General features: G+C 34.7%; 1 protein-coding gene and 2 pseudogenes across 2 annotated transcripts; 2 read left to right on the plus strand and 1 right to left on the minus strand.

Annotated features, from left to right (window-relative positions):
* Positions 1-5,000: 5,000 nt before the first annotated feature.
* On the minus strand, positions 5,001-6,163 carry LOC149179595 (uncharacterized; annotated as a pseudogene). The gene is made up of 2 exons (XR_016257391.1): positions 5,685-6,163; positions 5,001-5,527 (listed from the first exon to the last, which is right to left on the minus strand). The product of XR_016257391.1 is annotated as an uncharacterized LOC149179595 (transcript).
* Positions 6,164-31,866: 25,703 nt separating this feature from the next.
* On the plus strand, positions 31,867-40,045 carry LOC149179596 (protein LYK5-like; annotated as a pseudogene).
* Positions 40,046-61,699: 21,654 nt separating this feature from the next.
* Positions 61,700-64,220, plus strand: LOC149179597 (protein LYK5-like). Its single transcript, XM_089415729.1, has one exon. The coding sequence runs from the start codon at positions 61,890-61,892 to the stop codon at positions 63,969-63,971; it is 2,082 nt and encodes a 693-aa protein (XP_089271855.1). The 5' UTR covers positions 61,700-61,889; the 3' UTR covers positions 63,972-64,220.
* The last annotated feature ends 7,869 nt before the right edge of the window (positions 64,221-72,089 follow it).

Below are 72,089 nucleotides of genomic sequence, written 5' to 3' on the forward strand. Positions count from 1 at the left end.
TTTCAGATTGCTCAACTTCTATGCCAAGAAAATATTTCATGAGACCAAGATCTGTCATCTCAAATTATTTCATCATGGCTTCTTTAAATTCATCTATGTCAAAATCACCTGTAAAAATCATGTCATCAACATATAAGAAAACAATCAAAATATGTCCATGCTCATTTAACTTTGTGTATAAGATAGTCTCAATGTTGCTTCTACAAAATCCATTCTTAATCGTGTAGCTATCGTTTCTACTATACCAAGCTCTAGGCGCTTGCTTCAATCCATAGAGCGCTTTCTTCAACCTGTAAACTTTCTTTTCATTACTCTCAACTTCATATCCTGGAGGCTGCTGAACATAAATTTCTTCTTCTAGAATTCCATTCAAGAAGGCTGATTTCACATCCATTTGATATACTTTCCACTTGTTCTGAGATGTTGTGGCTAGAACTACTCTTACAGTATCCAATCTGGCTACTAGAGAAAACGTTTCTCCAAAATCTATTCCTGGTTGCTGCAAGAATCCTTTTGCTACAAGTCTAGCTTTAAATATGTCAATTTCACCTTTCTCATTCAACTTTGTCTTGTACACCCACTTCACACCAATGAGATTTTTGTCCTTTGGTAAATCAACCAAATCCCATGTATCATTCTTTTCAATAGCTTCAATTTCTTCATCCATGGCTTGCACCCAATTTTCATCTCTGGTTGCTTCTTCAAACGAAGAAGGTTGGAATGACAACAATGCAAAATTTGAACTAACATCCAAATCATCATAAATATATTTTAGACTTCTCATCTTTCTCTTACCACTACTTGATTCATCACCTCATTGATTGTTGGGAGAATCTTGATCCGTTGATCTGTTTGAAGATCCATGCCGCTCTGAAAATCTTGGAGTCCTTGTTGGTGTGTCTCTATTTGGTGTCTTCACCTGTGATTCTTCTTGCTCCTTTTTTGCTACACCATCTTCTTCCATCAGTGGCACTTGTGCATCAACTGTTTTGTCTACAGTTCCATTCCATGACTCTTGTTCTTTGAACACAACATCTCTGCTAATTATGGTATTCTTTGTGACAGGGTTATACAATTTTTAAGCTTTTGATTGCTTACTCTAACCAGTGAATGTGCATTTTTCACTTTTATCATCCAATTTGCCTCTTTTCTCCTTAGGCACATGTGCATAAGCTACACATCCAAATACTCTGAGATGAGATACACTACAAGACATACCTTACCATTCTTGTGCTGGTACTCTGTTCATCACACTTTTTGTAGGAGATCTGTTGATCACATAAATAGCACATGCAACTACTTCTACCCAATACTCATTAGACAAGTTTCTGCCTTTCAACATGCTTCTTACCATGTTCATAATTGTCTTGTTCTTTCTCTCTACTACACCATTCTGCTGCAGTGTGTACCTATTTGTAAATTATCTTCTGATCCCATGTTGTTTGCAATAATCATGGAATGCATTTGAGTCATATTCTCCACCATGATTTGACCTCAATACCTTGATCTGTCAATCACTTTGGTTCTCTGCTAAGGCTTTGAATTCTTTGAACTTTGCAAAAGTTTCAGACTTCTGCTTCAAGAATTAAACCCAAGTCTTTCTGTTGTGGTCATCAATGAAAGTGAGGAAGTAACAACTTCCACCAATCGACTGTGTCCTCATAAGTCAACACAAGTTTGTATGCACTAGCTCAAGAGGTTGCTTTGCTCTGCATGCAATTGCCTTTGGAAAACTTTCACGGTGTTGCTTTCCCAAGATGCAACACTCACAAGTACTAGCAGGTTCTTTGATGGGAGGTAATCCTCTGACCATCTGTTTCTGTTGCAACAATCTTAAACCAGAAAAGTGCAAGTGTCCAAATCGAAAGTTCCATAACCAATAATCATCAGAACATGCAACTGTAAAAGAACTCACTTGACCACTGTAATTCAAAAGTAGAGGAAATAGCCTGTTCTTCGTCATCTGCACCTTTGCTAGCAGCTGCTTGCTTGGGGACTTGTCATATATAACACATTCTTGACCTTGAAAGATAAATCTGTATCCTTTCTGTGTTGATTGACCAACACTTAACAAATTATGTTTGAGATTAGAAACATAATATACCTCTGAGATTGTCTTCGGCTCCCCCTTCTTGGTTAGAATGTTGACCACTCCTTTGCCATCTACTTCCACAGTCTTGTCAGTCCCCAACTTTACCTATATTTTCACAGATTGATCGAAATTTGCAACCAAATCCTTGTTACCTGTCATGTGGTTACTGCAACCACTGTCTAACAGCCACACACTAGTAGAAGGTTCATGCATGGTATGGAAAGCTAGGAACATGGAGTTAGTACTCTCTGTAGTGACATTAGCTCTCTGGTTCCCTTGATTAGCTATCTTCTTCCTGCAATCACAAGCATAGTGACCAAATTTATTGCAATAATAACATCTCACCTTTGATTTGTCGACTCTTTAATTATTGTTGAAGCTTCTATAGTTGCTTCCACTTGCATGTTCATGCTCTTCTCGGCCATCTTTCTAACCACCATATCTTCTACTTCGTCCTCTGCCTCTCGATCTACTTCTATCTCGACCTCTGTCTCTTGAAATAGAAACCCGACTTTTGAAAGTGGTCTCTAAAGTGGAATCCTTATTTCTGTCTATCCTTGCCTCATGCGATAGAAGTGATCCCATCAGCTCATCAATTGTCAATGATGCCAAATCCTTGGCTTCTTCTATGGCTGCTACCACAACATCAAATTTGGTAGACAAAGATCGGAGGACCTTCTCAAGCACTCTTTGATTTTTTATGTCTTCACCATAAATCTTTAACTGATTTACGACAGTTATGGCTTGATTCATGAAAGAATCGATGTCCTTTGTCTCCTTCATCTGCAGACTTTCAAAATCTGTCCTAGTATTCTGCAACTTAACAATAATGACTTTGGCCATACCTATATAGTTTGTCACCAAAGTATCCCATGCTACTTTTGCTGAAGACGTGACCATAATCTTCTCGAACAATGCTCGGTCCACTCCCTGCTGAATAAGTTGCAACGCATGTGCATTCTTCTTCTTGTCTTTCTTCCATTCTTCCCTCTCTGTATCACTGAGAGCTCGTTCTTCTTCTTCGTTCTTAGGTTATGAAAACCCAAATTTGACATAATCCCAAACATCATGTGTGTGCAATGTAGTCGCCATCTTAATGGCCCACATATCATAATCTTTCCCTGTAAACGGTTGAGAAAGTCATCTTTCTCTAAAAATACCTTTTTGAAAAAACCCTAAATTGCTTTTTGTAAAACTATTTTTCAAAAAAATACCCTTTCAATAAAATCCTTAAATTTTTTATTTAAAAAAAAATAAAAAAATCTTTTCCAAAAACCTTTTCAAAAACTCTTAATATTAGTTTTATATATAAAAAAAAAATCTTTAAAAAATATGTATATAAACAAAACGAATTAATCACTCCAACCTTTATATAATCACCAAGAAATTAAAAACAGATTTAGGTGATAAATCCTTTATAAATCTTTTAATAAAAAAACACCTTTTGTCTTCTTAAATCATGAAAATTTTGGGCATTAGAATATATATATTTTCCTGGTTAAAATAAAATACCTTTTGTCATTTAACATGCACTTTTTTATTAAAAGACTTTAAAAACTTCCCACGTATATGACTAGCAATTGCCCCAAAAGGTGCAAAGAGAGGCCGATAGAAATGTTAAATTGAAATAATTGTATTTTGGTTCAAAATAATAAATATTATAATAACTCAATCATTCAAACTAAACCTAGTCAATAAATTGCCCAAAATAAAATAAATCCTTGAAGGGATATATTGGCTTCCATGGACTTTCACCAAACGTGAAGTAAAATAAAAATATATTGATATGTTTTATGTCAATGAGATCATAATATATCTGCATTTAGTTTGACCTTAAACTCTGAATTTAAGGAGAGATGGATAACACACAAACTGGTTTCGAAAATATCGATTACACAGTACCAAAACAATGAAATTATGAGTAGTAAGATATTGCAACTGAAATTATGAGTAGTAAGATATTGCAACTTATCTTATCTTGGCGTTAGTGTTAGGATTATAAAACATGGAGAGAAGTGGATGTGTTTAAAGACACTATTGTTTGATTTTAATAGCGGCTGGGAATAATCATCATTGATTTTGTTGAGTTTTTAAATAAATTATATTAGAGAATAATACCATAAATAAAACTATGAATTGTTATAAACATAAAACATGTCGGCCTGGAGTATGCCGTAAAACTGCTTCTGCTTGGCCAAGAGCTTGTCTTCCTCGGACATAAGGAAACAGGTTAATGGCCCAAGACCCAGATGCATCTGGAACGAGTGGAAACCTGCTCCCTTACAGACCACCAACGAGTTATTACAGGTGGCGTGGTTTTCCTTGATAACAGTGATGAGTCAAACCTACATTCGCGGATAGCAGCCAGAAATGGTTGTCGTCATTGTTGGTTTGACCCCTGAGTTTTATAGGTTTTTCCACCTTCAGGAAAAAAAAAAAAAAAAAAAAAAAATGAAATAAATAAACATGAAAACCACAAGTCAACTTGACCAAGTCAAATTTATCTGAACCACCTTAACATCTAGCTATTTTTTTAATCATTTTATAATGTAATGCAAAACTTAAAAATATAGCGACGGAATGCTGTCTGAAACTTTTTAAAATGTTCCATTTTTTTATCATTTTAGAATGTAATGCAAAACTTAGAAATGTACTGAATGCTATCTGAAACTTTTTAAAATGTTCAAAAAGAAATCTCGGTGCATCAAATTTGCACCAGAAGAGATCTAATGTTTTTTTAGATATTAAAAAGCTAAAACTATTGTACCATTAAATGGAAAACAGAAAAACATCACCAACACTCCAAGGCCATGTCATTCAATTTCTTGATATCAAATAGGTTAACCTGAGATGTATCTGTGTTATTCATGGGACTAACTAATATTTTAACTTCAATGTATTTCGACCGGCTTTGTTCTCTGATTCAAAAGTACAGAAAAGATTTAACCTCTATTAACATTCGATTTACATACATTATATTCACTAAAATACCAAACAGTGATACATTTTGATATGCTCAAACTCAGAATTTAGAAAAGTAAAAAACTCATGGAGCGGACAGTTGTGGAACTGTACCAGTTAGCTGAGTCGAAACATGGCACCAAATGTTGTAATCCCTTATAATTCTGGAAGACAATTCTCTCTCCATGGCCCCTAAAATTTGATCCAAGATACCATTCCCAACCGGGAGAACAATATAATCTTCCATCAAAGAGAAGGGTAATGGAAGATTTGCATCTAACCCCCATTGTAACCCACCCTCTGAAGCTGGGAGTCTGCTCACTTTCTAAAACCGAAGATGACTCCCTGTGTACAAGAAGCTCTCCTTGCAAATTAAATTGGAAATCGAATCCATTATTCTGACCTGGAAGACCTTTTATATCTAAAATCAATCTATTGGATGCTAATTGGAGGGAGTTGTTTGTGTGTAAAACCCTGCAACGCAGATTTTTCACAGAAATAGCTTACAATAATTCCAAATTTGAAAAGAACCCCATGTAGATATTACATTTGGTCGCTTTCAAAAGATGAAAAAACAAAGAAATTGAAACTGGGTGATGTTTAAGAAGCTTTTAAACATGAATGAACTCACTTGACATCACAGAAGGGGATGGCCATAACGGTGAAGAATGTGACAGGCCTCAGACGAGCTCGCCAGAGATTGTCACCCAAATAGTTAACCCTCGAAGAATCTGGAAATGTAATCTTCACTATCCTCTCTGTTTCTTTTATATAATCTTCTCCTTTCCTAGCTCCTTGTCTGAACGGAACATCCATCCTTCTCTTTGCTTGAAACTGTACCAGTTGAGCTCTGACAATGCTGCTGCTTTTTTGGGGATTTCTTCTCATCTTCATCTTCTTAACAGTAATATAAGATGGTACAGTCCAGGCATTCTGCAGATTGGAATTCATGTTTATCTTATCAGAACTGAGGGCGGTCATGGCAGGCGGAGATGCCATTTGATGAAATCTACCAGAGCCCTTGTGTGAACCTTCTGTGAACTATTGGCTGCTTGAAAAGTATTTTTATGTCGATCTCAAAATTACAGCTAACTTTTAGCGTTCTTTAAATGTATTGCACTCGCATCCATTACAACTCACCTGTTCCTGTTATCGTTGGATGTGTAACTACAATAGACATTACAAGTAAATCCATGGAAGAAGAACAGTGATGGTCAAAAGCCAAGGAAGAAGGACAGCCATAACTGGCAGAGAAAAAGCAGTAAAAATATCTTCAATAGTGACATAAAAGAATGGGAAAAGCAGTAAGGCAACTCAACGATATTTGGAAAAAGCAATCACACTTCAAATCAATTATTGAAAGTGCCTCGCCTGATCGAACGGAGCAAAAAGCAATCACACTTCAAATCAATTATTGAAAGTGCCTCGCCTGATCGAACGGAGCAAGTTAAAAGTGTTGACGATTGTTGATGCATAAAAAGACCTATCGGCCTAAATATTTGGAAGGCTTACACCGAACTTTGAAACTAATGTTTGACTGCGAATCTCTAACGCGTTTCTCGTGAGGATAGCTTCCGATTAACGCCCTTTACGCAAAAGAACTCCCGTGTGAACGCGACAAATTCTAATGGAACATAGCACCCTGTATGCCACTATAAGGTGCGTTAACGCTCAAACCACGAGAGAAAAAGTAGTTTTTTTTCACAAGGATTATTGCAAATCCGTTTTTCGTCGCTCCGTGTAACCTCGTTTGTTGGAAAGTCTTCACCTCGCTCTGTGTAACCTTGTTTGTTGGAAAGCCTCACATAAAGCATTTATTCACAAAAACACGAGCGGTTGTTTTATTCACCCGAAACACGAGTGGCTGTTTTTGTGTGAAAGTGGCTGTTTTTCTATTGAGAAGATCACACAAAATATGATGTTTAGAATGAACATGGTGAAGGATATTTATCTTTTTCAATTAATGATTTACCTTGATATACATCCACATACAACCACACGTCTATCACTTAACTAGACTTGACTAACACTCAAATATTCAATCACTCACTGACTCTCTATTCAGATGTTTAACTAACTGCTCGTACAAAAATAATTATATACAAAAATATTTATCTTATTTTAAGAAATATACCATACAGTATAACCATCTCAACCATCTCGTCCTGCCATAGTTCTTTCGCTGCAAACCTTTGAGTTAGCTGAGTTACATTGAAGTCAGGGCGCGGTAGATTTTCCAGGATATCTGAACCTTGTCACTTCGTGCAGCTGGGAATATTGAGGGTTTGCATACCCAGCCAATGCATAGTGTATTAGTGTCGATCTGTTGACACTAAACACACAGCGAAGCCATTAACGATTACTTTGACGGACGATACAGCGAAGCTGCCAATCCATTAACGCTTTCTTTGAGGGATGGTACAGCGAAGCCGATCTGTGAGCCCATGTGGAGTCCTCATGGAATATTGAGGAGGCGAACGACGTCTCTTATGAATCCAGGCCGATATGGGCAAAGGAATAGTGGTAGACGTGGCCAAAGGAATAGAGTATAGAGCGAAATCGTTTTTAATATTCTGCAATTCACTTCCAAATATCTTTTTCCAACCCTTCGTGCTCACTCTTGCCACAGCCGTCGATTAAACACTCTGACGAAGCATATTCGGCTCAGGTTTAATCTCACCGGTACATCTAAAATAAAATAAAAAAGTCAACAATAACATGAAAAATAATTAACAATAAATATTATTAATATAGAAAATTTGAAAAGACACGATGTGTATTAAAATAATAAATATTCTTTAAGCTAGCAAATTGCAGCGAAGAATTTTATCGAATTAGATGCTTTTTATATATATATATATTTATTTATTTTTAAAAGATGAGTGAGGATATATAATAGAATTTTTGGATTTTATTGATAATTTATATCTTTAATATTTTAAAGATATTATTAATTACAACATTTGAAAACACATGATGTATATTAAAATAGTAAATATTTTTTAACCTAGCAAATTGTAGCGAAAAATTCTGCAATATTCTCGAAAGAGATGCCTCGTGATCATGTTAAGTTGGAACCTTGCATTATTAAAACACCAATTATTGATCCTTCTAATGACTTTGTAGTTCAGGTTCGACAGCAAGATTACTTTAAAAGAAATGAACTCTAATTGAATTCTAATATTTTAATAAATTTAATTATATTTGTTCCCTTTGACAATCGAAATTCCACTTACATTTTGCGAATGGTTTGTTGGAGTGCATTTAATACTTTATAAAAACTGATTATATTACTTGAAATTCGACTTTAATTTTCAATCCTTTCCGTTCGGATTAGTGGGTTAAATTGAATTTTAATAAATTCAATTCTATTTGTTTACATTTTAGTAAATCATAATAAAGAAAGTGCAATGAACTTTAATTTTTGTTGCAAGCCATTAGTTTCACAGGTTAAGTCAGAGATGAATTTATGTCAAAACCTAACTGTGATGATCAACATTGATTTAAATAGATGTATTAATTCACTCACATTGATTTAAATAGATGTATAAAAAAAAAAAAAGATAGGATAACACTTTAACATACTTATTGTAATGTGCATTTTTTGAAATTAAATAAGCGTATTTAAAGTAATTATTAATTTAAAATTGTATAAAAAAATAGGATAACATTTTAAAATATTTATTGTAATTTGTATTTTTTGAATTTAAGTCATGTATTCAAAGTAATATGTAAGTGAAGTTGGAAAATAAAAAATGGATAAAAGTAGTATCTAAATGAACTATATAAAAAATATATCTAAAAATTTAATTATTTATTGTTTTATTAAATGTATTTTATAATTTAAAATATTGTTTTATTAAGTGTATTTTATAATTTAATATATTGTTTTATTAAGCGTATTTTATAACTTAATATAAGAGGGGTGATTTTTTCTTTGCTCAGTTAAAAGATAACTAAAAATTTAATTATTTATTATTTTATTAAGTGTATTTTAGAACTTAGTATAAGAGGGGTAATGTTTTCTTTACTCAATTAAAAATTTGAGTTGATATGTTTTTTTAAAATAAAAATAAAATATTTTTTAATAAATAACCATATCAATAATAATAAATCGATATAGATATTAGTTTAATTAGTTTTAATTAAAATTATTATAAAACACCTATAATTTTACTTTGATTATGCACATTTATAAATAAAATATTAAGATATTTATATGAAGTAACATAATTATATATCCATATCTATTATAAGTAAAAATTGTAATTGATTTTTTTCATTCCATTCTTAATATAAAACTAATATGTGGTTTTAAAAAATAATAATAATAATAAATTTAACATGGATTATAAATAAAATATTTTAATACGTGTTTATGGATGCAACTCAATTGGTGATTGTTGTGCTATGAAGTATTATGTAAACCAAAATTCAAATATCAGTAGGTCAAATCAACAACATATGTATGTGTATTTAAAAATATGTCTTTTAATAATACCAAACAAAAGTAATTTATTCAAAAGTTTTAATCTTAAAATTAACCAATTAAAATATGAAAATCAAATAGAACAAAATAAAATATGAAAAGACAAAACAAAAAAGAAAATTGTCATGATTTAATAGAAATACTACTGGTATAGACCATATGTTTCAAGTCTAACATTATTTGTTGCATGAAAGGTCTTTCTTTATATTTTTTCACATCCTAAATAATGTAAAGACATTTTTTTACAATTTATACCAAATTTTACAAAGGCTTAAAAAAAACATATTAATTATAAAAATTAATTAATATCTTTAACTTATTAAAAAAATCAAATCAAATGTTAACTATCTATAAAATGATACTAGTCGTTTTTATATTGATATTCATTAAATTTCAAAATATTACAAAATTCTAATAATAATTATTTAACTTTATTCATATTCATTAAATTTCCAAAATATTTTAAGATTCTACTACTCAAATGTAATAAACACCCATAATTATATATATATATATATATATATATATATAAACACCAATAAAATAAAATTATAAAAATTCATTTCAAAAAACCATAGCTTTCAATAATAAACTCTATGAAAACAATATGCGTAAAAACCAATAACTTCCATTGATTAATGTTGTGGTCAAAACCTACTCCGTTAAACCATTAACTTCCATTGATTGATGTTGTGGTCAAAACCTACTACGTAAAGATATATGGTGAAAACACTCAGAGTAAAAAAAAATGGATGTTGTGGTCAAAACGTACTACGTAAAGATATATGGTGAAAACACTCGTAATAAAAAAAAAAACATAAGACAACGCAAGAATAAAATTATCCAAACCCATTTCCAAAAAACGATAACTTTGAATAATAAACTCTATTGGGAACAATATACGTGAAAATTGTTAAGTTCCATTGATTGATATTGTGGTCAAAACCTACTACGTAAAGATATATTGTGAAAAACCACTATCTGGGAAAATTGTTTTTTATTATCTTCCTCCTCATTGATTCATTGGAAATATATAAAACTATTACATTTGATTGGAAATATATAAAACTATTACATTTAGGGTTTTCTTCTCAGATGATAATTATTTTCCTGGTTTGGTTTAAATTTTAATGTCTATACAGCCTTTTCTCAAATAATAATAAAGAATGCCACAATCATGTTACACTTACATGGAAGATATGATTTTTCATCCCTCAATTCTTGCAATATAATAAGCAAATAATAATAAAGAATGCCACAATCATGTTACACCTACATGGAAGATATGATTTTTCATCCCTCCATTCTTGCAATATAATGAGCATAGACCACTTGAGGATGGGATTAAGGGCCTTCTTCACACTGGATGTGGATTTGATGATAGTATAAGCATTGATGGGAGAATTTCTTACACCATATAATTGTATATGCATTTGATGATAGTATAAGCATTGATGGGAGAATTGCTTACACCATATAATTGTATATGTAGTGAAGTATATATATATATATATATACTTAGTTGGTACCATTGACATTATGGTGTATAATTCATATATATATATATATATATATATACTTAGTTGGTACCATTGACATTATGGTGTATAATTTTGCAAAGTGTATAGTGCACTATGCAATCTTTGTACCGCGTGATTGGTAAGTTAATTATTTATTTGTTGTTTTCAAGATTATGATGCTGGTAATCACTTAAGATTTTCCTTGAAGCGACTGTAGGATATATAGGACTCAAAACATCTTTTTATTTTTGTTAATAATATCAATTCATTGATGGTATTATTGTGTCATCCCTTAGTATACATTTCATTGCATTTTCAGTTTGCAATTTGTTGTGTATTTCATGGAAAGCATAAACAGTAAATTGTAAGTAAGATGGTGATGGAGGTTGGTGATGATTTCAAAGGTGGTTGATAGTAAGTGAATTGCATATCAAGCATAGTGATAGCTTGTTGAGGCTATAGTGTGTATTGGGGCTTTAGGAATAATACATCCTTTTTGTTATGTTTACATATATTGCTGAATTTGGTAGTCAGGGTTTTCCTGGGAGAGGTTTTCTCCTCTAAGCAATGAACACAAAGATGGGAGGGGCTACCCCCTCCTTCCGCAATGTTTTATAGGAAAATAATCTGAAGAGAAAATGAGGACTGAAGTTGGAGGGGATTCGTTAGGATCTCCACTCCCACTCGTGATGGGTGATGTATGGAAGAAAGGGTTGCGACGATGATGCGTACCTAAAGCCCCATAGAATCCAAAGTTTACAATTCCGAAAAACTTTCTAGAGAACCAGAGAAAGAAAGTGAGAGATCATGCTTTCATGTGCAAGTTTATAGGTATCTCACTGATAGAGAAGGAGAATGAACAATGGATAGGCCCAAAAGGGAGAGGTTGATTTGCAGATAGGCCCAAAAGGCTTCTTCATTATCATTTTTTCAAATTTGGAAGATAAGGAACACATTTTTGAAAGGGGGGCTATTTTCTTAATAATGTGGGTTTTTACATCAAGCATTGGGAAGCTTGCTTCAAACCCGATCATGAAGATTTCACCACAATGCCAATATGGCGTTACTAAAAATCTTTGAGGGCATAGGTTAGGTTCTGGGTCGTTTTGTTAAGTTATCAGAAGTGACTTAGAAAGGGAGGAATATGTCATAAACCCAGCTTTGTGTGTACATGAACATCTCCCAAATGCTACCAGAATCCATCGAATTGGAGTATTAAGGTGAGATTTGGAGCCAAACACTAGACTATGAGCATGTCCCTTTTCGATGTCGACTTTGTCACGAACAAGGTCATACCTTTAGTGAATGTCCTTCTGAAGAAGAAAGAACAGAACTTAATGGGCCCCTCGTCTACTAAGGGGTTCGCCCAAGTGAAAAATCGACGATGAACTACAAGGAATAAATCATCTGCAAATACATGGGGCTCTGAGCGAAAGAACCCCTATTTTGTGTTAGAATCGATGGAGGATGACAACTAGGACACTGAGACGACAAAAATGGATATTGTTCCACTGGAGTATACCATTGAGAAGGAGGCCTTGAAGAGAAAATTGGATGAAGAAGAAGACACACATACAAAATTTGTCCTTCTTGATCTGTCGGGATTTGAGGAAGTGGTCCCACTGATAGATCATTAGATATCAGAACTATCGAAAGAAGAGAAAAAAAATAGTTATGATGGTCAATGAATGTGCTGTGAGGGACTTGTTTGATCTTCCCAAAGAGGAGAAGGAAAGATACTCACAAACCCATCTACAGTGGAAATCTAAGAAACACAATCTTCTAAGAGATCCAATTTCTTAATCTTTTTCAGGATTTCAAGGACAAGGGGAAAGAAATCCTATCAAAAGAATTAACTAATGAACAAAAGCAGAAGATTACCAAACCTAAGAGAGAAGCAAGACAACATATGAGGCTCACCCAGACTAGTGCTGAATAGGTAGTCACTATCCCAAATAAGGGTTTGTAAAGTTTCTCTATGGTCTCCATGAAAATACTTTCTTGGAACACAAGAGGGCTAAATAGAAGGGGTAAACAACATTATCTGCGATATCAAATCAAAAAGGAAAAATCAAAAATAGAAATTTTATAGGAAACAAAATTGAAATAAGGAAAAATGACCAACATAACTAGGTTTTGTTGGAAAGGGTGTTAGCATATGTCACTGGTAGCCCAGAGAAATGTAGGAGGGATTTCAGTTTGGTGGAATCCTTAACTAGTGTTTTTTGAAGACAGGTTCGGCTCCTCCAGAATCTTAACAAGAAAATTTTGATGTGTAGGAACAAAGGAAAATGTGTTTCTTTCAATAGTTTATGGACTCTCAACCCTTGCTGAGAAAAGGATTTTTGTAAAGCATTTACAAGAGACTAAAAAAATTATAGGTAATTCTTATTGGGTTGTCGATGGTGACTTCAATATCATCCGATCACCCAAAGATAAAAAGGGTGGTGTAGGAAAAATCGACCCTATCTCTGTGTCTTTTGATGAAATTATGGATTCTCTTTTCTTAGTAGATATTCCCACATATAATGGATTTTATTCCAATCAGATTGTTAGTTGACTAGTCAGGTTTTTGCTATTAGAAAATATTATTCAAAAAGATTTGTTTATCAAAACTTTTATCCTGATGTGTATGGGCTCAGACCATTGGTCGATCATGTTAGAAATTGATTTAAAATAGACTGTAGGCATTATGACACAGGTTTGGCACTATGACACAGGTGTTGTCCTTGATGGCAACTCACTCAGATGACAGATCACAGTTCAGGCTCTCAGAATAAAGGAAAAAGAGATATACACAGGTTCCACTTAACCAAGGCGCGTATACACGCGGGATCACCGATCAAAAGGCGCGTATGCATATGCACGCACTTTCATGCAAGGAAAAGCGTGTACATGTGGGAAAACTTGTTTTTAGTCCATGGTATCTAGTCCCTGGTATTTGGACCTATGGTTTTTGGACCATGGTATTCCGTCCGAAGTGTTGAACCTAGGTATTGGGTCCCAAGTATTGGTTCTAAGTGGTTTTAGACCATGGTATTGAGTAAGGCCTAAGACTATAAAAGGGGAAGGAGATCATTAGGCAAAGGCATTCACTCAAGCATTGAATATCTTATGAAGAGCAAGATCTAGAATACTGGTCATTGGGTTATGGTGCATAGCTGGATCTGAATCAAGGAGGAACCTGAGTGCTAGAAGAGGGATAAGCTTTATTGATGGGTCAAGATCTCAAGGTTGGAAGAGAAGTATCTTTGTGTAATTTTGATCTGTTATATTTGGCACATGACTTGATCTGTAAATCTGATAATCTGGGTATAACTGATGTCTAAATAATTGAAAAGGGTAGATTATCTTTTATAGATCCATACGCAGGTTCAACATAGCAAAAGCGCGTATACACGCTGGTTAGGTAATTCAAAATAGCGTATACACAGGTTGGCCTTAATAAAACAGTGTATGCACGCAGGTTCTGCTTATTGAAGTAGCGTACGTCTCATAAAATATGTTTTAACTACTTCTGTTTATTGTTGTAGTGTTCTGGGTTCAGGATTGGTTTTTGGTTACTGTTACTGTATTCTGGTTACAACTTTTAGAGAAGTGATTGTTTGATTCAGTTTTGTTTAGTGCAAAGGAGATTGGTTGATGCAGATACATTTGAGGATTGATTGATGATGGATCTGGTCTGAAAATTTATGAAATGTGGTCCCTGATTGAAAAGAGAAGGTTGTAGCCTTCTGTAGGACAACACCTACGTACTAGTACATCAACTAATACAAGAGCTAAGGGGGTTGTAGCTCCCTTCCAGGAGAAGCTGGAGAACGAGAGAAGGTTGTAGCCTTCTGCAGGTAGAAGCCTGCGTACTGGTATAAGACTACACCAGTAAAGAAATATTCTAAAAAGAAGTTTCTTATTAACAAGAAGATAGAGAAGCATTGTAACAGGTGGTTTTCACCCACATTAGGTTTCCACCTTATATCTTGTGTTCATATGTGTGATGATCTGTTTTGTTTACTGCACCTGTTTACTATCCTTATGGTTAATGAAGTTCAGATGCACTGATTAAAGATCAAATAGATTAATTAAATCTTAAGTTTACTGAATATACGCTAGTTGTTGTAGACACAGTTGCGTGTATACGCTGGTTTCCATATCTGAAGTAGCATATATCTAAGTTTGAAAATGAAAAATTATTTGACTTGATAATACTGATTCACCCCCCCTCTCAGTATTATTTCCAACAATTGGTATCAGAGCAGGTCCTTCAGAAGAAGCTTGATCGCTTGAAGGAAGATCTATCATCATGAGCAACTACGAAAAGGAGGCATCCATTAGGCCACCAATCTTTGATGGGAGCAACTTCGTCTATTGGAAGGTAAGAACCACAACCTATCTTCAATCTCTTGGTGCAGAAGTTTGGGATATCGTGGAAGGAGGATACACATTCCCATCAGCAACTCCTACAGATACAGTCGGTAAAAAGCAGTATGAAACAAACTCAAAGGCTGTCAATACTCTATTGGGGAGTCTATCTCAATCAAAATTCGTCAAGGTTATGCAGCTCAAAACCGCAAAAGAAATATGGGACAATATCATTCTAAGCTATGAAGGAGATGATCAGGTAAAATGTGCAAAACTGCAATCTCTCAGAATTCAATATGAAACTCTCAGAATGCACAATGATGAAAGTGTGGCTAATTATTTCTTACGTATAGATGAGATTGTTAATCGCATGAAAAACTTGGGTGAAGAAATAAAAGAAGTTACTTTAGTTGACAAAGTTCTTCCATAGAAGAAAAGCAGAATCTTCAGAGTATTACTATGTCACAACTGCATGGAATCCTAACTGCTTTCGAAATGAGAAAAGGGGGACCACCAGACATGAGAGAAGCCACATTCAAAGCTTCAAGAAAAGGAGAATACAATGAGTCAGGGCATACATCAGAAGAAGAGGAAGAATCAAACTTTGTCAAGAACCTTCAACGAGGTTCTGGAAGATTCAGAGGTAAGCTACCTTTCAAATGTTTTGCTTGTGGGAGAGTCGGTCACTATGCAGCCAAATGTCCTCATAAAGATAAGCTTGATAAAGGTAAGGAACCAGTTAAATGGAACAGAAAACAGAATGTAAGTAGGAAGAGTTATTATACACATGAAGACAGCGATGGAATTTCAAATAGTGATGAAGATGAACATGGTAATGATTATAGACTTTTGATGGCTTTTGAAGATGATGATTTCTTGGATGCTATAGATGAAGATGATCTCTATGAAGAAATTTCTAAACTTAAAATTTGTTTAGAAGAAAAGAATATGATCATAGATACTTTGACATTCCAACTTGCTAAAAGGGAAAAACACAATAAAAAGTTAGAATGTGAAATTGTGGGACTTAGAAAAGATATTGAGAAAACAAAAGTTCTTAATCTTAGATTTTCTAAAGGATCTGAAACTTTAGATGAGATTATCAAAGTGCAACGTTCTCCTCTAATCAAGACAGGTCTTGGATATACTGAAGAAGCATCTCAAGCACATAAGCCATCCACCTCCAAAAGTTATCTTGATGCAGCAAGGAGAAGTGAACAGGTTGACAATCGTCAGCAAAGGCATAAAATAGATCGCCAAGTAAATAAGGGTCAATCTACTTCAAGGATGAACAGAATCTACAACCAACCACAGGTAAATCATTCTCAATTTGCCTCAAGAATGAATGTTAATGGAAACTACAATCCCCTGGATGGTAGATTTGATAATCGCAGGAATTTCTTTAATGGCCAATGTTTTTCATGTCATAAGACCATCATGACTCGAGAATCACGAAATCAAAGGAGTGTGACTGGGATCATGAAGAGGACCTACAATAAATTTTCTACTCTTGAAAATGAAATAGAATGCTCTATTTGTAACAACTTTGGTCATGAAGATTCTGAATGCAGGAGTAAGTTTTGGCAAACATCTCAAAAGGAGAAACCTTCATTGGGTCCCAAAACATGGAGAAAGAAAGAACCGCAACCAGAAAGATGTGGTATAGCCTTATATGCAAAAGGACAAGAAAATCAGTGGTACATCGACAGTGGATGTTCGAAACATATGACAGGTGATAAAGAAAAACTTTAGTCATATAGTGCCTTAGAAAAGGAAAGGAAGGTCTCATTCGGAAATGACACACCTGCACTCATAAAAGGTAAAGGTTCTGTTCTTTTGAAAGAAAAAGTCAAAGTTGGAAATGTTATGTATGTTGATGGCTTAAAGCATAATCTATTGAGTGTTAGCCAAATGTGTGATCAAGGAAATGAGGTAATATTTCGATCAAATGGATGTATTGTTCGTGAGCTTGATACAGGAGAAACAGTGATCAAAGGCATAAGAACTCCAAATAATTTATACATACTCAAGCGAGGACAACGACAATGCTATCTACGCAAGAATGATGAACACTAGTTATGGCACAGAAGATTTGGGCATCTAAGTTTCTCTCAGATAAGGAAAGCAAGCAAATATCAGGCGGTTCGTGATCTCCCAGACATCAAAATTCCATACAATACAATATGAAAATCATGTCAGTTTGGTAAGCAAACCAGAACTAATTTCCCTGAGAAGGAAGGATAAGCTAGTAAGCCACTTGAACTTGTCCATACTGATTTATGTGGTCCATCAAGGAAAAAGTCACCTCGAGGAGAAGAAAACTTTGTATTGTTCATTGACGACTTTTCTAGGATGTGTTGGATAGGACTTCTGAAGCATAAAGACAAAGCTTTTGAAAAGTTCAAAGCTTTCAAAGCCTTGGTTGAAAATGAATCAGATCGCAAAATCAAATGCCTCAGGTCTAATCGAGGAGGGGAATTTACCTCAGATGAATTTTTCGACTTTTGTGAAGAACATGGAATAAGAAGGGAATTCTCTACTGCAGGGACTCCTCAGCAAAATGGAGTAGTGGAAAGGATGAACAAAACAGTTCAACAAATGGCTCATGCTATGCTTGATGGATCTGGAACTCTTGCAACTTTCTGGAGTGAAGCTGCATTTTCTGTTGTTACTATTCTCAACAAAACAAACGTTCGAGTAAATAGCACTCAAACTCCTCATGAACTTTGGTATGGTAAGACTCCTATGGTAAAATACTTCAAGGTTTTTGGAAGCAAATGTTACATCAAAAGGACTAATTAAAATCTTGGCAAGTTTGAACCTAGAGCAGATGAAGGCATTCTCCTTGGTTACTCTTCTCGGAGTAAAGGATACAAGTGTTACAATAAAAGACTTGGAAAAATTGTTGCAAGTATTGATGAGGTGGTTGATGAAGAAGGCGACAATTCAAAATAGATAAAAACCGAAGATTTTGAAGACGAAGAGGACTTATGAGGCACCAAAAGAACAGATAAGAATAGAAGAAAAGACTCCATCTATGTATGTACAGAAGAATCATCCAGAAACTCAGATTTTGGGGTAGAAAGAGGCAGGTGTTCAAACAAGAAGAACTATAACAGAAGCTTCAAGCTATCTAGCATTGCTTTCCTTCGTTGAACCACAAAATGTAAGAGAAGCATGCAAAGATGAATGTTGGGTCAAAGCCATGAATGAAGAACTTGAGTAGATTGAAAAGAATAACACTGGGGAATTGGTTCCTAGACCTAATGACAAGAATGTCATAGGGACCAAATGGATATTCAAAAACACGCTGAACAAAAATGGAGATGTTATTAGAAACAAGGCCAGACTTGTTTGTAAAGGGTATGCTCAACAAGAAGGTATAGACTTTGAAGAAACCTTTGCACCAGTTACTAGACTTGAAGCCATAAGAATGTTCCTTGCTCTTTCTAGCTTTCAGAAGTTCAAAGTATATCAAATGGATGTGAAATCTACCTTTTTAAATGGAGACTTAGAAGAAGAATTGTATATTGAGCAACCGGATGGATTCATCCTTGGAAATGATCCAAAACTTGTATGCAGACTTAAGAAGGCACTCTATGGTCTTAAACAGGCTCCAAGGGCTTGGTATTATCGTCTGGACAAATACCTCCATCAACAAGGTTTTTCAAAAGGATCAGCAGATAGCAATCTATATATAAAAATTGATAATGATAAATTGCTAATACTTGTTGTGTATGTTGATGATATCATCTTTGGTAGTAATGAAGAAGCCATGAGTCAAAACTTTGCGTTGGTGATGCAGAAAGAATTTGAAATGTCCTTGCTTGGTGAGCTCACATATTTTCTTGGTTTACAAGTATAACAAAACAAAGACGGTATCTTTCTATCACAAACCAAGTACCTCAAGCATATCTTGAAGAAATATGGCATGGAAGATTCAAAACCAGTATGTACCCCTATGGTAACAGGATGCAGCCTCAGCGCAAATGATGATTCAGCAGCAATACATCAACCAACCTATAGATCCATGATTGGTAGTTTGCTCTATCTAACAGGTACCCGACCAGACATCATGCATGCAGTGGGAATAGTTGGAAGATTCCAGGCAAATCCAAAAGAAGCACACCTCCAGGCGGTTAAAAGGATTTTCAAATATCTTCAAGGAACACAAAACTATGGCTTATGGTATCCTAGAGATACAGATATCACACTTCACGCATACGCAGATGCAGATTGGGCAGGAAGCGTGGATGATAGAAAAAGCACTAGTGGTGGTGCATTCTTTATGGCTTCCAAATTAGTATCTTGGCTCAGCAAGAAACAAAGTTCAAATTCATTATCTACAGCAGAAGCAGAATATGTGGCTACTGCATCTTGTTGCACACAACTCCTTTGGAGCCATCACCAGTTTAATCACACTACTACACCACCAAGGAGACATTGGCTTCACATAACCACACAAACTTGGTTATTGCCATCACCAATTTAATCACACTACTACACCACCAAGGAGCCATTGGCTTCAAATATACTAAAAAAATGAACTTTTTATCTTATCCTCACTTTACATGCATTGATGCCTATGATGAAACCTACAAATTTATCTTCATAAACCTACAAACACAAAATACTTAAGTTTTAATTTCTCCATTAGACCAACTATCTTTCTCCACTAGACAAACCATCTTACTAGTTATTTATATCGCCAAAAGCATGAGTTGACGACATTTAGAGGGCAGTAAATCTCCAATAAAAATTAAAGGTGACCAAAACTAAAGCATCACTTTGTTGTCTTCTTAAAACCTTTGTTGTCTTCTTAGAACCTTAAACATTATATAGAATTGTATGTATTGGTCCTTTATACATTTACATTGATACATGATTACATGCTTGAAAATATTTTCTTATCCTAATTCTAACAAAATTAAAAAACAAGTTTTTACATCTTACACATAATATATCATATTAAAATGATCACAACAAGTCAATATTTTATGTTTAATTTCTTGATTAGTCCCTGTCATCTGGCATGGGACTATAGTAATCAGAATGGTGTTCTTTACATTAGTTTGTATTGATTTATGTGAGTGTTTTATCCTCGTATTTCATTGCCATGTGCTTGATCCCTTTGACATTGGATTTCAACATCTTATTTGGCCTCTTCCCAAGGTGGATAGGCTAAACTATATATTATTATCTGATTGTGCTCTTCATTTTTTGGAATATTTCAAAGTCCTGAACTAATGCTAACATCAATTTGAGACTATTAAATGATATGGTTTGTTATTATAATTCCAAAGCTAAAGTCTTTAAGGTGGTTGGAGTTGCCAGGTAAATTAGGTGGTGGTATGTTGCTGCAGTGGAACTGCATTACAGGTCGTGGGTGCATGCATGATGTTTTGATGGCTTACAGAACAAGAGGTGTTACAATGTTGCTTTCGTTTTCTTCTGCAGATGTTTGCTTATGCAGAAAATTGTGATGGAAGGGCAGAGCTACTTCTACATAAAATTGTGATGGAAGGGAAGAGCTAGAAGTTTTGTAAGAGCAAGTGAGAGCACAATAAAGGTTTCATTTGTTCTGTAAATCTGGCCCTGTTCACTGCGACAATATCTTGTTTCGAACATAAAACATCATGTATGGCATAAAGAAGCTATACTTTCTAAGAGTTCAGAGCCATAATAAACTGATTCCAATGGCAAGCAATGAGGGTGAATGCAATGGTCTTAAGAATAAGGAAGAAAAATGCAACAGAGCACTAGGCACAAGTGAGCAAGCAGCAAGAAGCAATGAAAATGAAAATCAAACAGAATAATGGGAGCCCACTAGGAATTAACATGAAGAGAAGGAGAGAGAATCATGCGAGTTAAAACTCACAGTCATGGCAAGGCTAATGGGGCTCCTAGGCCTACGATAAAAACTTGGCATGGGTGTCAAAAGGCCAAAGAGGAGCTAACTAGAGAAGCAAAGAGTGGGGGTTAACACTTTGAACATTTGTATTTATCGATATTTTCATTCAAAGTAACCCCTGTACTCGACCGAAGTATGTAAGTAGATTTGTGTTGGTTATTCGGGGTAATGAGCAGCAACAATTTCAACACAGAATCACCAAGGACGATAGGAAACCAATTGGCCTTACTTATTGTCAAGAAGAGATGTCGGGCAAGAAACAAATCTCTTTACACTAGTAGCATTCAAGTCAGCAGCCGCAACAATAGTTTAAAATTCTTCATTCGCAAATAGAATTCCTATTTAAAAGCAAGTACTTATTCCAAAATGGCCCCTACCTATTTATTTTCGAGACCCAGTTGATAGGTACTCAATTGATAGGTAGATTACTCTTCGCTATATATGTCTTATTTTCATTTGCTGCTAGTGTTGGCTCTATTGCTGGTGGTGCACGTACTTCGACTGGATCAATTCAGTAAGCTGGTGAAAGTTTATAAGCCCGGTACCCTACTTCCTTTTTTCCGTTACCGCATAAGCCACAATTTGGTCTTGAAATTTCCATATATAAAGGCATGGTACAACTAGCTAGGATTGCTTGTTGGTATGGTTGGACGGGGTAGTAACACTATCTTTTATTAACGGATTTCCATTCCTTCTATACTCCTCCTAACTCAGCCAGGTTTGACCTTCAATATCTTCCCTCGCAGGCAGATTTGATTATATATGCATAGATGAGATGGTGGCATCCCAAGAGGCCATAGATATTGTTTATAAGGTGGGGTATGGGGTTGATAGATAGCTTGGAGGGGACACCTGTGTGTTTTCTACTGTAGAGATGATGGTTGAAAGCTTCATTGTTGAGTCTATGTGTGAATTTTTAGGACCAAGAGCTAAAGGGTAAGTAGTGGGAGCGGATCCATGATGAGAGTGATATTTTTTCAGAGTTGTACAACCATGGAAATAACACAATTGACCTATTAATATAATGTTATGCATTCCTTTTCCTTGGAGCAAAGAAGAGGAGGAACTGCCTACTATGGCTTCAATAAATCCTTCCTCCTCAAACAACAATTTTTGAATTTGTCCTTGTTGCAGAGTAACTAGAGGTGCCATGGTAATAGATTTTTTTTTTTTGTGTGTGTGTGTTTTCCATCCTGCATGTTGGGTTATGGAAAGATAAACAAGTGCTAAAATCATGGGCCCACAAGGATTTATATTTAATTAACTTGTCAATCAATGATTAAGAATCTTTGTATACATCTCTTCATGCATTACACCAAAAGACAAAAGGCTTAAGAGGATGTTGAGGTGTTGGTAGCATGACATTATGTAACTTGGCTAAACCATTGTCAATCAATATGTATATTTAGATATTGTTATCGTTTTGAAGTATTAGACCATATTTTAATTTTTAAAAATATGTGGAGTTTGTGCACAAATTTTTCATGAATGGCATGGGTATGTGTTATTGATACAGGAAGGGACCTTTATCCAAAATGCTTCTTGCCCGTGTTGTCTCCATCTTTACATCTTGTTGCATTTTTGGACTTCCTTGGCTTGCAAAATGCACACCTTGTCCTACAGGGGCGATGTTCAATGAAAAATGTCCTAACACTGGTAGAAAAGGAAACTTCAAGCGATTCCATTGTCCAAAGGGTTACTACAATGACTTTGCAAGCTTGATTTTCAACACAAATGATGTTATTGTTAAAAGCATCTGCAACTCTGCCACAAGAAAGGAGTTACGTCAATCATTGCCCATGCTTTACTTTGTTACAATTTTTAGATTAGGGCTGGTCGCATATGGACTTGTCCTTCCATCAGGTCTGTTCATACCAATAATTTTGATAAGATATGCATATGGTCATTCTGTTGGGGAGTGGATTGCATCCTTCACAGGAATTGATGGGGGTCTTTATGTTGTGCTTAGTGCAACCTCTTTGCTTGGGGGCTCAATGAGGATGTAAGTTTCATTGTGTGTCATCCTTTTGAAGATAACAAATAAGTTATCATTGTTTCCTTTTATTATGTTGGTTTTGTTAATATCGAAGACAATAGCTGATTGCTTCAACGTCAATGTGTATAATGCAATTGTGCACTTGAAGAGGCTTCCATTCCTCGAAGGACGTCCTAAACCCTATTGAGAAACCTAACTGTTAGTGATGTTGTTACAGGTCCAGTGTTAATCTTTTATGGAATCAATAAAGTTGGAAATAATACAGATTTTGATGAATACTAAACACAATGGCTTCCTAGTCATAGATGGACCTCTATAAAAAAACTAGTCTTGTGTGGCCTTACCCTTAGGTCATGTTTGTTGGTTTTGCTGAAGAGGAAAGAGTTTCATCTTTCATAGACTGTTGTTTCTGCAGACATAAAGAAAAAAAAATTATTCTTGTGACTTTGAAAAATGAGGTTCACGAAATCTCAAGATTGAGGACATAAACATAAGTGCAAAGTAATATGAAATGTATATTGATTTACATTCATTATGCAATAGCTCACCATACACCGTTGTGGAGACCTTGTCATTGGCAAATGAATTTTCCTTTTTCCATCAAGTAGCCTTGAGGCATCTTTGTGTGGTTCCTAAAGAAGCAAGGGCAAGTGTTCACAGACAGAATTACCTTGAAATTTTGTAGTCTCGATCACTCATCATTTTTGTTGACAGTATCAAATGCTTTCACATAATTTAGCCATCTTTTACAGTAAGACCATTTGTTAGTGTAATGAAAAATATGTAAGGCATCCACACTGTCACACATTGAGCATCATTGCCTTCTTTGGGTTTGAATTCATAAACTATAACTCTATCAAACTTATTCCACGTTTGGATATTTTGTGGTGGTTCTCACTCTTATTTTATTGCTTTTGCAAAGAGCTCCAATTGTTGGGATACTAACCCAGAATGAATTTATGCCAGCACATATTTTTGATCTCCATCCTTATCTTGAAGAAGGAAAACCAAAATTGCTAGTATCGTAGCAATCTCTGTAAAATGAGCACCTACTTCCAACTACAATGATTGAAGAGTTGGCAAAGAAATGTGAGTGTACTATGAATATTTTGTAGGATTAATTTTCAATAATTTATCTTGTTATACCCCAAGAGTTATTTTGTGCATCCTAAGTGCCACTTTTGGTTTTCTGGGTAATATTGTGAGTAGAGACTACTTTTTTTGTTTTAATATTTATTGTATTTGTCTTCAGTATCTTGTTGTCTACTTATTTTTAAATATATTGAAATTGATATTTCAATTCAGAATTACTTAAGTCATTCAATAATCAGGACTATGATTTGTTTTTTATATCCTCCTGACTTAGCCTTCTACCTTGCCTACTATCATTTTTCACCTTTCTTTACTATGCATCCTTGTGAATACGTAAGAAGTAGTAAGCTTCATTGATTGTGTAACTACTTGTATTATAGAGAGCTTAGTACTATGTAAGTTGATATGTATATGGATACATAATAGGTTATGGAATATGAATAAGATCATACATATTATAGGGAGCTTTCTCTATACGATGGATATAAGTGTAATACAACTTATACTATAGAGATATGAGTAACTAGTACAATAACAAAAAAGTGTATGTGTCAAAAAGTAGTTTACTTATCCTTATCTTGTTCATGTTATGATTGAATCCCATTGATATGAGTAATCTAATGCAAGCTTACAAAGTACATGATATCAAGCTGAATAGATCTAATGTGATACAATCTCAATACTCTTCCTATCTTGTCCCTTGTATTCCCATTATAGTGTCAACAAAGCATGATAGCTCTGAACATGATGATAACTTGTACAAAAGGTGTTATAAGCTAATAGACTAACGCATATTCAATGTTTGTACATCACTCTTAAGCTCTATTGATAGAGTGTAATATGGGGCTACTAGTTCGATTACCATTGATTTGAATACAATAAATTACCTTATAAGATGCTTACTTAACTAGTAGTAATCCCATATCTATAAGTGTGAGAAAGCTTTTATTATGGAGAATCTGATACCTTAGTGTTGAGATTTCACTGTTAGTATGATACTCGAGAAAGCTTAATCCTTGTCTTATTCCTTATACCTTATTAGCTTTAACATGAACAATAGTAATACCATAACTAAGCATGGATAGAGTATTATAAACAAGCTCATGAGTGTTGTTTTCCTTGTATATAGATAATATTACTATGAACCTTTAATTGTACTATTAACACCATTCCAATATGATATGAGTCTTATCACCATTATTATACTAATGTAATAGAGTTATGTGCCCATTGTTTTACCTATGAGTGTTATAACTGATAGCTTTGTACTAAAGCTTTATCAAATATTGTGGCTATAAGATTAAAGATGGCTCAATTTTGGTATGGTCTAGGATAAATGTAACTGTAGTTTTTGTTCTGCATCTTTTTATTTTTATAACTTGATTTCTAGTTTTTTGAAGTTGGTTCATACTATTTATCAAACCACCTACCATTTCTCTAGTTAGTGAGACTTTTCTAGCCCAATCAAATACTGTTTTGATAGTGGTGTATTTCTATACTCCATATTTTTTTGTTGGAGACAAACCTTGACTATATTTCCCTAATAGTTGGTCTTTTGGTTTTGTAGTATTACTGTTATTTTCACAGTATTTTTCTTCTGCATCTTGTTGTCTACTGAACGGAGTAGATGGTTTTCGCTTTACAATGCAAAATTATATCTCCTTTGTGACATGTTCTGCGTATCTAAATTTCATTGCACTGCACTATCAAATACCATGTTGTAATTTGGAATAGACCAACATATCTAAGCATTATATGAGTTTTCTATATCAAACTCAATAAAGTGCCAGCTTAAACCATGATGAATTGAAGCTTAAAAGCTAAATATTTCACTTATAATGGACTCCCAGCCACACACTTTATCTAATAAAATTGTGGTTGTTGTAACACCATTTCTACTATGTCAATGCATTATGTATCTATGTTTACATGCTATAACCTCTTAAGCAACATTGTATGTGGCAGCAATTGTTTCCCTCCTATAATAGTTGTATCAACATTAGTTCATTGTCAAAATCCTTTGAAATTCCTTAAAATGGTTAGTTCATTGTCAAAATCCTTTGAAATTACTTAATTTAACCATTTTATGGCTATGTTGCAAGTGATATTTTTTTATTACAATGCCAGAATTTTTTAATTCATAGTCAAGATTTTTGTATATCATTTCCTTTGTGTTGGAATTTGGAATAGAGCAACATGTCTAAACATTATATGAGTTCATTATATCAAACTCAAGAAAGTGTCTCCTTAAACCATCACAGATTGAAGCTTGAAAGCTAAATATCGCGCTTCTTGGAGGAATACATTGTCAGGTTTAGATCTTCCCATTGCATGTCTCACAACCATCTTATGAATTGGGGTTGGTTCAACTCCATCTAGAGTAGAGGTAATAATAGGCATACAGTTGCTTATTTCATTCCAGTTATGTCTTACAAAGAGTATATTACTAAGTATCCAACCTTTTCCAACAATGATTAATCAAATATTGTGGCATTGGGACAACTTTTCCACATTTAGGCTAACATTAAACATGAAACAACTAATGTACACTCTCGAGCAGTTGCCACTTTTGCTAGGAAATTTTCTTTCCAGTATTCCTTATCAGCTTTTTATTTCCATCTCATGTTGAATAGATATATACTTCTTGCTTGGTCTGAGAACAAATTTCAGTTTGTTCATGTACTTTGTGATGAACATAGTCATGTGTCTTATAATGAAGACATGCTAATGGTTCTCTCTTTAATATCACAAAAAGCATTCAAAGGAATTATGATTGTGGCATTTCTTCATGGTATCATGATGTTGGTTGCAGGTTATTTCAGACTTAGACATGAACAACTACTTTCACTAGGGCAAGGACTTGTTGCTCTGCAACTCCCCTTGTTATTTTTATCTAACATGTATGCAAATTATTTTGAAAATGATGTGAAGTCAATGTTCAATTTTTTTATTATTAATTTTAGGAATAAAGATCTAACCATGGTTTTTCCTCAAGATTCAAATGATTCATTTCATACTAAAGCATTGTATTTATCTTATAAATGATTTTCTATATAATAAGTGTTAACAATAATATATTAATGGTTTTGTGTTATTAATGATCCATAACTATGTAATTAATATTTTATTTTTATCATTTTTCACATGTGGTTATTATATCTTCATATTTATAATAATAGTCTAGATTCACATTAATTTCAGATCTATTAAGTGTACAAAGGGATCAAATATCTTTTCACTTTAAAAGAGGTTTGAATCTCAAGAGATTTGATCCATATAGGGGCTTGGTAGATCCAAAGTTAAGCTAGATCTAGGGTGGTTTAATTATTAATTATAATTAAGAAATATATTATTATGAGTATAATTATAGTTATTAATTTGTTGGTTTAGTTTACCCCTTTAAATAGGTTATATTCCACATGAATACCATCGGTAACTTGACCAAGTCAAATTAATCTGTTGGAAGTAATTTTTATTTTAACATTACGTTATTTTTAATTTTTGTTTAAAAGGCAAGAGAAGAAATTACAACACATCTCTTCCATATTCGGCTAGAGAGCCCATCTCTTAATAACCTTTAGCTTACAAGGTGAACCTTGTCCATTGTAATTATCATCCTTTTTTGCTATATTTTAATTATTATATTTTCTATTTTTTATTAATTACACTATAATTTGACATATGTAATTATTATTTTTTTAATCCTCTACTAACTATAAATGTCAATAGACATTAATCCATAATAAACATCATTAAAATAATAATAATAATAATAAACTAAATAATAACCTTATTTAAAATAATAGTAACTATTATTAATAATAAAAGGAATTAATATAAGTTAAATATACATACATTTTAAAGAAACATGTAACAATACTCTTAACAATGGAAATTCACTACATTTTATCATGAGGATTCTTAATATGTAGATAGACTTTATTACAATACCACAGCTCCTATACCACATACCCAAAATATCATAACTAATTTCATATGACACTCGTTCATATGAATTATTTTTAAATTAATGAATTCATTTAACAAGACAGAAAATACATAACTACTTTAGAAATAAATCTAAGCCTATGATTTGTGTATACTACGAAGAATATTTTACAATATTCTATGGAGATTAAATCCCCACAATCCACCTAATAACTATTGATAAATAAATTAAAATGATGAAAATCCCATTCCAAAATACACATGACTATTATACTTTAATTGCATCATATACTAAATGCAATTATAATATTTTTTAATTTTTTTATTCACTACAATATAATTTGGAAATTATATTGTTTTTACTTGCTCCTTGCTCTACTAATTATATGTTATCATGTGGTGAGATCCAACTATTTATCATAGATAATATAAACAAACTTGAGCTATTAAATTTATACAAATTAATTATCTTAAAGTTTTCTAGGACTCTAAATCCATTTTCCTTACTTTATTAATTATATATTATCATGTGGTTATTATATAGGTAATTTAAACTTTTGCTTTTTATTTTTTAAGTTTGTACTTTTAGATTATTTATATTAAAAATTTGATTAAAAAATGGTTAGAATGTCAAATTTGAGTTGTTAAATTTACGCAAATTAATTATCAAGTTTTTCATGATTTTAAATCCATTTTTTCTTTAGATGTGCAATGAAAGTTAAAAAGTACAAAGAATAATTAGACTTTTATTTTTAGAGAAAATTTAACATAATTAAGACTCTACCATCTCCCAGTAACCTTGCAAGAAAATGCAAGGAGTTAGAAAAGTTTTAAACAATTTACCCATGGATAACTATTCAAATTACTATTATATTTTCCTCATTAACCATTATATAGAATCTTCATCATTACATAGAGTAACTTCAGTAAAAGAATAGTGAGTTACATAAACATTAACAACCACTGTTGTAGCATATTAACATAAACTATCCAACATAATCTTGCATCATTTTCATGATTCCTTTAATTAGATTAGTTAATCACATATTTGATATTATAAACATCACATCATGCAAGGAATCGACATCATCAAACTGACACCATAAGTAATCACATCATTGAACATCGATATACCCTAGAAACCTCATATGGTGAAACCAACAAACATTTAATTTTATTATTAAATGGTCAGGAGAGTATTCACCCTTCACGTAATGTCTTATAAGGGAGCCCATCCCTTAACCATTTCCATAAAATATTATAAGGAAATATTATTAAAATACAATATATTTAGCTAAGAGCTATTACAATCATCATGATATTATTTACCGAGAAATCTTCAATCTTTATATCTTTGTGCATGGTTGTTCTATCAATGGACCATCTTGTAGCTCACACTCCTCAATCCCTTTACCTACAACAATGTTAAACATAAGTTATCCTTTGCACAAGTCACCATACTTTCATGTCATTGATGTTGTTAACAAGCTTTGATACCATGATTAGATAAAGCATTAATCAACCAATAAGCAATCTTTAAAACCGATCCTTCAACATATATTCATGTGCATACATGATATGTAAATGCTTCTTCTAACAACACTGATCATGCATTAATTATAAGTAAATAATTATCAAGCATATGAAAGATAACCATTCATTTAAATGATACTAGTATCTTAGCTTTAATTCTTGTGCATGTAATTGGATAAAACTTATCCAAAGGAAATTGTGCATGTAACTAAGTAATTTTTCCAATACAATAGATATTATTATTATTATTATGCATACAAATGCATGTCCCCTTTTAAGGAAAGCTAACATGATAGATACTATTCCTGTGTATGTAACATGATAGCTAACATGATACTATGTTTGTGCATGCAATTGCATGTTCATTCCGACAAAATTTCAACTATTTTCTTTCAAAGGAGAACCATTTACAATAATTATAGTACATGTGAATACATGCAAGATAGAGTTAGCACATTAGTAATTATCTCTTGCATGCAAGCATTTATTTATTAATATGATAATTATTCTTCTTGCATAAACACACATCTCCCTTCCCCAAAGAAACTAACTACATCTTGCATGCTAGTGCATAATCTTTTCCACAAAATATTTTCTCAAATCATATTAACATAATAGCCCATATTCCCCTCATGGAAATTAATATCATGTCTATAGTTTTATGCACCCCAACATATTTTCTTTTAAAGAAAATGGTTATGCATATTTTATTTCTCCCTAATAAATCAAAAGCATGGTAGCTAATTTATTTAGTTTTATATTTTTATTCTTTTTCCATGCATGCAAACACATGTTTTCCTCTTCGAACAATCAAATGCATGGTAACATGCAACCCTTTTCTTTTTTCAAGATAATGGTAAATAAACACATATTCTTCTAAAATAAATTAACATAATGATTATTAGTTTGTGCATCTCACACATATTCTTTAAAGAAATCTAGTTCAAAAGTGGTTCTTCCCATGCAATCTAATATGATTTCTTTGTTTTTTATATCCACTCTCAACGAAACACTTGTTGAGCCAGATACATAACAACTTTTATATGCACTCTTTTTCAAGAAATTCAACAAAACAATTATTGAGCCAGATACAGAACAAGATAAAGAATGTAATAAGAAGGGAAAAAAAATTAATCAATCTTTCTGCACTCAAATCCTAATAATGTTTCAATAAATAAGATAAGTAATCTATGAATAAGTTTATGAAAACCAATCCAAAAAAATTAATCTAATTAACTATTTTTTTCCTTTTTTACCAATCATAAAATCTTTGGCAAATTATTTCATTTAAAAAAAAAATTTACAACCAATAAAATATTTTTTAAAATATAAATACTATTTTAAAAAAATAACAAATTAATCAAATATTATTTTTTCAATAACTAAAGAAAATAGTCGTACATATTTTTAAAGAAATGCTAACACAATGGTTATGCTTTTCCCTTGCATGCAACTCTATATATTTTCATGGATGAAAATATAATTGTTAGTCCATGCCTGGGACTATTAGCGTTCGATAGAGCGTTGAATGGATATTAATTTTTTGTTTGACCAGAAATATATATCTGCACCGAAGCTTTAACCAAAGTTTTAGTATTAAAAAAATAATATAGAATATATAAAGTTTTTTTTTTATTGGTCCATAGCTTTTGAGGTCTTATTGCAAGCCTCACGTATCCCAATGCAATTTAGTTTTGGATATCCTAAATTTTTCATTCATGCATCAATGAAAACTTTGGATGTTTCGACTTTCGCTGGCTAGCACATAAAAGTAACTTTGGATATCTTGGTTGGCAGGTAATTGCGAAGTTTGGATAAACATTTATATGAGTTAAAAAAAAAAATTAACAAACTTTGGATATATAAACTCTCAAATTTTGGATATCTAAACTTTTGGCTGTCAAACCATTTGCAGGACGTTGACACCTGGTTCGCTAGCTGTCTCAGTGTCTTCATTGCGTTTCCATGACGTTGGCACCTGGCTCGCTAGTTGTCTCAATGTCTTCATTGCGTGACTACTTCCACATTGTTGTCACCTGGCTGGAATTATGTATGTTCCCCGGCTTCCGCTGTGTCTTTCTGCATGCTCTCTGCGGTACCGGTGTTACCCTCAGCCCAGGGCCGAGGACTCGATGCATGGTCTCAGTTACAGGGTTGTAGTTTCTCTTCCGCTGCGGATTCCGAGTGAGGGCAAGGTAACCCTGTTTTATTATTTGACCCTATGTTATGTTATTTGTTTTCATCGTTTTCGTTTCTTTTTGCTAATTGCAAATGTGGTGTCTCTACAGGTTCATCTCCAGAGGACCCGGGAATTACCTATCAAGGCAGTGTGATGAACTTCCAACCAGATTTCCTCGCTCGGTATGATCCGGGTAAGAAGCTTCCACTGTTTTCTGGTTGTCCAGATCTGGGTGGTTCGACTCTTGATGAGATGTTGTCTCTTAGGCTCATAATATTCATTGTTGGTTGTATGGGAAGTCGCAAGGCTGGACAGTCCAGCGCTGTTTGCCTGGTACTCCTCTATTAAATTCAAGGGTTTGTCTGTCGTTTAGAACCGTAGAGACTAAATGCCCTTCGAGGAATTTGTAGTCTGGAATTCTTAGTTTTCATTATAAGCACGCTATCGGTATAGACTTTGCTTTTCCCTTCAGGAAAAGGGTTAGGTCTGGTTTCACCAGTTGTCAGGCTTGAGCGGACTGCTCCTCCTGTCGCTAAGTTTTGTTGTTCTGCTTGCCCGAAATGTTAAAATATTTAAGATTACACTCTGTTTTTTTAACTGCACGGTTTCCTATCTTAGGCGTGCATTCAAGGTTTTTCACTTGTATAATTTATCTCTATGCTTACTTTGGTGCATAATGTTTTTTTAAGTTTGTAATTCTGTTATGGATGTATGAATATTCGACTCTGACATTACTCCTAGAACGGAAGGTTGCTTTGTTAAGAACTCTGTTAAGTTCATTTAGTTACTGTTAAGTTCATTTGCTTTGTTAAGAACTGCTGAATTGAAGGTTTGCTATACTGGTACTAGATGTTCTTCGTTTGTTGTTGTTTATATATTGGATGAAATGTTTCCTTTGCGAAAATTATAAGCTTTTCCGTGATACTGAGGGTTTCTCTTACCTGCATGGGTTTTATGGAAATTTCCGTAAATGTCGGTTTCGACCACCATGTGACTTCCTTATCATTTGGGCCGAGACGACCTGGGTTGAGGTTTCTCGGTCCTTCCATGTCTCTCTGTTTATCTCGGGTTACCGAACGGTGTGAACAGCTTCTTCCTCTGTTGTTGAAACTCCAGTTTTTTCAAGTATTTGCTCTGCTGTCTTTGAGTCGTTTCGCTACCTCAGTTGCTTCACAGGCGTTTAAATTTGTGGTTCTTGAATTATCTACTTGGTTAGGAATCTACTTAGTATATTCGTTACTCTACTGTAACCGAATGTTGCATTATTTAGAAGGGTGGCTCGACCCTAAACCTCGAACAGTCTTCTGAAACTACAGTTACAAGAGGGGTGTTTTTGTTCCGTCATATTTTGTAGCGGGAAGACGTATAAATCACCCCAAATGTGAGAGAAAGACCAGCAATTTGGGTAGATTAATGCGAGTAAATTCCTTTTATAGCTTTTTCTGTTATGCATAGGATATCATCCTTCGAAAGCTGTACAAGATATGTTAGGATGAGAAGGGCAAGATAAATATTTATGTCCATGGTGGGTTTTTTTTAGCTTCCAAGGTTGGAACTTAATATCTACGTCCATGGTGGTTTTTTTTTAGCATTTTAGGCCTCTTGATTTTGTGGGCTCGGTTATGGCAGCAAGGCGGTGACAGGCTGTGAGTCAACTTTGGATAAAATGTGTTTGGATAAAATGTGTTTTGATGGCTATTAAATTTACATAAAATATTATGAATTAATGCTAGGATTTTCCGGAATCTTCGGATAAAATGTGTTTGGATAAAATGTGTTTTGATGCCTATTAAATTTACATAAAATATTATGAATTAATGCTGTGATTTTCCAGAATCTTCGGGTTTAATTTAGCTCAAAGAACTGCAATGTCTATTTTGTCGTAACAGTCTTCAAAACCAGGTTGAGTTTACAACAAAATTTGTCTAATTCTAGACGTTTGTTACTTAATAAAGTTCGGAATAAAAAAATTCAAGATACTTACCTGCCAAATTTAAAAAGCAGCCTATGTCTTATATTGTAGTAAAATATGTTTAATGTTTCATGGCATGTTTACGGAGTTATGTATGTTATAACGTTTTCAAAAGAATATGTGTCTAGTTTTCTTCACCTCTTTTGAGGCAAGGAAAGATTCAAATGGTGATGATTATAACTTTGATGTGGGGTATATCGTTTTTCAGTGTGGCCTTTTTTTTTCTAATGATGTGGGGTATATTGTTTTTATTGTAGCTTTATTGAATGTTGAACTATAATAAAGTGCAAGAAAGTTTAAAATTAATTTTTTATATATAAAAATATTATGTTTATTGAAATTTTTATATAGCATATTTATTACATATAAAAAATTTGATAAATATATATATGACTATCTTTAATGTTGATGTGGGGTATATCGTTTTTTAGTGTGGCCTTTTTTTTTCTAATGATGTGGGGGTATATTGTTTTTATTGTAGCTTTATTGAAGGTTGAACTATAATAAAGTGCAAGAAAGTTTAAAATTAATTTTGTATATATAAAAATATTATGTCTATTGAAATTTTTATATAGCATATTTATTACATATAAAAAATTGATAAATATATATATGACTATCATAATGTTTTTATTGGAAATTAAATTAACAAGAAGTAAAATGAAATTTTAGAAATTAAAGATAAATATATATATGACTATCATTAATGTTTTTATTGGAAATTAAATTAACAAGAAGTAAAATGAAATTTTAGAAATTAAAGATTTTATTTAAATGTAATTTTTATTGAAAAAACATTGTGTTTAAAGTTGTGATTGTAGTTTTTAGTAAATTGTTATGATGAGATAGTTAATATTAAAAAATAAGATTTTGTAGTCAAGTTGTTGCTATTTGCATTAACATATTATCACTACTAACATTCAAATGCACAACGGAATATCATGGGAGGGAAAACTCCCTGTAAGTTTGAGTATGCCCATATTAACAACTATAATATTTAGATTTATACATAAACATTACAATGGTGGGTTTTTTTTAGCGTTTCAGGCCTCTTGATTTTGTGGGCTCGGTTATGGCAGCAAGGCGGTGACACAATTGTATGGCAAGGCCGTGAGTGAAATTTGGATAAAATGTGTTTTGATGCCTATTAAATTTACATAAAATGTTATGAATTAATGTTGGGATCTTCCAGAATCTTCGGGTTTAATTTGGCTCAAAGCCCTGCAATGTCTAATTTGTCTCAAAACCATATTAATTGATTATATCAAACATATCTTCAGTGTCATGTAGAGCACTTAGAGCACGATAGCACACAATGGCTAGAGTGGCATACTTTTTCACTAATTATCAAAATTTCTTCCATTATTGTAGTGTTGAATTCTTTCTATCCTACTATAGACTAGTTATGTATTTTCTTCAATTTTATTTCTTCGTACGAATAGGGTTTACATGTAGTGAAACCCTAACACTAAATTAATGTTGGTTTCCATTTTAACCTTTATAAATTATGATCATTCAATTTTTATGTTTTTCTTATGTAGAGAGAGGGATCTTAAGTTATAATTTAGTTTACTAATCTTATTTTGTTTAGTTTACTAATCTTATTTTGTTTATGTGTACCTGAATGGGCCAATTTACCTGGAGATATGGTTGTCTTCAACATGTATCTAAACAATTTTATTTCTCAATATTTCCAAATATTTCGTTTCGATGGTTTTACATTCAAATATTACTCTTCTTATTTTATATTACTAATGTTTTTATCTTGATATCCCCAGGGAAATAAAAGAATTTTGCTTCCGTTGTTGTACGAAAGACATTCAACTTAATTCCTAATTTGACTTTCTCTTCCTTAGTTTGCACATCATACATTTCTCAATACACCCCAAACTTTGTGTGAAGTTATCCTAATGTGAAGATAAAAGTGATTTGTTCATGATATCATGAAATAACTTCTAACCCTCCCATGGATACCATGTGTATAAAATGGTTATGAGCCTTAACAAATGGCATATTATATGGTTAGGCAGGGACTACCCGCTGCCTGCAGCACTTGTTATCATTTTACATCCGACATACCTATGCAATACTTTGCAAAAGGGCTTAGTTACTTATCTTTAAATCCTATGCAATACTTTGAAAAGGGCTTAGTTACTTATCTTTAAATCCGTTATTGATGACGAGCCGCCAGTTATTTCTTATTTATATTGAAAACCACTGTTATTTCTTATATATATTATTGACGTTGTTGATAACGTCATGGTTTTTATAAAATACATGTTTTCGTCATTTTCACGTCCACTCTTCTGACTCAGAATTTTATCTACTCAAATAAATTATTAAAATACGAAGGAAATTCATAATAAAATAATGGTCAACGGTAATCTTTGCCGGTGGCAAGTGGAATCAAACCTCAATATTTCAACAAATTTGCTATTATTTTATGAGCCATCTATCTTTTGAGTAATGATATTCGACCTTTATTTTTTTATAATATTTTGTGTACCGTCTTTCTTTTGAGTAATATTCAAACCCCATTTTCTTTTAAGTATAAATAATATTCAAACCCCATTTTCAACCTATAGTGGTTGAAATCTGAAGCACAATTCATACATTAACAAATTCGATTCTATTTTGTTCCCATTTTTCATAATTGAAACTTGACTCTCAAATTCAAACCTATAGTGTGAAGGGTTGAAATTGGAAATATAATCATATTTGTGTCACATTTTAAACTAATGAAATTAGATCGTTAATTAATAATACATATTAATTTAATTGTTAATAATAAGTTGATTGGTCAGTGAGTGAGTAAAGTTTTTAGTCCTCGTCAATTTTTCCAATAAATTTAATTCTTTGACATTGTTTTATACTCTATCAACCCATCTAGATACATTAAAAGAAATTATACATTATATTTTTATTAGTTTAGCATATTAATTTAACAAAATATGTGTTTATTAATAAGTTGGTTGAGGTATCGTAGATAAAAGTATTTAGTTAATGAGAAGTGAAGAAATTTATTTCTTTGACATTCCTTTATACTATATCAACTCATCTGGATACATTAAAATAAAAATATATTAATTTAACATATTAATTTATATCAACTCATCTGGATACATTAAAATAAAAATATATTAATTTAACAAAATATGTGTTTATTAATAAGTAGGTTGAGGTATCGTAGATAAAAGTATTTAGTTAATGAGAAATTATAGGTTCAATTTTTTAGGTCTTTCAAAAGTATTTAGTTAATGAGAAATTATAGTCAGTTTTTTAGATCTTTCAAAAGTATTTAGTTAATGAGAAATTATAGGTTCAGTTTTTTACGTTTAGTTAATGAGAAATATAGGTTCAGTTTTTTAGATCTTTCAAAAGTAATGCTTTTAGATTTTTCAAAATAATTTCTTTAAAAGGTCAGAAGTTAATTCTCCTAAATATCACAAAGTAGAAAAAGTTAAACTTGTGAAATGTAATCTTTGGACTTAATCTTCTCAAATAAAATATATATTTACTGCGATCTCTCACAATAAAACCTTTGATTACTGGTTACAAATTCAATTCTCCTCACCGTCTCAACCTAAGATCTTCCACTGCGTTGCAGACCATCCAGGTCATAAAGCAGACGACGAGTCGTTTCCAGTTAAAATCGGTGGAGCTGTTTATGCGCGTTCACACCGTGCAAGTCTCAGATTCTCAGCAACCGTGGAAGAGGTGTGAGTATTATAAAGAAAGCCAGTGGCATTTCATCACATTACGGTTCAGCGACCATGGCTATGATGGCTCTTACTCGATTCTCGGGGGCTGTTTTTATTATCTTTTGTTTCTGCTTAATTCAATTCTAGGGCAGCAGACCTGTGGTCAATAATGGACTATTTGCAGCGGCTCAGCAATCGTATTCGGATGATTACAGCGAACACTGTGACAATTATCACGCAGTCTGCTCAGGCTACCACTGCAACGGCGCTGCCAAAGAATGCGACACATTCGCCCTGTATCGAGCTCAGCCCCTTTATATGTCCCTCCACAACATCAGCGCGCTCTTCAACACAGCGCCCGACATCATCGCATCTGCCAGTAATCTGTCCGCTGTAAAGGATTACTCGAAGCCTCTGCCCTTAAATAAAGCTGTCCTCATTCCAATTCACTGCGAGTGTTCCGGCAATTTCTCGCAGGCTAACCTCACATACACTGTTCAGCACAACGATCTGTACATCAATATCGCGAACCAGACATTAGAGGGCCTCACGACCTGCCAGGCCATGCGAGAGCAGAATCCAAGGTACGGCATTAACGATTTAACGCCTGGAATTAAACTCGTTGCGCCCCTTCGCTGCGCGTGCCCGACTGCTAAACAGGTCGCCAAAGGCGTCAAGCTTTTGCTCTCCTACATCGCAGATCCGGATGACAATGACGATATAATCACGGAAAAGTTCAATATAGTTCATGCAGATTTCATCTCTGCAAATAATCTGGAGTCCATAAATCCCGCTATTTATCCCTACACAACTCTGCTAATTCCCCTCGACCACAGCCCTGTGATTCCTCCTTCTACCCCCTTCTCTCCGCCCCCTCCTCCTGCTATAGCGAAGGCGCCTGCCTTCGTTTATGATCCCGCACCTTCCTCCCACAAGAGCTCCAGCCATATTTATGTACCAATTATTGCATCCGTGGGAGGAGCGCTACTTCTTGGACTAGGGCTTCTGGGAGCCATTTGCTTTTCAAGAAAAAGGCGAAGCAAACCAGAGACAATAAAGCCAGAGGCAGGGGATGCGCAGGGTTTCGAGATCGAATCGAGCCTTCTTTGGAACATGTCGGAATTGCTGGCATCGGACAGATTGATACGCTTTTCCTTCAAAGAACTTCAGGAGGCCACCGACAATTTCAGCGGGGCGCACAGAATCAAAAATTCCGTCTTCCACGCGGTTCTGCGCGGAAACAGAGTGGCGATCAAACAGATGAGAGGGCAGGTATCAAAGGAGATCAACGCCCTTCACAGATTCCACCACACGAGTCTCGTCACTCTGCTTGGCATCTGCGTTGAAGAATCGCCGGACCAGGACTCGTACCTCGTCTTCGAGTACGCCGAAAATGGGTCCCTTAGCGACCATATCCACAGCGCACGGTCACATGCAGGGGGTTCGAACCTATCTTGGAACCAGAGGTTGCAGATCGCTCTGGACATCGCAGAGGGGTTGGAGTATCTGCATCACAGCACGACTCCCACCTGCGTTCACAAGGACCTTAATAGCGGCAATATTCTTCTGGACAAGAATTTTCGAGCAAAGATCGCCAATTTCGGATTGGCCAAATCTGGGGATATCGGAGAATCGTAGGTTCATGCGGTGACAAGCCACATTGTGGGGACTCATGGATATATGGCTCCAGAATTTATCAGAGACGGGCTGGTGACACCGAAGCTGGATGTGTTTGCATTTGGTGTGATAGTGCTCGAAATTCTATCGGGCAAACAGGCGGTGCATGTGGGTTCCAACTTTGGGGATTTCAGAGGTGGAGAAAGGGTGCTGCTTTCTGAAGAGATAAGAAATCTTATGGAAAGTGAACAACCCAAGGAATATCTGATGGATTGGGTGGACCCTGCAATTAAAGGACATGGAGCCGGGTCGTACCCGTTGGAGACAGGTTTCAGAGTGGCCATGTTGGCAAAGTTATGCGTGGAGAGGGATTTGACGTTGCCTCCGAGCATGAGAGAATTGAGGGTGGAATTGTCCAGAATGACAGGAGGTGCAGGCGATGCAGGAGGTAATTACTATTCCAACTCTTCTCAAGAATCCATGGATCGAAATAATCATTCGTCTTTTTCATACAGTTCAGATTTCCAAGCCAGATAGGGAACAGACGGAATAATCTGAATTTAATCTTGTAATTGAATCACAGTAAGTGTTTAGTTTTGGCTTTTATTATAAATTCAGTTTAAAATTCTAAATTAAATAAATAAATAAATAAAACTTAATTTTGATGATGAAACACAATAAGTGATTGGCTGTACCAAAAAAATACATCATGTATCACAGAACTTGCACTGGTTATATATCTATGACTACTGTGAACTTGCACTGGTTATATATCTATGAAATATATCATTTTTAGTTTATTAAGAAAAAAGGGTCATATTTATATTTATGAAATTGTAAACTCTTGAGAATGTGATCCATGTCAGAAATTTATAAAAGCTAATTTCATGTGTAATGAAGGCAAGGGCTTCACAGTAAAATGCGTTACTTTTCAGCGTTGCTTTCAGTTTTATTTTACGCGTAGCTAGTTATACTTTTATTTTCTGGAAACTGCATTGGGTTGGAAATATGAAATTAAAGCGATCCATTACATTCTGCATGGGATTTCGTGTCCGTGATATAAAAGCTTTCGGACATCAAGTTTTAGATGGCGCGTAATAGTTAATAATCTTTTCATTGTCTTGATAGGTTTAGATTTCTTGCTTCGTTAACATTTTAATGGAGGAGAATCCAGGGAAAGTTATTTTTATTACTTTTGTTTTTTTTGGTTAATTTTAATTCGATAGAGATTTTTAAAATTTTGAGTTTAAATTTTTTAATTTATATAATTCAAGTGTTCCAAAGATTTTTAGGGCGTTGAATTTATTTATATATTCAAAAATATATTTTAAATAACAAAAAATATTGAAATTATATTGCCAAATTTTGATAAATTCAGAAAAAAAAAAAAAAAAACTATTTCAACTATAAATTATGCTCTTTTCTCTCTCTACTCAATTCCCTAAAATAATTGATAATTAGAAACGGTTTTAAGAATTTCAAACTTAATACATTTATTAAGTTTGAAAATTTCTTTAAATTAGTATTTGTTTTTATAATTTTAAGATTGAAAAATTATTAACTTTTGGGGGGACAAATCATCCACTGAAAAATAATTTGCCATCAAATTTTATCATGATTAAAAATGATATAATTTTAACATTGAAAAATTATTAGCTTTTTAACCCACTGAGACACGATTTGCCCATCAAATTTTATCATAATTAAAAATAATATAATTTTAACATTGAAAATTTGTTAACTTTTTAATATACAAATCACCCACTGAGAAACAATCTGCCCATCAAGTTTTATCATATTTAAAAACGATATCAAAAGTCAAGAAAACATGTCCTTCCAAGCTTCCTTGGTCTTTTCATATTCTCGTAAATGTCTGTGCTATCCATTTCCTTTTGAATTTTACGACCCCTTTTCATACAACTCCGTGAATCTTCTTCACGAGTTTTAATGCCGTATCTTACTTTTTCTTTTTCTCCTGTGACTTTTGAATTGTTGGATCAGGTGCACAGCAATTAATTAAACACACAGCAGAATAAATCAACAAACACATAAGACACAGCTTTTAACGTGGTTCACCCAACCAATCTGGGCTACGTCCACCAAACATAGGCATCAGGAATATATTAATCAAATTAGGAGATTACATCATGAAATCCTCACACTCTCTCTCAGCAAATCATCCGAATGACTGCCTGTTAAATAGCATAGAGAATCTAACAGCCTCATAACTCCCTCAAATCAAATATAGGAGGCATTAACTCCCTCCCAACAACCTGGAGCTAATCTAGGAACTGAATCCCTATTGTTGTCATCCTTCAGAGATTTTTGCCTATTTGACTAAAACAGAAAATCTCAACAATCTCCACCTTGACAACAATTCGCCTGATGCCCTGTTATTATTATTTTATCTTTTCTACAAGCCAAGAGAAGCCAAACACCAGCGTAGCTTCTCCAACAAAACTGGTTTCGTGAACATGTCTGCACAGTTCTCCTTTGTATGCACCTTTTCAAGAGAAACTCCCCTTTCAGTGATAACCTGTCTTACAAAATGATATTTGATTGGAATATGCTTTGACTTACTATGATAGGCCGGATTCTTAGCCAAATGTATTGCACTTTGACTGTCACAAAGTAACCTGATGTTGTCCTGTAACCTACCAAACCCACCAAGCAAACCTTTCAACCAAACCGCCTCTTTGCAAGCGTGAGAAGCAGCAATGTATTATGCTTCAGTAGTAGACAAAGCAACAATGTTCTGTAGCTGTGACATCCAGCTAATAGCTCCACCTGCAAGAGTAAAGACGTACCCTGAAGTTGACCTTCTCTTATCCAAGTCACCTGCAAAATCGGAATCAACATATCCGCAAACATATTCACTACTCTTATTGTAAGAAATACAATAACTACTTGTGCCTCTCAAGTACCGAAGCACCCATTTCACTGCTGACCAGTGTTCTTTACCCGGATTTGCCATGTACCTGCTGACAACCCCAACTGCATGAGAAATATCTGGTCGCGTACACACCATCGCATACATCAAACATCCTACTACATTGGCATAAGGAATTCGAGACATATAATCCTTTTCTTCATCTGTATTAGGACATAAACTCGAAGAAAGCTTAAAATGGGAAGCTAAAGGGATCGACACAGGCTTCACATTGTTCATACCAAACCTCAAAAGTATTTTCTCAACATACTTCTGTTGTGATAGCCACAGCTTACCATTGCCCCTGTCTCTGAAAATCTCCATGCCCAAAATCTGTCTTGCGGCTCCTAGATCTTTCATATCAAACGTCCTTGCCATCTGAGTCTTCAACCTGTTGATTTCTTCAATGCTTTTGCTTGCTAAAAGCATATCATCAACATACAACACTAAGATAATGAACATGCCATTATTTAACTGCTTAAAATAAACACAATGATCATATTCACTTCTTACATATTTTTGACTCAACATGAAAGAATCAAACTTCTTATACCACTGCCGAGGCGACTGCTTCAGGCCATATAATGACTTCTTGAGCCTGCAGACAAATTTCGCATTGCGATGTTGAACAAACCCTTCTGGTTGTTCCATATATATTTCCTCATCTAAATCACCATGTAGAAATGCAGTCTTAACATCTAACTGCTGCAACTCCAAATCAAACAAAGCCACTAATGCTAACACAATTCTAATTGAAACAATTTTAACCACTGGTGAAAATATCTCATGAAAGTCTATGCCAGCTTTCTGAGAAAACCCTTTTGCAACCAGCCGAGCTTTGTACCTGTCTTCCGTATCATTCACACCCCGTTTCAGCTTGAAGACCCATTTGCATCCCACAGTTTTCCTGCCTTTGGGAAGTTCAACCAGATCCCACGTGCCATTCTTACCTAAGGCCATCATTTCTTCCTTCATGGTTGCTTTCCATTTGTCACTATTTGAACCTTCTACAGCTTCCTGATAACACAAAGGTTCATCATCATTAGCGATCAAAGCAACTGAAGTAACATGATCATCATACCTTCTCGGACGACGTTTGATCCTTGTAGATCTCCTTAAGAATGTTTCTGGTGCTTCCACAACTGGCTGTCTATCAACTGTAGGAATTTCATCATGATTGCCATCTGAGACCTGTTCATGTCCTCCATCTGAACCCTATTCATAATCTGATTCTGAAACCTGTTCATGACTAGAATCTGAATTATGGTCGTTATGACTATCATTAGAAATGCTGTCAAACTGAATATGCTGGAAATCAGATACATCATCCTGTTTCAATCTTCTATCTACATCTAACTGTACAAGAGAGGATTCATTAAACCTTACATCTCTGTTGATGATGATTTTGCGGGTAGTAGGATCCCACAATCTAAATCCCTTTGTTCCATCACCATACCCAACAAAGATATACCTTTTCGATTTGAATGAGGATTCATGTCCATCCAGAAGAGCCTTCAAGCGTCCCAGCTGTATACATATCATAATCAGAAATTCAAAATAGGACGCCCACTATCCTACCGTGACATCGACGAAGTTAACGAAAGTCTTTCCCTTACGTCCACGAGCAGACATTGACCTTGACAAATGATCCAGAAGTCTTTGCGTTTGTCTAGTCCACTCGTCGTATCAATAGGGCAAAATGCTTGGGCTCAAAATTTTCTAAAAGCTGCTTAAATTTCAGAGATGCCATCAATGCAGCAGCCTCCTATTAATACAACATCACAGATTTCAGTTGCTGGTCAAGCTGAATCCTCTGTGCCCACTTTCAATTTTGATAATTTTTAGGTCAATGATGGGTCACAGGGATCAGACACTGTTACACTGTTACTCTATTTTTATCTTTCTTGTTGTTGCTGTCAGAACAGAAGACTAGTAATTAATATAGCACTGGTCCCACCAAACCACCAGAAATTGAAACTTTTGCAACCAATATTTAAACAAAAATAAGTAACATTAAGTATAAATAAGTATTAATTTATGTCCAAAATTTCCCAATACATTCACTGGGCCCACCACTGTCCATAAATAGTATCTTAATACTTAAGAGTGCAAACATATTGACCCAACTAGAAAACAAATAAAACCATAAATGCTTCCAAATTGGTCTATTCCATAAGTACAAAGTAGCAGTGACTTCAACCCCCTCTCATCAGAACTGAAGCTTTGTATCCCAAATAAATATCCATCCCTGCACATAATAAAAGTGAATGTATGTCAAACTATCACTGCTGTGTTGTTCAATAACTAAACTCCCTATGTTCAATAAATGACACCTAACCCAATAACATTTAAGCCCACTTTGTTCAATAAATGATACCAACCCAATAAGTACAATAAATGACACCCAATTCATTCTATTTCTCATTACAACAAATCAAAGCACATGGATCAACAAATAAAAAATTCTCAACCATTAGATCACATCAAATTAAATCTAGACCACACACTGAAAATGAATCCATTGCAATCCATGTCCACCAATTAAATTCAAGTGCCAAAAACTATAAAAGACGTTCAACCACTGTTGAAGTTGCATGTTATGCTTTCAAACTATTCAGCAACCTTGAAGACAAAACATCACAAAATAGTTTCCAGTATATCCAGGTTAGTTATATCAATTACAACACATTTTTCTTACAGTTCTGTTTTCATTTATCAGAGTTCTTGCAGTTTCAGTTCTTACAGAATCAGTTTCACTTACAGTTTCAGTTTCATGAAAATCAACACACAACCTACAGTGTTATTTCACAATTCACCAATTCACCTATTTCTATGTTCAGAGTTATAGACGTATTCATACATGCTTGATTCATATGCATCAGTGACATATTGTATCTCTTACATGATGAAACTCAATAAAACAATGACAAATACATTTAAGAATGTATGAGAAGAGCAACAAAACAAATTCCAATTTTGTGCAAACCACAACAGGTAGTTTTCAAAAATCCTTCCAATACTTGTAGAAAATGTCTACACAAATATAGACATCATGCAAAAAATATGTAGGAACATGATGATCAACTCAATTGAAATTTGTTTAACCATAATTTCACAAGGCAATTTCTTTCTAAGAATCATTTTTAACAAAAGCTTAATGAAATTTTATAATAATAAACAAAAACTATGGCCCAATTGGAAGATAAGCATAGATTTATTATCCTTGTGTTCACTGTAATATAGATCAGAAGCTTCAGATGAGTTGCTTAATTAGTGGTCAAGTATTGCAATACAACTTTCGGTGTTGAAACCGAAAACCTTGTATGAGGCCAGCAATAAACATCATCAAGACTAATGGTAGCATAAACAAGACCTGCAAAATAAATTGAAGAAAAAGTTGAAAGGAGAAAAGGAAAAGGGTGTTTAGATTATTCTTGAAATATGATCAGAAAGTCAAACAAAACAATGTAAAAGGAAGAAAATAACATAAACAAATGAACAAAAAGCAGTGGAAGGGCTTTATTGGAAGGTTGTTGTACACAAGGGGAAACCTATCAGAATGAAGGACCACAAAGAAGGCACAACCAGCCTCAAACTATTGCAAATATGGCAAACTGCACCCTCATTCTGATTTGATATATGAGGTCAATAATTACTCAAAACTTTACAAATTGATAATATGCTTCCCTGATTTAAGAAAAAGGCATGGCCTCTCTTATATATGTAGACAAGATGCAAATAAGAGTTGTAGTTGAAATGAATGTTTACATGACTAGAAACTTCAACCGCAAGTGACATGAGGAAAAAAATTGTTATGGTGGCAAAGTTGTGGTCAAGAGTGCTTCAGGGGGTCTCAAGTTGGAACCTTGGTCAAATTAAATACCATGCTTGGTTTGGCCAATGATAACTCCTTAATAGCTAGAGATCCATTTCTAGAGAAGTGCATCCTTACAGAAAACATCAAAACAACAAAACAATATTTTAAATAGTCAAATCGAACAAGAACCCTATTGGGAAATGCATAACAAAACCAATCAATACAGTCATGGTATTTTAAGTGTAAAGACAAGTTATCAAAACAACAACCACTGATAATTTTGAAGACATACACCAAAATGATTTTGTATATTTGATTTTTCAAGGATACTAACATACATGTTGCTAATTCCCTGTAATAAAGCAAAAGCATTTTTGCCTTGTATGAAAGCATAATTTACAAATATTCTAATGTCTAAATGCATGCAATAATTTTACAGGTTGTTGCATCTATGGCAAAAGGTAGTTATGCTGTTGGTACAAGGAGAAGTGGCAGGAGAGTGACAAGGGGTGCGCAGCTATGATGCACATCGTCTGATGAGGACAAGACAGTTGATGTCAATGTCAACAATGCCCCAAGGAACATTGTTGAGGATGACCATGTGACGACAGCTGATGTTAACACACCATTAGCCACAGAACCACCGTCAACAACAGTCCAAGGGGCAAGTTCAACTAAAAAGTTCAGTGCTATAAGAGGATGGACAAAAGAAAAAATGTTAGTTGCGATTGATGACATAGAGTTTAATGGATACTCAGTTCGGGCATCCACAAAAAAACATGGTATTCCTCCCTCATCAATATATTATTGGATAAATGGACTGACTCATACAAAACGTAGAGGGCCTCTTACAGTTATGATTGAGGAGGAGGAGGCCGAGGTGGTTGAGTGGTGTAAAGAGATGGCCCAATTTGGACATGGGCTAGATTTGATACAACTCAAATCCACAGTTGCTCAAATCTGTTAAGGGAGGCCAAACCCATTCAAAGATGGGTTTTCTGGTAAATCATGGTGGTTTGGGTTTAAAAAAAGGCATCCAGAAATTTGAGGGCCTTGACAGAGACAGAGCATTAAATTTGTGCCCTGCAGTTGTGCAAAAGTTCTATGACACACTTTCTAGTGCTTACGATAAACATTCTTATGGAGCAGACCATATATGGCACTGTGATGAAATAGGTTTACAAGCAGGGAGGAATTATGGCATGCGGGTTATTGCCAAGAGAGGGAGCTGAAATGTGCTAAATATTTGCCTAAGAGTAGGGAGTGGATAACTATTTTATGTTGTGTCAATGCAATTGGTACTTCAATCCTAGGATTTTATCTATTCAAAGGTAAAAATCAACTAAAAAATTATATACAGAACTGTGAACCAGGTGCATGCATCGCTGCACATCCCCATGCATGGATGACTAAAGAACTATTTTTAAGTTGGCTTTTTCACTTTGCTGCATCTGTACCAGGTGGCGTCTTGCCTAATAACAGACACCTATTGATATTAGATGGCCATGGGAGCCACATGGCTATACAAACGATTGAGGAAGCAAACAATTTAGGCATCGACCTGTTGACATTGCTCGCTCATACCACTCACAGACTGCAACCCCTTGATGTTAGTGTGTTTGGCCCTTTCAAGAACTATTTCAGGTTGGAGCACGCTGCATAGATGGCAAAGAATCCAGCGGTTGAGGTGAAAAGGTTCAAGCTAGCAGAGCTTGCAAGTAAAGCTTTTAAAAGGGCTTTGACACCATCAAATATCAAGGCTGGCTTTAGGAGGACAGGAATTTGGCCACTGAACTATGATTCTCTTATGCATGATACTGGTTGTAGCCAATCGTTTCATGTGAATGGTCAAGAAGAAGGGAATGCCCAAACAGGGGTTGAAGTGCAAGAAGTAGATGACCAAGATGATGTTGTTGCAGCTGGTAATATGATTTCCCTCTCTCAAGGACACTTATATGATGAAGATGATCAAATTGTATGTGAAACACGATATAACCATGAACAAATTCGCAGTAACATGGAGATCGTTCCACCAACTCAAGAACATGAAACTCCTGTTGCTGATATTGTTAATGACATTGTTGAACATGCAGTTGACAATGACCAATTGACATTGCCAAACCAAGTAACCCCACCTTCATGGCTAGCAGAAGCAAAGATTAATATGAATGGCTAGCAAAAGCAATGATTAATATTAATAGATCCTGATATGTAATCATGGATACAGAAATCAAGTTCTTTGTTACATCGGGCACATACATGACATTATGAATTTGTATTATAGTCATGGAAAATTTTAGAGGCTAATGTTCGCCCAGTGGGCTAATTTTCCATGATTTTTCCACAAAAAAGATTCGCCAATTTGCAATTTTATAAAAGACGATTCGCCCAAATTTTAGAATATAAAATTATTTTACCTTAAAAATCGCCAACATTATATAGAGACTATATATAAAATAATTATAAATTTGATTAATTTTACAAATATATCAATAAACATTTATAACTTTCATATTAGGGATTAGTGAGATTCGCCAATGTTTTAAACTTCAAGAAAATTTTCCATCCTTAAAATTTTCCTTGATTATAGTACCATTAGGTAAAATGACAGAAATTTTCCCACACCCTTCGATCTGATGACTTCTATCATCACCTAGGTAGATTTGTGCTCCGTCGTTGATTTCTTTAAATTCTTTGAACCATTGCTTGTTTCCCATCATATGTGTTGATGCTCCCGAATCTACATACCGGATGTCTGCATCAACATTCTCATCAAAATCTGCCATAAACAATCTGAAGTTCTGCACATGATTGTCATTTGCGAGATGACCTGTATGTCGTTTCTGCTTCTATTGTTGTTCATGATATATCTTCTTCCTGCACTCTTAGCTATATGACCAAGTTTTCCACAATAAAAACATTTAATTTCAGAGTTGTTTCTATTCGGATGCATACCTTGAGTCTGATTTGGTCTTTTGTGTGAGTTTCCTCCATTTTGCTATTGCGGATTTCCTTTTCCTTTGAAGAAGTTATTTTTCGCCATCAATGCAAGATCAGCGCTCTGGGGCTTCAGAGTCGATCTTCTCTCTTCTTCTTACATTAATATCCCTGTCAGTTCTTCAAACTTTGGGATCTTCTCTCTCGCATTTATCCCAGTGATAAACATTTGGTAGTCATCGGTCACACCATTCATGGTAATGGTTACTAGATCTGTATCTGCAACTGTATCACCAATGTCTACCAATTTGTTCTTCAGATCTTTGATCCTCGCTATGAAGGAAGCAACTGTTTCATTTTCATCCATCTTCAGGGATAAGATCTTGCTCTTCAGGAACAGAAGACGATTTGTATTCTTGATCTCATACAAATCCTTCAAAGTTCCCCAGATTTCGCTTGTTGATTTACATTCTCTGATATGTGGTATGATGCAGTCTTTCACTAACATCTTCAACAGCGTCCTTGCTTTACCTTCTCGCTTCTCCCAATTTGGGATCGATGTTGATCCATCTGTTGGCTTCTGCTCATCCCCATTTGCAATCGTCCAAGCACTCTGCGCTTCTAGCAGAGTCTGCATCTTGAATTTCCAATTCACATAATTGGAGCTATCGAGCTTGTTATGCTCATTCAAGTATGCTTCAATCATCTGATTATTCATCTTGGCGATTAAAAAAAATTGACAGGTAAAAAAATAAATATATGTTAGATTTACCCTAGATCTGTGTCAGATCTATGTCAAAGACAATCTCCCTAATCCTTGCTACGATCCAAGCCAATGCAAGCAGCAATTGTCAGTGGAAAGGCAATTCGCAAATCTTCTAGCCTCCTCCACATAGACTTCGGGCAGGTCTGTCGGCCTCAACCACGCGGCCTCCTCCACGCAGTGTTCACCACACTGCGTGCACTCACCACGGCAGTGCAGTGATTTGTTACCACGACCTTCCTCCACATCGCCACGGTGGATTACTAGGGCCTTCCTCTAGTCAAATGTTACACGGCCTTCACGTAGCCTTTTCTCAGCAACCACTGCCAAGACGCAGGCCCTTTTTTTGTTGTTTGCACAATCGACGCGATTTAGCACCAGAGATTCGCGACGGTCATCAAAATAAAAAGATGTTGGAAGTTTCACAGTGGATCAACGTGATTTTTCCCCCAAACCACACGACGATTTCGCCTCAGGCACACCTTTCAAATCCTTTACTCAGCGTACAGGTTTCTCTAAACCTATAGCTCTGACACCATGTTAAAAAGTGATGTTTATATTAATGAAAAAGATCCACTAGTCAGCTCTACAAAAGAGAGTCTGAACCAGGAGAGTTTGGCTCTGAAGAACACTCTACATTGTCCATGTACATCACACATTAAATAGCACACACGGTTTTAAGGAAGTTAGAACCATACCCTAAAAAATAGAAATTAATTCCTATCCTAAGGTACCGTGAACCAATTCACTATTCTAAATTATTCTTCATTATCTCTAACACATTTATCTTCATAAACCTATAAATATAAAATACTTAATTTTTAATTTCTCTACTTGACCATCTTTCTCCACTAGACAAATCATCTTGCTAGTTATTTATTCCACCGAAAACATGAATGGTAGTAAATCTCCAATAAAAACTACACATTAAAGCGGCCAAAACTAAAGCATCACTTTGTTATCTTCTTAAAACCTTAAACATTATATAGAATTGTATGCGTTGTGCCTTTATACATTTACATCGATACATGATTAAAAATATTTGCTTACTCTAATTCTAACAAAATTAAAAAACAAGTTTTTACATCTTACACATACATCGTATTAAAATTATCCCAAGAAGTCAATATTTCATGTTTAATTTCTTTATTATTTTTATCTAACTTGTATGCGAGGGATGAAGATCCAACAATGGGAATTTATTTTGAAAATGATTTTTAATTTTTTTATTAATTTTATCTGACATGTAGGTAAGGAATAAAGATCCAACCGTGGGAATTTATTTTGAAAATGATTTGAAGTCAATATTTTATGTTTAATTTTTTTATTAATTTTTTCTAACATGTAGGTAAGGAATAAAGATCCAAAAATGGTTTTCCCTCGAGATTCAAAGGATTTATTCACTACTAAAGCATTATTTATATCACGAATGATTTTCTATACAATAAGTGTTAATAATAACATATAAATGATTTTCTATATAATAAGTGGTAATAATAACATAGGAATGATTTTGTGTTATTAACAATATATTAAAGCATTGAATTTATATCATAAATGATTTTGTATATAATAAGTATATAAATGATTTTGTATATAACAAGTATTAATAATAACATATAAATGATTATTTGTTATTAACCATATTTGGTTTTCATTATTTTTAGATATGGTTATTATATTTTTATATTTATAATACTAATTTAGATTTATTTTAATTTTTGATTTACCAACCATATAAATGGATCAAATCTCTTTCACTTTAAAAGAAGTATCAAGCTCAAGAGATTTGATCCCTCTAGGCACTTGGTAGAGCCGGAGTTAAGTTGGATCTAGGCTCATTTAATTATTAATTATAATTCAAAAATATTTTATTATTAGTATATTTATAATTAATAATTTGTTGGTTTAATTTACCCTTTTAAATAGGCTATATTCAACATGAATGCCATCGGTAACTTGACCATGTGAAATTAGTCAGTTGGAAGTAATTTTTATTTTAACATAAGGTTATTTTTATTTTTATTATTTATTTATTTTTGTTTAAAAAGAAAGAGAAGACATTACAACACATCTCTTCCATACTGAGCTCGAGAGCCTATCTCGCAATAAGCTTTGAGCTTACAAGGTGAAAATTTTTCCATTGTAATTATCATCCCTTCTTGCCATATATATATATATATATATATATATATATATATAAGAGATGTAATTATTATATTTTCTATTTTTTATTAATTACACTATAATTTGACATATTTATTTATTTATTTATTTTAATTCTCTATTGATTATAAATGTCAATAAACATTGATCCATAATAAATATCTTTAAAATAATAATAAAAATAAACGAAGTTGTAACCTTATTTAAAATAACAGTAACTATTATTAATAATAAAAGGAATTAATATAAGTTAAATATACGTACATTTTAAAAAAACATGTAACAATATTCTTAACAATGGAAATTCACCTCACTTTATTTTGGAGATTCTTAATATGTAAATAAGCTTTGTTACTCTTATACCACATGCTCAAAATATCATAACTAATTTCGTATAACACTTGTTCATATGATTTTTTTTAAATTAATGAATTTATTTAAAAAGGTAAAAAATGCATAACTACTTTGGAAATAAATCTAAGCATATGATTTATGTATACTATTAAAAATATTCTAAAATATTGTATGGAGATTAAATCTCTACAATCCACCAAATAGCTATTAATAATTAAATTAAAATTGTGAAATTCCAATTCCAAAATAAAAATACATATCAACTTTATTACCCCTTTTATTATACTTTAATTACATCTTATCACATACAATATGCAATTATAATATTTTTTATATTTTTATTATTAGTTATATATTATCATGTGATGAGATCCAACACTTTATCTAGATAATATAAACAAAGTTGAATTATGAAATTTATACAAATTAAGTATCTTGAAATTTTCTAACACTCTAAATCCATTTTCCTTATTTTATTAATTATATATTATCATGTGGTCTAGTTTCGTCTTTAATCTTTTATTTTATTTTTTTTAATTTATACTTAAACTATATTAAAAAAAAATGATAAAAATGGTTAGAATGTCAAATTCTAGTCGTTCAATCTACACAAATTAATTATCTTTAGATTCATTTTTGCTTCAGAAGTGTGACGAGAAAAAATATCGCTCTCTATTGAATAATAATTTTATATTTTAATTTTCCATTTTTTTGAAATAAAATGATTCACTTTCACTGTAATGGAATAAAACTATTTTATTTTAAAAATCATCAACATTTTATATAAACAATATAAAACATTTTATTGATAGACATGGTTTCTATAAAATACATGTTTTGGTCATTTTCACGGCTTTGGACCACCCACTCTTCTGGCTCAGACTTTATCTACGCAAATAAGTTATGAAAATACGAAGGAAATTCATAATAAAATAATGGTTAACGTGAATCTGCGCCGGTGGCAAGTGGAATCAAACTTCATTATTTCAACAAATTTGCTATTATTTTATTTTATGAGCAATCTATCTTTTGAGTAATGATATTCGACCTTTATTTTTTTATGATATTTTGTTTACAGTCTTTCTTTCGAGTATAAATAATATTCAAACCCCATTTTCAACCTGTAGTGTTTTGAAATCTGATGCACAATTCATACATTAACAAATTCGATTCTATTTTGTTCCCATTTTTCATAATTGAAACTTGACTCTCAAATTCAAACCTATAGTGTGAAGGGTTGAAATTGGAAATATAATCATATTTGTGTAACATTTTAAATTAATGAAATTAGATCATTAATTATTAATGCATATTAATTTAATTGTTAATGATAAGTTGATTGGCCAGTGAGTGAGTAAAGGTTTTAGTCCTCGTCAAATTTTCAGTAAATTTAATTCTTTGACCTTCCTTTATACCATATCAACCCATCTAGATACATTAAAATAAAAATATATTAATTTAATAAAATACATGCATATTAATTTTAACAAAATATGTGTTTATTAATAGGATGATTGAGTTATTGTAGTTAAAAGTAAAAGTAGCTAGTTAATGAAAAGTTATAGGTTTAATTCTTTTAAAAGTAAAAATATTTAGTTAATAAAAAGTTTTAGGTTCAATTTTCTTAGAAGTTTTAGAGTAAAACTAGATTTAGAGTAAAACTTATGTATTTAGTTATTAGGAAGTTGCAGATTAGGTAAAACCTATGTACTTAATTATTAAAAAGTTAAAAAGTCATAGGTTCAATTCTTGTAGATGCTTTGAGTAAAACCTGTGAGATGTAATCTTTTTAGTGGATCTTTCCAAATATTTCTATGAAAAATAAAATAAAATATATATGAAAAATAAAATAAAATATATGTTGATTGTGTTAGCTTGTGATTTCTTTATGTTTGTGTGTTCCTTTCAAGTTGCATACTATTAAAGGCTTCTAAGGGACTCACTCATTCACCCTTTGTGTGTTATAACCTCCATGCATTGCACTTGAATTTTTGCAAATTCACACACTTGATCCCACCAAAGTCACCATACATCACTCTATGCATTATTGCAGCAAGGCACATCATTAAAAACCATTGCATTGGCAACTGGGTTGTATTCCAGATGGGACTCGTACACGAAATGGTGTGAGGTATAATTGAGACTTCATATCAAGGAGTGTAGTGTTCTAGCTAGGGTACTAGACTAGACTATATTTATTATCGACCAGGATGCGTAAGCTTAGAGGCATGCGTCTAAAGTATATAGACATAAAGGATTGTTGGCTAAGTGGTTATGATGTAGGTCACAATACTTCTTTACGGAAGATTGGGGTATGTTACCTATCATGCAAACACTCAGGTCACTCTGCTAACATACCTGATTACAATACTATCACTAAATGCTTTTACAAATTAAACACTGAACCTAAACACCGTGTATCACTGCAAACCAAGTTTTCGATCTCCTTACAGAGACATCACACATAAAACCCTTGTTCAGCAAACACCCAGCATTCACTAATATTTACACAAGGTAAAAATATACAGAGATCATAAATGGATTTTGAAATGAAAATAAAGTTCATGACATTGCTTTTAAAAGACACACAGGGATCGAATCCCTTACAGGACGCGCTTCAAGATCTCAGCGATGACTGTTCAAGCATTACCATAAACGCAAACCATATACATTCAATTGAAATCAAGAGCTATTGAAACCAATCGTAACTACTGTGCAAACCATATAATACCCTAAGCGCAAATAAAATGAAAAGGACAGTATACCGGTTTAACGCAGGGCCCGTCCGCGTTCCAGAGGTATACTGGACTATATTCAACCGACTATCAAATCAATGCACAAGACACGAGTCGTAACTGTAACTGGATTCTTAGTATTAAGTTCAAAAACTCTGTTTCAGAATGATACAACGATTAACCATTGTTCATTACCCGGACTGTATTTACATATGTCTATTACAACCATGTCATTTCGAAAATGAATGTACATTCGGAATATGGCTGTTGCCGCTTTTACTACATCGAGATTTTCAAAATGTTTCTATCCTAACTGATTTCAAAAAGAACAAAAGCTAAATCAAATTAGAATGCGCTGCTGTTGCTGCCTTTGTCGCCAATGTGCTATGCTTTGACCTGTGTTGACCGCGCATGTAGGAGGGTCGATTCTGCTGTAGGATAGGTGTTTTTCCATGCTTGGACATTCTACTTTTCATCCAAGCCTTTCGCTCCAGCCTAGCTGTTGTGCCACATGTCAAACAATGAGCTAATTACAGGATGTTGGAACTTCCTGTAACCATTTCACCAAAAACTTCTAATTCTTTAACATAAACTTCCTAAATCAATTTCAATGCATTTTAATAACTATAGGACTATTAACTAATCAATTTTCAAGGATTCTAAGAGATATATGATGAAAAGGAATGGGCAAATGATATGTTTTAGGAGGAAAAAGGGGGTCATGGGATGATACCAACAAGGAGATCCCCTGAATGTTGGCGGGTCCAACACCGTCAACATTTCTGGTTCTAGAAGGGGGGCTAGATGACAAGCTGAGCCCATGAATAATGTTTGAAACTTCTGTATCTTTAATAGCTTCTTCCCAAATCATAACCCTGACATGCTTTTCTAGAGCCGCAAAACTGAAAGTGCCTGCATGAATAATTCATGACTTGTCAAATCTAAAATTCGATGGCGAGGGTGGAACAACCTTTCTTGAGCACACCACTCATTTTTTCGAAGTTTGCACAAAACACAATATTCACCATGAGGATACTATGTGCAAGTTGTTCGTCATCACATAAATACAATAACCAGATGATGAAAACACGTTTTAATTTGTGACCAAATAGAAATCACAAAATCATGTTGAAAGGGAAATCAACGAGTGAATATATTTTCTTGAATGCCATCACATATAACATCTCTAGTGTAAATTTATCACATGCAATATTGCTAAGTAATTATGCGTATATTGCTAGGGTGATTTTACTTTCTCTTTGCACCATTCTCGTGCTCCTTTTTTCTGGAGCAGTGAATGTGCCAATTGACTGAGCATAAGCACTTGATAATCGAGATGATACGCAACAACAGTCCCTCAATAGATTTATTCAAGGTATTGATTCGTGATATAAATCCATGAAGGAGTGGCACTAATGATGAACAAACTACCTGCAAATATTGGCACACCACATCGGACACACTACCCTCACCTTCTCTAAATATTGCATATGTTGCTACAGTGTGCTTTTTTTTCTTTAGAGATGTTGCTTGCAGATGCTGGTGTAATTGCCCAAATGAAAAGAAAAGCAAAGCCCTGACTCCATTGTCCAGCGGTAAATCAGTGATGTGCTCTTCTTTATCTAACAAGACCAACCGGAAATCCTTGAGATTTTTGCAACATTGACCAAAAGTCTCCAAGGTTGAGTTGCATATATCTGAAACATAGACGGCAATGTACTCAAGAAGGGGGCAGCCTTGAGCTACCAAGGAAAGCCCTTTGTAGGAAATCCAACCTTGTTCGTCCTCCAAAGTTGGGTCATCTGCTCCTCGTTCCACTCTAAGTCTTTTCAGCTTTTTGCAAGTATTAGCAACAACTTCTAACCCTTTGTCTCCAATAACATTTCTAACCTATTTATTAGGAAAACATTCCACTATTAAACTTCAAACATTTTGTCTAAATTTAAAATAGCAAGGTTAATGGAATAGTTTAAATATTTATGTCAAAGCATGCCATAATTGTTTTTGGAAAAAAACATACAATAACCACATTCTAAGAATGACAAATTCAGGCAGTAATATGCTATTGTTTCTGACTGGACAGCAGGAAGTGGAGCTTAAGTTAATCCATTTGCTCAAGATTTGAAGACTATTTCTGTGGGTACTATTTTTCAATTAGTCACTGCAGCTATCAGGATTTTGCTTGGAGTTTATAGCATGTACATTCAATGTCTTTGGATGGCAATTTTAATGACCCGTGTTGCCAAGATGTTTAACTAAATTCGCAGCATATGAATGGATCAATAAACATCCTAGATTTTCTAGTTATATGACAAGCATATTCAAAACTTTGGCTTGGACTCTTTCAGGTCTGTTCTCAGGAAGTTGTTTTGTAGCCAATCTGCCTGTGTCTGCTTAAGTACAATCTTAGCTGGAACCTACAGCATGAACTTGAAGTCATTGAAATTTGTTTCCATGGATCTTCATCTTCATACCAAGAGTTTGAAGCTGCAATACAAATCAGTAGTTAAGAAACTTTCCTAGGGCAACCTCTATTTGAAGCATACCCGGTCAAATTGATTGAACTCCTTTGTTTTCGTCTGCCGATCTTCTTCTTTTCTTATGCAGTGGACACTTACACAATATCTTGGCATTTTGATCAATTGACATTGCCGGCAAAGGATTGGGATTGCTCCTTCAGATATGATAAAGGGAAAATACCCACATATTCTTAAGTGTATCTTCATAAATGTGGATTGGAAGTCTTACCTACAGATTCACCCACAACAGTAGGGAGGACATGAATTAATTGTAACAAGCTCTCGTTTTAGCACTTATGTTATGATTATTTCGCGGTTGTGACTAGTTCAATGCTCAAGCCCCCCTTCCAGCTCAAATTAGGGACTAGCTACCATGCAGCCTCCTTGTTCATATTATTGACGTTGTTGATAATGTCATGGTTTTTATAAAATACATGTTTTCGTCATTTTCACGGCTTTGGACCAACCACTTCTCTGACTCAGACTTTATCTACGCAAATAAATTATTAAAATACAAAGGAAATTCATACTAAATAATGGTCAACGGGAATCTTCACCCGTGACAAGTGGAATCAAATCTCAATATTTAAACAAATTTGTTATTATTAGTCCTTGCCTTCGGCATAGTAGGAACTATTGCGATCGATTGATCGTTGAATTCCTATTAAATCACTTTGACCACACAGTATATTCTCGTACATTTTAGGTTTAACCAATGTTTTAAATAAAATATTCTGCCCAACAAACTTTTATCGAAAGTTTTTGTTTCGACCTCTTATTGCCGGCTCGACTGTATACTTTTCTCAAAACTTAGGATAAAGAGTTTGAGGCTGGACCATGTACTTTTGTTAAAACTTAGGATAAGCAGTTTGGCAGGCTTGTGTACTTCTCTTAAAACTTAGGATAAACAGTTTGGCTCTTTGTGAATTTTAAGCAAAGTTTGCTTCCCACTGCAAAGCTAGCCACCTGCCATCTTTGGTTGCCACCGCAAAGCCAGCAACTCTAGCCACCTGCCACTGCAAAGACTTTGGTTCATCTGTGAGTGAATAATCATAGAAGAAAGAACAATCGCGCTCTGAGCATTTCAACCACAGGCCCTCGCCTTGGCCCTCAATTGTTGCAAGTGCTGCAAGTACAGTACATAGGGATTCATAGCTACAGACTCATATGTAGAAGAAGCAGTGGATTTCTACAAACTCACCTGTAGAAGAAGCGCTAAAAGGTATTTTCAAATTCCAAAGTTGAGCAATTATTCAATCGATGGTAAACTAGTTACAGTAAAAATAGAACAAAAACAAAAATACAAACCTTGTTTGTGTTATTAAGTTGCCCATATGTCACTTCGAATATCTAGTTTTGTTGTTCCTGATTTGGGCTGCTATTGATTTCCATCGGCTTTTCAAGAGGCCCCACAAAAACATTCTTGGCTTTGAAGTTTCACATAAGGTTCCCATGAGTAGATCCATCTTTCTATCACTGCCAATAGTAGCATTTAAAACAGTGTATATAAATTAGAGCGTTGTTAACTTTATAAAATTCAGAACGCCGAAAACTTTCTTTAAAGCTTATTTCAGGGCAAAGACCATCATTTGCATTTAAAAGTGTACTCTCTACATTATGGCGTTTTTAATGTCCGCGATAAAAATTTTTGGAAATTCAAACACTGGCACACAGTTGATTGCAAGATTCTGCGCGGCAAGAAAATATTTGTTTGCAAATTAGCCCCAAACGCAGCGGATGGCCCGACGATTTTGGCACTTTCGACCTTTAAAAATTCGATTTTGAATGCTCTTTCTCACACAATTTTCTTAACATTTAAGCAACTTCAATTCAAACACTAGCATACCGTTGATTGCAAGATCCCGCACGACAAAGATCAAATGACTATTTCGAAAAGCATACTTGAAGGATAAAATGTTCTTCTTCAAAGTTGGTTCTATGAGCAGATGCTATTGCTGTATTTAAGGATAGAAATTGGCAAAGGACAAAAGGCAAAAATGGAGAAATTGTCAATGAATATGCTCGAATGCTAAAATTGGTAGTTTACCGTACTCCTGAAAACACTAATCGCCATAGTCATTAGAGCTCTCCCAAACCATCTCAATCATTCAAACCAAAGTTCACGTGACAACAATGTGAAAAGGGTGAAGTGGGCACATGCTATAAAACAATGTGGTAAGGAGACAGGTGGCATGCCGAACAATCGTTCAAATGAGAGATGGTTGTAATGTAATATCACTCCACGACTTAATAAATTAAACAATGGAGTAATATTTATTAAGTTATTCAAAACAAACTTTAGAAATATATAGCTGTGATACATGCAGAGATCGTGGCATAATAAAATTTGACAAATGAATGAAATATAAATCACCACTTGTCCCTCTTTTTCCATAACTCGGGGCCCAATATAAATCACCACTTGTTCCTCTTTTTCCATAACTCAACGCCCAATGCCCCACGTGAACTATGCACAAGTGACACTTAATACTGATCTCTCTACAACTTGAATGAGGGCAGGCATTGCCTATTGTCGGTTGTCGAGTTGCTACTTCGACTCTACACTTTTCCAAGGGATTTTCAACACCAAGAGACCATCCCTCAGATGAGCGGCGGCACACTTTATGTCTATTGTGTTATTATTGCTCGGATTTGCTTCCCATTTTCTGTGTTTGGGATTCTAATCCACCTTCCATTTGGTTGTTGACAGGTTATAGTGCGTCGACCTTCCTCCTTCGCACATAGGCTCAAACCATTAGGGTTTTGCTTCAGGGTAAGATCTCCTGCATATTTGTTTTCATTGTTTTGGCCTTATCAGCCTCTTATGTTGTCAACTCTTGCTAATTCCATAGGAATTTTGGTTGCCCGCATGCCTTGATACTCGCTTGCTGCTCATTTGGTTTTAATCTTCGCTGATTCTCCCAAGTGATGTCACAAGTGCATTTCAGATTCTGGGTAGTCTGTGTATTTGTTCAAACTCATATAGGAGTTATTATTTATGTTGTAATTAGTGCCAAAGTCATTGTAACAACTCAAAGAATTGGAATTTCTTAACCCCAGCAGGGACTACTGCTACGACAGTGGCTCCCTCGTTTTATGAGCAATCTATCTTTTGACTAATGATATTCGACCTTTATTTTTTTATAATATTTTGTGTACCGTCTTCCTTTTCAGTATAAATAATATTCAAACCCCATTTTCTTTCGAGTATAAATAATATTCAAACCCCATTTTCAACCTATAATGTTTTGAAATCTGAAGCACAATTCATACATTAACAAATTCGATTCTAGTTTGTTCCCATTTTTCATAATTGAAACTTGACTCTCAAATTCAAACCTATAGTGTGAAGGGTTGAAATTGGAAATATAATCATATTTGTGTAACATTTTAAACTAATGAAATTAGATCATTAGTTAATAATACATATTAATTTAATTGTTAATGCTAAGTTGATTGGTCAGTGAGTGACTAAAGGTTTTAGTCCTCGTCAAATTTTGCAAGAAATTTAATTCTTTGACATTCCTTTATTAGTTATCAACCCATCTAGATACATTAAAAGAAATTATACATTAAAATAAAAATATATTAATTTAGCATATTAATTTAACAAAATATGTGTTTATTAATAAGTTAGTTGAGGTATCGTAGATAAAAGTATTTAGTTAATGAGAAGTTATAGGTTTAATTTTTTAGATTCTTCAGAAGTATTTAGTTAATGGGAAATTATAAGTTCAATTTTTTTAGATTTTCAAAAAAGTTAATGGGAAATTATAAGTTCAATTTTTTTAGATTTTCAAAAATATTTAGTTAATGAGAAATTATAAGTTCAATTCTTTTAGATTTTTCAAAATAATTTTTTTAAAACGTCAGAAGTTAATCCTCCTAAATATCTATCACAAAGTAAAAAAGTAAAACTTGCGAAATGTAATCTTTCGGACTAAATCTTCAACTTCTCCTAAATATCTATCACAAAGTAAAAAAGTAAAACTTGTGAAATGTAATCTTTCGGACTAAATCTTCTCAAATAAAATATATATTTACTGCGATCTCTCACAATAAAACCTTTGATTACTGGTTACAAATTCAATTCTCTTCACCGTCTCAACCTAAGATCTTCGACTGCGTTGCAGACCATCCAGGTCATAAAGCAGACGACGAGTCGATTCCAGTTAAAATCGGTGGAGCTGTTTATGCGCGTTCACACCGTGCAAGTCTCAGATTCTCAGCAACCGTGGCCGAGGTGTGAGTATTATAAAGAAAGCCAGTGGCATTTCATCACATTACGGTTCAGCGACCATGGCTATGATGGCGCTTACTCGATTCTCGAGGGCTGTTTTTATTATCTTTTGTTTCTGCTTAATTCAATTCCAGGGCAGCAGAACTGTGGTCAATAATGGACTATTTGCAGCGGCTCAGCAATCGTATTCGGATGATTACAGCGAAGACTGTGTCAATTATCACGCAGTCTGCTCAGGCTACCACTGCAACGGCGCTGCCAAAGAATGCGACACATTCGCCCTGTATCGAGCTCAGCCCCTTTATATGTCCCTCCACAACATCAGCGCGCTCTTCAACACAGCGCCCGACATCATCGCATCTGCCAGTAATCTGTCCGCTGTAAAGGATTACTCGAAGCCTCTGCCCTTAAATAAAGCTGTCCTCATTCCAATTCACTGCAAGTGTTCCGGCAATTTCTCGCAGGCTAACCTCACATACACTGTTCAGCACAACGATCTGTACATCAATATCGCGAACCAGACATTAGAGGGCCTCACGACCTGCCAGGCCATGCGAGAGCAGAATCCAAGGTACGGCGTTAACGATTTAACGCCTGGAATTAAACTCGTTGCGCCCCTTCGCTGCGCGTGCCCGACTGCTAAACAGGTCGCCAAAGGCGTCAAGCTTTTGCTCTCCTACATCGCAGATCCGGACGACGATGACGATATAATCACGGCAAAGTTCAATATAGTTCATGCAGATTTCATCTCTGCAAATAATCTGGAGCCCATAAATCCCGCTATTTATCCCTACACAACTCTGCTAATTCCCCTCGACCACAGCCCTGTGATTCCCCCTTCTACCCCCTTCTCTCCGCCCCCTCCTCCTGCTATAGCGAAGGCGCCTGCCTTCGTTTATAATCCCGCACCTTCCTCCCACAAGAGCTCCAGCCATATTTATGTACCAATTATTGCATCCGTAGGAGGAGCGCTACTTCTTGGACTAGGGCTTCTGGGAGCCATTTGCTTTTCAATAAAAAGGCAAAGCAAACCAGAGACAATAAAGCCAGAGGCAGGGGATGCGGAGGGTTTCGAGATCCAATCGAGCCTTCTTTCGAACATGTCAGAATTGCTGGCATCGGACAGATTGATACGCTTTTCCTTCAAAGAACTTCAGGAGGCCACAGACAATTTCAGCGGGGCGCACAGAATCAAGAATTCCGTCTTCCACGCGGTTCTGCGCGGAAACAGAGTGGCGATCAAACAGATGAGAGGGCAGGTATCAAAGGAGATCAACGCCCTTCACAGATTCCACCACACGAGTCTCGTCACTTTGCTCGGCATCTGCGTTGAAGAATCGCCGGACCAGGACTCGTACCTCGTCTTCGAGTACGCCGAAAATGGATCGCTTAGTGACTATATCCACAGCGCACGGTCACATGCAGGGGGTTTGAACCTGTCTTGGAACCAGAGGTTGCAGATCGCTCTGGACATCGCAGAGGGGTTGGAGTATCTGCACCACAGCACGACTCCCACCTGCGTTCACAAGGACCTTAATAGCGGCAATATTCTTCTGGACAAGAATTTTCGAGCAAAGATCGCCAATTTCGGATTGGCCAAATCTGGGGATATCGGAGAATCGCAGGTTCATGCGGTGACAAGCCACGTTGTGGGGACTCATGGATATATGGCTCCAGAATTTATCAGAGACGGGCTGGTGACACCGAAGCTGGATGTGTTTGCATTTGGGGTGATAGTGCTCGAAATTCTATCGGGCAAACAGGCGGTGCATGTGGGTTCCAACTTTGGGGATTTCAGAGGTGGAGAAAGGGTGCTGCTTTCTGAAGAGATAAGGAATCTTATGGAAAGTGAACAACCCAAGGAATATCTGATGGATTGGGTGGACCCTGCAATTAAAGGACATGGAGCCGGGTCGTACCCGTTGGAGACAGGTTTCAGAGTGGCCATGTTGGCAAAGTTATGCGTGGAGAGGGATTTGACGTTGCGTCCGAGCATGAGAGAAGTGAGGGTGGAATTGTCCAGAATGACAGGAGGTGCAGGCGATGCAGGAGGTAATTACTATTCCAATTCTTCTCAAGAATCCATGGATCGAAATAATCATTCATCTGTTTCACACAGTTCAGATTTCCAAGCCAGATAGGGACAAACAGACAGATTATTCTGAACTTAATCTTGATGATGAGTAAGTGTTTAGTTTTAGTTTTTATTAGAAATTCAGAATTCAGAAGTTTAAAATTCTAAGTTAGATAAAGACAAACAAACAGAACTTAGTTCTGATGATAAAACACAGTAAGTGATTCGTATCTACCAGAAAAATATCTATATAGTTTATCTGAAAAAAGTTTTTTATAATCATCATGAATCACAGAATTTGGACTGGTTGAAAGTTTATGAAATGTATCTTAGTTCTGATGATAAAACACAGTAAGTGATTCGCATCTATCAGAAAAATATCTATATAATTTATCTGAAAAAAAGTTTTTATAATTATCATGAATCAAAGAGCTCGCACTGGTTAGGTATCTATGGAATATATCATTTTTAGTTTATTAAGAAAAAAGGGTCATATTTATATTTATGAAATTGTAAACTCTTGTGAATGTGATCCATGTCAGAAATTTATAAAAGCTAATTTCATGTGTAATGAAGGCAAGGGCTTCACAGTAAAATGTCTTACTTTTCAGCGTTGCTTTCAGTTTTATTTTACGCGTAGCTAGTTTTACTTTTATTTTCTGGAAACTGCATTGGGTTGGAAATATGAAATTAAAGCAATCCATCACATTCTGCATGGGATTTCGTGTCCGTGATATAAAAGCTTTCGGACATCAAGTTTTAGATGGCGCGTAATAGTTAATAATCTTTTCATTGTCTTGATAGGTTTATATTTGCTCTAAGGATTTTCAGGTGTTGAATTTATTTATATATTCAAAAACGTATTTTAAATAACAAAAAATATTGAAATTGTATTGCCAAATTTTGGTAAATTCAAAAGAAAAAACTATTTCAACTATAAATCACGCTCTTTTCTCTCTCTACTCATTTCCCTAAAATAATTGATAATTAGAAATGGCTTTAAAAATTTCTATTAAGTTTGAAAATTCCTTTAAATTAGTATTTGTTTTTATAATTTTAAAATTGAAAAATTATGAACTTTTGAAGGGACAAATCATCCACTGAAAAATAATTTGCCATCAAATTTTATCATGATTAAAAATGATATAATTTTAACATTAAAAAATTATTAGCTTTTTAACCCACTGAGACACGATTTGCCCATCAAATTTTATCATAATTAAAAATAATATAATTTTAACATTGAAAATTTATTAACTTTTTAATATACAAATCACCCACTGAGAAACAATCTGCCCATCAAGTTTTATCATAATTAAAAACGATATCAAAAGTCAAGAAAACATGTCCTTCCAAGCTTCCCTGGCCTTTTCATATTCTCGTAAATGTCTGTGCTGTCCATTTCCTTTTGAATTTTACGACCCCTTTTCATACAACTCCGTGAATCTTCTTCACGAGTTTTGATGCCGTATCTTACTTTTTCTTTTTCTCCTGTGACTTTGGAATGAGGATTCATGTCCATCCAGAAGAGCCTTCAAGCGTCCCAGCTATCCTGCCGTGACATCGACGCCCACTATCCTGCCGTGACATCGACGAAGTTAACGAAAGTCTTTCCGTTACGTCCACGAGCCGACATTGACCTTGACAAATGATCCAGAAGTCTTTGGGTTTGTCTAGTCCACTCGCCGTATCAATAGGGCAAAATGTTTGGGCCCAAAATTATCTAAAAGCTGCTTAAATTTCAGAGATGCCATCAATGCAGCAGCCTCCTATTAATACAGCATCACAGATTTCCTATTAATACAGCATCACAGATTTCAGTTGTTGGTCAAGCTGAATCCTCTGTGCCCACTTTCAATTTTGATAATTTTTAGGTCGTTGTAGTTCTCTTCCATGATGGGTAACAGGGATTAGACACTGTTACTCTGTTTTTTTCTTTTTCTTGTTGCTGTTAGAACAGAGTACCAGTGATTAACATAGCACTGGTCCCACCAAACCACCAGAAATTGAAACTTTTACAACCAATATTTAAATAAAGATAAGTAACATTAAGTATAAATAAGTATTAGTTTATGTCCAAAATTTCCCAATACATTGACTAGGCCCACAACTGTCCCTAAATAGTATCTTAATACTTAAGAGTGCAAACCATATTGACCCAACTAGAAAACAAATAAAACCATAAATGCTTCCAAATTGGTCTATTCCATAAGTACAAAGTAGCAGTCACTTCAACCCCCTCTCATTAGAACTGAAGCTTTGTATCCCAAATAAATATCCATACCTGCACATAATAAAAGTGAATGTATGTCAAGCTATAATTGTTGTGTTGTTCAATAACTAAACTCTCTATGTTCAATAAATGACACCTAACCCAATAACATTTAAGCCCACTTTGTTCAATAAATGATACCCAACTCAATAACTGCAATAAATGACACCCAACTCATTCTATTTCTCATTACAGCAAATCAAAGCACATGGATCAACAAATAAAAAATTCCCAACCATTAGATCACATCAAATTAAATCTAGACCACACATTGAAAATGAAGCCATTGCAATCCATGTCCATCCATGTCCACCAATTAAATTCAAGTGCCAAAAGCTATAAAAGAAGTTCAACCACTGTTGAAGTTGCATGTTATGCTTTCAAACTATTCAGCAACCTTGAAGACAAAACATCACAAAATAGTTGCCAGTATATCGAGGTTAGTTGTATCAATTACAACACATTTTTCTTACAGTTTTGTTTTCATTTATCAGAGTTCTTGCAGTTTCAGTTCTTACAGATTCAGTTTCACTTACAGTTTCAGTTTCATGAAAATCAACACACAACCTACAGTTCTATTTCACAATTCACCAATTCACCTATTTCTATGTTCAGACTTACAGACGTATTCTCAATTCATGCTTGATTCATATGCATCAGTGACATATTGTATCTCTAACATGATGAACTCAATAAAACAATGACAAATACATTTAAGAATGTATGAGAAGAGCAACAAAACAAATTCCAATTTTGTGCAAACCACAACAGGTAGTCTTCGAAAATCCTTCCAATACTTGTAGAAAATGTCTACACAAATATAGACATCATGCAAAAAATATGTAGGAACATGATGATCAACTCAATTGAAATTTGTTTAACCATAATTTCACAAGGCAATTTCTTTCTAAGAATCATTTTTAACAAAAGCTTAATGAAATTTTATAATAAGAAACAAAAACTATGGCCCAATTGGAAGATAAGCATAGATTTATTGTCCTTGTGTTCGCTGTAATATAGATCAGAAGCTTCAGATGAGTTGCTTAATTAGTGGTCAAGTATTGCAATACAATTTTCGGTATTGAAACCGAAAACCTTGTATGAGACCAACAATAAACATGATCAAGACTAATGGTAGCATAAACAAGACCTGCAAAATAAATTGAAAAAAAAGTTGAAAGGAGAAAAGGAAAAGGGTGTTTAGATCATTCTTGAAATATGATCAGAAAGTAAACAAAACAATGTAAAAGGAAGAAAATAACATAAACAAATGAACAAAAAGTAGTGGAAGGGCCTTATTGGAAGGTTGTTGTACACAAGGGGAAACCTATCAGAATGAAGGACCAAAAAGAAGGCACAACCAACCTCAAACTATTGCAAATATGGCAAACTACACCCTCATTCTGATTTGATATATGAGGTCAATAATTACTCAAAACTTTACAAATTGATAATATGCTTTCCTGATTTAAGAAAAAGGCATGGCCTCTCTTATATATGTAGACAAGATGCAAATAAGAGTTGTAGTTGAAATGAATGTTTACATGACTAGAAACTTCAACCGTAAGTGACATGAGGAAAAAATTTGTTATGGTGGCAAAGTTGTGATCAAGAGTGCTTCAGGGGGTCTCAAGTTGGAGCCTTGGTCAAATTAAATACCATGCTTGGTTTGGCCAATGATAACTCCTTGATAGCTAGAGATCCATTTCTAAAGAAGTGCATCCTTACAGAAAACAAAAAAACAACAAAACAATATTTTAAGTAGTCAAATCGAATAAGAACTCTGTTGGGAAATGCATAACAAAACCAATCAATACAGTCATGGTATTTTAAGTGTAAAGACAAGTTATCAAAACAACAATCACTGATAATTTTGAAGACATACACCAAAATGATTCTGTATATTTGATTTTTCAAGGATACTAACATACATGTTGATAATTCCCTGTAATAAAGCAGAAGTATTTTTGCCTTGTATGAAAGCATAATTTACAAATATTCTAATGTCTAAATGCATGCAATAATTTTACAGGTTGTTACATCTATGGCAAAAGGTAGTTATGCTACTCGTACAAGGAGAAGTGGCAGGAGAGTGACAAGGGGTGCACAACTACGATGCACATCGTCTGATGAGGACAAGACAACTGATGTCAATGTCAACAATGCCCCAAGGAACATTGTTGAGGATGACCATGTGACGACAGCTGATGTTAACACACCATCAGCCACAGAACCACCATCAACAACAGTCCAAGGGGCAAGTTCAACTAAAAAGATCAGTGCTATAAGAGGATGGACAAAAGAACAAATGTTAGTTGCGATTGATGACATAGATTTTAATGGATACTCAGTTCGGGCATCTGCAAAAAAACATGGTATTCCTCCCTCATCAATACATTATTGGATAAATGGACTGACTCATACAAAACGTAGAGGGCCTCTTACAGTTATGATTGAGTAGGAGGAGGCCGAGGTGGTTGAGTGGTGTAAAGAGATGGCCCAATTGGGACATGGGCTAGAGTTGATACAACTCAAATCCACAGTTGCTCAAATCTATCAAGGGAGGCCAAACCCATTCAAAGATGGATTTCCTAGTAAATCATGGTGGTTTGAGTTTAAAAAAAGGCATCCAGAAATTTGAGGGCCTTGACAGAGATAGAGCATTAAATTTGTGCCCTGCAGTTGTGCAAAAGTTCTATGACACACTTTCTAGTGCTTACGATAAACATTCTTATGGAGCAGACCATATATGGAACTGTGATGAAACAAGTTTACAGGCAGGGAGGAATTGTGGCATGCGGGTTATTGCCAAGAGAGGGAGCTGAAATGTGCTAAAGATTTGCCTAAGAGTAGGGAGTGGATAACTATTTTATGTTGTGTCAATGCAATTGGTATTTCAATCCGAGGATTTTATCTATTCAAAGGTAAAAAATCAACTGAAAAACTATATACATAATTGTGAACCAGGTGCATGCATGGCTGCACATCCCCATGCATGGATGAATAAAGAACTATTTTGAAGTTGGCTTTTTCACTTTTCTGCATCGGTACCAGGTGGCGTCTTGCCTAATAACAAACACCTATTGATATTAGATGGCTATGGGAGCCACATGGCTGTACAAACAATTGAGGAAGCAAATAATTTAGGCATCGACCTGTGGACATTACCCGCTCATACCACTCACAGACTGCAACCCCTTGATGTTAGTGTGTTTGGCCCTTTCAAGAACTATTTCAGGTTGGAGCACGCTGCATGGATGGCAAAGAATCCAGGGGTTGAGGTGAAAAGGTTCGAGCTAGCAGAGCTTGAAAGTAAAGCTTTGAAAAGGGCTTTGACACCATCAAATATCAAGGCTAGCTTTAGGAGGACAGGAATCTGGCCACTGAACTATGATTCTCTTATGCATGATACTGGTTGTAGCCAAGCGTTTCATGTGGATGGTCAGGAAGAAGGGAATGCCCAAACAGGTGTTGAAGTGAAAGAAGTAGATGACCAAGATGATGTTGTTGCAGCTGGTAATATGATTTCCCTCTCTCAAGGACACTTATATGATGAAGATGATGAAACTGTATGTGAAACACAATATAACCATGAACAAATTCGCAGTAACATGGAGATCGTTCCACCAACTCAAGAACATGAAACTCCTGTTGCTGATATTGTTAATGACATTATTGAACATGCAGTTGGCAATAACCAATTGACATTGCCAAACCAAGTAACCCCACCTTCATGGCTAGTAGAAGCAATGATTAATATTAATAGATCTTTATATATAATCATGGATACATAAATCAAGTTCTTTGTTACACCAAGCACATACATGACATTATGAATTTGTCTTACAATACCATTAGGTAAAATGACAGAAATTTTCCCACACCCTTCGATCTGATGACTTCTATCATCACCTAGGTAGATTTGTGCTCCGTCGTTGATTTCTTTAAAATCTTCGAACCATTGCTTATTTCCCATCATATGTGTTGATGCTCCCGAATCTACATACCAGATGTCTGCATCAACATTCTCATCAAAGTCTGCCATAAACAATCTAAATTTCTGCACATGATTGTCATTTGCGAGATGACCTGCATGTCGTTTCTGCTTCTGTTGTTCATGATATATCTTCTTCCTGCACTCTTAGCTATATGACCAAGTTTTCCACAATAAAAACATTTAATTTCAGAGTTGTTTCTATTCGGATGCATACCTTGAGTCTCATTTGGTCTTTTCTGTGAGTTTCCTCCATTTTATTGTTGCAAATTTCCTTTTTCTTTGAAGAAGTTCTTTTTCGCCATCAATGCAAGATCAACACTCTGGGGCTTCAGAGTCGATCTTCTCTCTTCTTCTTACATTAATATCCCTGTCAGTTCTTCAAACTTTGGGATCTTCTCTCTCGCATTTATCCCAGTGATAAACATTTGGTAGTCATCAGTCACACCATTCATGGTAATGGTTACTAGATCTATATCTGCAACCGTATCACCAATGTCTGCCAATTTGTTCTTCATATCTTTAATCCTCGCTATGAAGGAAGCAACTGTTTCATTTTCCTCCATCTTCAGGGATAAGATCTTGCTCTTCAGGAACAGAAGACGATTTGTATTCTTGATCTCATACAAATCCTTCAAAATTCCCCAGATTTCGCTTGTTGATTTACATTCTCTGATATGTGGTATGATGCAGTCTTTCACTAACATCTTCAATAGCGTCCTTGCTTTACCTTCTCGCTTCTCCCAATCGGGGATCGATGTTGATCCAGCTGCTAGCTTCTGCTCATTCCCATTTGCAATCGTCCAAGCTCTCTGCACTTTTAGCAGAGTCTGCATCTTGAATTTCCAATTCACATAATTGGAGCTATCGAGCTTGTTATGCTCATTCAAGTATGCTTCAATCATCTGATTATTCATCTTGGTGATTAAAAAAAATTTGACAAGTAAAAAAATAAATATATGTTAGATTTACCCTAGATCTGTGTCAGATCTATGTCAAAGACAGTCTCCCTAATCCTTGCTACGATCCAAGCCAATGCAAGCAGCAATTGTCAGTGGAAAGGCGATTCACAAATCTTCTAGCCTCCTCCACATAGACTTCAGGCAGGTCTGCCGGCCTCAACCACGCGACCTCCTCCACGCAGTCTTCACCACACTGCGCACACTCACCACGACAGTCCAGTGATTTGTTACCACGGCCTTTACCATGACCTTCCTCCACATCGCCACGATGGATTACCAGGGCCTTCCTCTAGTCAAATGTTACACGGCCTTCACGTAGCCTTCTCTCGGCAACCACTGCCAAGACGCAGGCCCTTTTTTTGTTGTTTGCACAGTCGACGCTATTTAGCACCAGAGATTCGCGACGGTCGGCAAAATAAAAAGACGTTGGAAGTTTCACAGTGGATCGACGTGATTTTTCCCCCAAACCACACGACGATTTCGCCTCAGGCGCACCTTTCAAATCCTTTACTCAGCGTACAGGTTCCTCCGACCTGTAGCTCTGACACCATGTTAAAAAGTGATGTTTATATTAATGAAAAAGATCCACTGGTCAGCTCTACGAAAGAGAGTCTGAACCAGGAGAGTCTGGCTCTGAAGAACGCTCTACATTGTCTAGGTACATCACACAATAAATAGCACACACGGTCTTAGGGAAATTAGAACCATAGCCTAAAAAATAGAAATTAATTCATATCCTAAAGTACCGTGAACCAATTCACTATTTAAGATATTCTTCATTATCTCTACCAACACGTTTATCTTCATAAACCTACAAATATAAAATACTTAAATTTTAATTTCTCCACTTGACCAACTATCTTTCTCCATCTTGCTAATTATTTGTTCCACCGAAAACATGAATTGTAGTAAATCTCCCATAAAAATTACACATTAAAAGCGGCCAAAACTAAAGCA

The sequence above is a fragment of the Pinus tabuliformis genome, chromosome 3_2 (assembly GCF_031772625.1).
Source record: "Pinus tabuliformis cultivar Carrire ecotype Pingquan chromosome 3_2, CPIR1, whole genome shotgun sequence".
Lineage (NCBI taxonomy): Eukaryota > Viridiplantae > Streptophyta > Pinopsida > Pinales > Pinaceae > Pinus > Pinus tabuliformis.

What these genes read in the sequence shown, in the direction of transcription:
- LOC149179597 (XM_089415729.1), top strand. Translation starts at nt 61,890, where the DNA reads ATGGCTATGATGGCGCTTACTCGATTCTCGAGGGCTGTTTTTATTATC.